Consider the following 72,089-nt stretch of genomic DNA (forward strand, 5'->3'; position numbering starts at 1 on the left):
GTGTTTGAATTTAAGCAGTAATTATGACAAATAGAATCTATCAAGTCAAGTGAAATTAAGTTTATTGTTATGAGTATCTCTACATATTATAATGAAATATTTACTTGCATGTCTCCTCAGAACTGCTGACAAAAAGTCTATACTATACAATAAATAAATAACTAAAAACGATGCATCATATGTATGGCATCCAGCATACTACAACAACAACAACAACAACATTTATTTATATAGCACATTTTCATACAAACAGTAGCTCAAAGTGCTTTACATATTAAAGAATAGAAAAATGAAAGACATAATTATAAAAAATAAATCAACATTAACATCGAATAAGAGTAAGGTTCAATGGCCAGGGGACAGAAAAACAAAAACTCCAGACGGCTGGAGAAAAAATAAAATCTGTAGGGATTCCAGACCATGATACCGCCCAGTCCCCTCTATACTGTATATGCAATATTTGAATTCTTTTGATTGATTGTTCAGCAACCATACAACTTGTGCGTAGAAACTGTCTCATAAATTACTTACATAATGTATAAATAATTATAATATCTGGTCAAATGCCTTACCATCAGCTGTAAAGAACAACTTAAAATGCTACCACTGCTGCACCATAATTAAAGATTCCAACCAGCCCAAGTATAAACTGCTCTCATCTCTGCCATGTACAGAAACACTTTCGACTCCAAAGAAGTCTGTATCTTGAATAAATTAAGCAATTAACTGAGCATTAATATACAACAAAAATGCTAAATTATAACCAATTAATGATGATTTATTTTTTTAGTAGATGTTTCATCCATCTTCCATTCCATGTGTATATCTTTACCAAGCCTAAGATACGTTCTATAGCGACAAAACCTTATATTATTATAGTTTGTCATTGGGGTCATTCAATAATTTATTAACAAACAATATTATAACTATAATCTAGTCTTGCTGTTGGTCTAACATCTTGTTTTATTGCACTGGCTACTTTTATATTTCAATTACTATCATGCACTGTAAAACTATGAACAGGTGTGCATTGTTGCAATGTCACTGCTCTTTAAGAATGTTTAGACTTTGCCTGAATATATCCAAAATATTTCATTTTGCATGTGACCAGATAAGCTCTGAGAATATTAAATTAATTAAACTCTCTAATACTGGAGTTCTTAAAGTAAGGATGCAAATATAGAAAAATAGGATTATTGGCAAGACAGCAAACCATGAATAGACAAATAACAATAACCATATAATAAAAAATATTTTGTTTTGATTCAAATGTATTTTTCATACTATACTACTAAAGGAAAAACGGGGAAACAATCATCTACTACATAATAAAACACTGTTTTTGATTTGTTGTGACTGATCAGTTGGGCTTTGGTGACAAGAAAGAAAGAATGAAAGAAAGAAAGAAAAATGGTGCATTAGGCACATGCTGAAAGAGTCGCCCTCAAAGATAAAAAATATAAATAACAATGAATCAAGAAAGGCTTTTTGAAAATAATGACATAGTCTAAGAAGAAGGCTTTATGGGAACGCGCTCGAGAGACAGGGCGCCAGTCAAGAGAAATTCTGATACACGTGAATACAGAGGAAAGGCATTGAAAGTACACACAGGCAAGAGATAGCAGCTCATTGTTAATAAAAAGTAGTTTTCTTTTAAAATATTTAAAATATTTTCCTGAGGTACATCACTGCCAGTCTGAATGCTTAGTGTAAGCTGTAGTAAACACTAGAGAAATACATTCATCTTTATAATTGATATGCTATGAGAATGTGATGATTTTTAAAAGGAGAGTATGAATGCTCAATTAACTTAATTACTTGACTCAAGATGCTGAGGAGTGATGACGTGTTTTGCGTATCTCCTTGCAAAAATGAGAGTTGTACTGATAAACATAAATAAATATAAATATAAAGTAGTCACAAATTAATCAAGGCAGTTTATTTACCTTGTCTTAAATATTATTATTTTTTTAAAGTAGCATGTTTTAACATTGAATTATCCTAAAATAGAAGGCAACGTATTGGCTGGATTTCATTTGCATTTTTTTCTACATTTGCATTTATTTGCTTAACAGACACTTTTATCTAATGCAACATATAAAAGAGATCAGTATAACTGAATAATATTAGTCTGAGGACTGTTTGGGAAAAAGTGCAAGGGTTCAAAATTGATTACCACAAGTGGGGTTCTCAGAACAAAAATATAAATGAGTTGCAATTCCTAGGTCATTAAAACTAAAAGCTAAGATCAGTTAGACATAATTTTACATCTTCTTAAACACATTGAAGGAGTCACAATTCTGAATGAATGTGGGCAGCTCATTCTACCAGCTAGAAGCTACTAATGAAAAGAGTTTGGGCTGAGATTTATTACCATGCTAAAGTTGCGTCATCAACACCATTTGTCTGCAGACCAGAGTGGTAGAGAAGCATAGGACCCCAAAAGTGTCTTCATGTATAGGTACTGATCAACTGATATTCTGCAGACAAATATCAAAGATTTGAACATGGGATTCAATGTAGTGATCTCAACAGAGGAATGACATGTGTCCACCTAGGCTGATTAAACACCAGACATGCTGATGCATCTTGAATTTTCTGAAGCAGCTTGGTGAGACATGAAGAGAGTTTCAGTAGTTCTGACATAGCAAGACCAAAGACTGAACCAGGTGTTGTGCTCCTTGCTCTTTTAGATATGGTCTGATCTTGTGGATATTGTATACAGGGAATTTGCAGGAGTGAAAGACTGCAGCAGCTTGGTTCCTGAAGGACAGCAGGTCATCGATCATTCACCCAAGGCTATGTAATGAGATTGAATTCCTTCAACCAGGTTGCAATATCAATGAGAAATCCAGAGATTCTAGCTTTGGAGGGAACAACATCATTTGCATAAGTCTAATAATTGAAACTATGGGACTAGAAGTTTTGGCCTAGTGAGGAAGTGTATAAGTAGAAGAAGAGAGGGTCCTGAACCATTTCTTGAGACACCCCTGGGCTGGTCTGGTGCAGTCCCAAGATCACAAAGGGTGGTAAGGAGGATCTGGTGGTTGACCATGTCAATGGCAGAGAAAAGATTAAATAATATGAGGACAGATAACATGTTGGCAGCTCTAGTTTGGTAAGTAGAGCTGTTTTCGGATTAGGACTGATTAAGATTGAACAGTCTGTTCTGTAGAAGAAAGGAAGACACATGGTTATAGGCAGCACATTTCAATGTTTTAGACAGAAATAAAATAAAAGATACTGGTCTGTAATGATTTAGATACTGGTCTGTAATGATTTACTTGAGATGAGTTCAGACTGGGCCTCTTCAGAAGAAGAGTGATTAAGTCATATTTAAACAAAGTGGGAAAATTTCCTGTGCTGAGTGAGGTGTTGATAATATGCATAATTGCAGAAAAGAGTGAGAGAGAGCCTAGGGGAGATGTGAGGGAATGGAGTTAAGTGGATAGGTAGTGGGACAGCTAGAGAGGGGTTAGGAAATGTCAGTGGTGGAGAAAGGAGACTTAGAGGCGAATATTGTGGTGTGTTAAGGAGGGAGCAGACTAGCCAAAAACGTAAAAATCTAATTAAGTGGATACAAATGTTGACATGTAGTTAAATTATTCTGTTAAATTTTATGCACTCTGTTTTTTTTAAGAGTGATACGATAAATCATGAGGAGTAATTTGGTCAATATTCTAATCTGAAATGGTCAACGTTGCTGAATACTCTTGATTGTCCAAGAAACACACCTGTCACACTACCAGTAAAGTGAAATTTATAGAACTGCTTATAATTAGTGTTATAAGAAGGAGCACATCCTTGCTGAAACTTAATCTGAAATTATGGGGCACTGGGAAAAATGCTCATCATAGCCACCCACAAAATGAATTTACTTGAAAATAGTTGATGAACAGTGCTGTAGCAAATATTGTCAATCAGAACTATACCTCATGTTATAAAACAAAGCAAAAACCTCTTAGCCTGACATAAAACCATGGGAAATAGCAACATACTTCAAGACTTCTTAATATATTAATACTATCTATCTATCTATCTATCTATCTATCTATCTATCTATCTATCTATCTATCTAATAGTGAATTATTGTTACTAGTATAATGACTGGAATATTTTTAAACTTTAAAAATATACCTAAATCAAAGTGTTCTCAAAACATTTTTTTGATATTTTGGCCACATTAACTCTTTTTAATGGCTTCAATTTACAGTAAGCAAGAGAAATGCTTGTGTGAAGTTAAATTTTTATACATAAAAACTTTATTATTGAATAGGGTGTTTTTAGATTTCTAAATGGACAGAAACACAATGTAGTTTGGTTTTCAAGTCTAGAGTAAAGTTAAATGGTGCACTTTCCCTCAGTTCCAACACTTTAATTATAAGGAGTTCCTACATGATTGTCCAATTCCTTTAGTTTTAACGGGTTTTTAAAGTAGGCATGATTTTCAACACTTTACAGAACTAAAATGGTTTCACTGTAATCATTGTCTGAATACAGCAAGTCTTAATGACCTGATTAGCAATAGAGAACTGATTACTTAAAGTTTTTTGCTTGCCAAAAAAGATCTTTTCCTAAATTCATGACCAGAAGCCTACACTTAAAAAACTAGAGCTGCTGTGTAATGAAAAAATTGAATCAAAATTAATTGCACAATTAAAATTTTTAATTGAAATTAACTGTACATTAATTAAAATTATATGAATTTCCTGCATGTGCTTATTTTTCTATGAACCAGAAATAACCGAGTGATTACTTTTGAGTATGAAAAAGATTTAATAACTATTTACTTAGGAATGTTAAATTATTCCAGTTAGTTTACTGAAAAGGTTTGAGTAACAGAATCAAATGAATAAAAATGAATCACTAATGAGTCCACATCTCAAAGTACATTTTTCTTTTATTTTGAGACACATCACAGTGTTAATTAGTTTAGCACTCTGATTGGTTCTGTCAATAATGATATAAAGATGAAAAATAAGATATTGACTTTATGATTGTTAGATTCAGCCAGTTACTTAAGTACACCAGTTTATTTACACTGGTTTATTAATACCTTGTCCCCAGGTGTTGCCTCAAGCGAAAGAATATAAGTATCTTGGGGTCTTTCTCATGAGTGAATGAAGGGAGCGGGAGATTGACAGGCAGAATGGAGCGGTGTCCACAGTTATACAGACATTGTACCATTCAGTGGTGATGAAAAGTGAGTTGAATCTATGGAATTTTTTATTAAAATATACTTAATCATCTTTTACAATATATTACAAGTATATGCTTAAATTAAGTTGTAGCAATGAATTATTAAAACATAAGTAAAAGGACTGAAGGTTAACTAAACGTAGCTTGAGGTCTAACTCACCTTACAGAAACCAGCAACTTGATTTTGCAAGGTTAGAATAAAGTAAATGAGCAATAAACACCCCTCTAGAAAGCAAGGATAAACTAATTGGAAAGCCTAAACATCTCTCTTATTTAGTGGTGTTGAGATCAATAGAAAAATCTGTACTGCACTCCTACCAACAAGGCAGTTTTAAGAATAATGGGAGAATCGACAGGAATCAGAAATTACTTGTGGCATTATTTGATTGGATAAATGTGATAAAGTGAGAAGATGTGTTGTAATGATGATATTAAAAGTATAAAAGAGGATGAATTTTTTAATGATTGCTCTCCCCATGGACTGAGAAATTTGTGCACACTCTGTGCAAAAAAGGAAAGTTCTGTATTTTTATGTTGACTCCATAACTGCCTTCTTTGAAGATACAAGAAAGTTGTTTTTTTTTCCACAACAAGCTAAAATGCAAAGCTGTCAGTTTACGGTTCAATCTACATTCCTGTCCTCACCTATGGTCACAAGACTTGGGTAGAAACCGCAAAAGCTAGATTGCAGATACAAGCAGTTGAAATGAGCTTTCTTTAAGAGTATCTTCCTTTGCCAAAAGAGCCAAAGTCTAAGTGAGTGCCACCATGTTTCATAGTGGATTACATCAAACATTATGTGACTTCTACTTCATATAGATAATAGTGGGTGCTTTTGCTGTAAGCAATATGACCAATGGGAAACAAACCACAATATGGCAGCACAGATTAAACAAAATAGTGACACAAAAACATTACAAGACTACCAATTAAATAAAATCAACAAAATGATTTAGAACACTGACTGAGTGACTAGATCTTAACATTGCAGACGTAATAACAGTCTCACAATGACAGTAGGCAAGTTCGAGTCTCACTGAGTTGGGATAATCATACTGCTTATAAGTGTTTTTTATATATTATGAAATGAATTATATACATAACACAATATAACAGAAACACATTTCAACAGTATTAATTATACTTTTGTACAAAGCTTTACTCTCCAAAAGCTTAATCTTTGCAATTGTTAGCTGCTTTCAATCATAAAATTTGCATAAGGTAGAAAAACTATAATGAAAAGTAAAGCAATCAATGTGATTTCAACAGAACTAACCACAGTGAAATATGTTTTGGAGCTATTCAAATTGCTAAAATGTATTTTGTGGAATTGAAACACTGAAAATAAATAATCATTTTGACTACCAGCTCTTCCAAAAACTCCACAACCCACTAACGTCAATTTAATAAATGTTACTTTTTAAATACCTTATAAAAGAAATTGAGTAGCACTCTTTTTGTATGGGTTTTCCTTTTGCATCTGAAAGATTCAGATATGTTAGTAAATCTGTGCATGCATTTTTGTGACCTGTATTGATTTACCATCAAAAAAAAAGTCACAACATCAATACATGCAATGGTAAAACTTGTTTTATTTCTTTCAGACTGAAATGAGCATTTTTTGTTGTTTTTTTTCTCCTCACCGTAAAAATTTTAATCTGGTCAGTTTATTTAAAAAATGTTAGACTTATTTCAATAATTTGCTTAGGAATGTTACACGTCTTGTATTTTTCAACGAAAACACCATTGTTTGCACTGCCATTTTTAAGGTTTGTGGTCATTGCAGAACATCTAATATCCAGTTTTAATAATTCTGCAATATTTGTCATATTCTGTAAATGCTGTAGTTGTGCCTAAAAATGTTAAGGATTAAAGTTTAACAAAGCTAACATTTTTCTACTGGATATCAGGAGGCTACAACAAAAAAAAGTAAATAACAGGAAAAATTCACAACAATGCCACTAGTTATAATAGGCAAATAACCTAGGCTTTATTTAATAATCCACTGTGTTGTGACCATTTTGTATGTTACTAAACTTACATTGACATGTATTTATAATATGCTTCCAAACTGGCATTGGAAGTGATAATTCTGTTGTTTTTGTAGTGTTTTAGTATGGCAAACTATTTGTCATCTTATTAAAATGCTGCTTAAGTGAATGATAACTCTGAATGTTCTCCAGTGTTATTAAATATGTGGTCATGTAACAATGGATTGGAGTAAGTGTTAAATAAAAGAGTCAAATCAATCACTCTTTAGTGTAGGTGTAGTGTAGTTGACCCTGACCTATGAAAAGTGCTCCTGAAAAAAATTTATAAATATTTATAGGACAATAGTTGATATTCAAAATCAATATTTTGTTGCACTACTTTGCATTCTCCAACATTAGTCACCTCAAACTTTTATATCAAAGAAGAAAAGCTTCAAGACTGGTAGTAGTTTTCATTAAAATGTGCAAATTGTAAGCAAACCTCCTCAGGAAAAGTGAATTTTCAGATGGAGAGAGTGTAGGAGTTTGATTACCACCTGACATCAATAAACCAACAGAAAAATGTGCAAAAGTAGCTTCAGAGATCATTATGCATGAGTTACCGTGCTTACAAGAAGAGAACAATGATTCAGAATATTGAGATTTGAAGAAGCATTTGAACACTTAGGATAAAGCAGCACTCACATCAGTTTCAAGACATTCACAGACTGAAAGTGCATACATGATTGAGGTTAGCAGGAGTATCAAGTGTTACAGTGTGACTACGATTCAATTACTACAATTAATATGGCAGAAAACTACTTCATATCTGCTGAAACCAGCAGCTTGACAGCTAACACAAAATGTCATTTGAGTTACTTGGTAATCCAAATTTTGAGTGTTCGTCAATGCATTTATATTCATCATAGTCCTCTATATACAGAAGACATATGATCAGTTCTGTGCATTTTTAATGTACAAATTGTGATTTACTGTAAGCCATATTTACAGTTGCTATATTGTATTACATTGCTGTCAATATGAAGTTTTCAAAATCCAATGAAAAATTCTGGACAAGGTGGTAGTGCAATGCAGAGCAGAACTACTCACATATCCACAATTACTTATACAAAGCCAGTTTAAAGTCACCATTTTACCATATAAATACTTGTTTGGGACGAAGAAGAAAAAGTGAAGCGCCTGATGTAAACCAATGCAGAAATTGGAAGAATATGTAAAATTTATGCAGTCAGCAGACTGGGATCCAAATCTAGGAATCTGGAGCTGTTAAACAAAATTCTGACCAACGTGTCACTATATTACCTGCTTGTGTCATTCACTAGGTACACTATGAGTTATTAATTAATAGTTAATCATCTGAGGGTGTTGAATTTTATACTTATGAAATGTTAGAGAAAGACTAGCCCCAAGGGGTTGTTCACATTGTCAGGGTCTCTGACATCAGGGGCCTTATGTATAAATGGTGTATACACACAAAAGTGTTGCATATGTCTGTTTCTTTCACACACCTTGAGATGTATAAAATGTAAACCTGCTGTACAGCCACATACGTGTACATGGTAGCCCCCTACCTTAATTACGCATGTATCTACTCAGTTTTGCAAATTGGTGGCACCCTGTGTCAAAGCAGTGCTATTATTTCTTTGTCATTTACCTTACTTTTTCGTATTTGCATCAGTGACACAGGATTTATCAAATACACAGAAATTAATTGCATATCGTTTACAAATTTAATTCACTTGATCGTAATCATTCTGTAACAATATGATGGTGCATGGAATGGTCAAACTATTCCAACTATCATAGCTGATTTAGCATTATTAGAAGACATCACAAATGGAAGAATTAGTACAGAGTGTGCATTTATAGATGAGGATGATGATGACTAGCTTCTAAGTCAAGCTTTCCTCTTGGAGCTGTGTGCTGAACTGGTGTTGTCTTTACAAAGGCAGACTTGGAGGAATTGTGCGCTACCTGCTCCTTTGCAAGTTCTGTCCACACTCTGGCTTTTAACCACAGGAAATTGCTGACCGATCGGATATTTCACTAACATCACAGAGGGTCGCGCCATGCTAGCTGTATGGGATTGTATTATCCGCTTGTCATGCAGATATATAAGATTTCCTTACACTGTGGTCGAACTGCGAAACATAAAAGTGCAATTTGCAACAACGTCCATTTTTTCAAATGTAATCAGAGAGGTCAGATGCACGTACATTGCTATTGCAATGTCACTAGACAAGTTACATCAGCCAGAGATGAATCACCAAAAGAACAAGCTGGCATTGCATCATATTCAGCTGGAGAACCTATAAAAACAGCAGCTCTGCACAGTCGCAGGTGCTTTTTCCAACTAGGCAAGCATTCCTTTTAAAGACAGTGAGTCACCTCAAATAGCCATGTAAAGAGAAGAAAATTGATCCGCTGTGTTGCTCGGCACCGATTTTACACTATAAAGGTGCCTTCAGAGAATGAATTTGCTTGTACAAATAGAAAGCATTTCTACTCTATTTGTGTGCTGTTCTATAGTCCACAGAAAGTGTGTTCGATTATGCAGGCATGTAGCATCCTGCTTGCCCATACCTGAAGAGATGTGGTATGATGAATCTGACACTGACTCACCAAATGATCAGCCAAATTGGACAGCGTTACAACTTCATTTGAATGTATTCAGTAGAATGTAAAAACAGGTAATCAGATGAAGTATTTATTTTTTAATTAATTTATATAAATTTTGGTAAATATCATATAGTACTGCCCTTATATACCTTCCTTCATTTACCACATCTCTTACAGTATCCACTATTACATTTTGTGACTTGAGAACAGTGTCCATCAGCACAGCCAGATGGTCTCCCAGCAATTTCATAGGCAGAGGTGTTTGTGCAGCCAGCGTCAGAAGAAGTGCTGGGTACAGCAGCTCCATCACTGCATGGAGTCGCCTCATTGGCACGGGGGTCAGCGTTTGTAATATTGTCTGAAACAGAATAAACAGACAGTGAGCCACGACTCGCCTTTTCGCATTGACTTTTATATCTGACGACTTCTTTTTTATTTTAGAAACTGTGCTACTTTCTAAACTTGCTTGAAAGTTTGTGAACCCTTTAGAATTTTCTATATTTCTACATAAATATGACCTAAAACATCATCAGATTTTCACTCAAGTCCTAAAAGCAGATAAAGAGAAACCAGTTAAACAAATGAGACAAAAATATTATACTTGGTTATTTATTTATTGAGGAAAATGACTGAATTTTACATATTAATGAGTGGCAAAAGTATGTGAACTAGGTGAAATTAGAGTCAGGTGCTTTCAATCAATGGGATGACAATCAGGTGTGAGTGGGCACCCTGTGTTATTTAAAGAACAGGGATCTATCAAAGTCTGCTCTTCACAACACATGTTTGTGGAAGTGTATCATGGCACGAACAAAGGAGATTTCTGAGGACCTCAGAAAAAGAGTTGTTGATGCTCATCAGGCTGGAAAAGGTTACAAAACCATCTCTAAAGAGTTTGGACTCCACCTATCCACAGTCAGACAGATTGTGTACAAATGGAGGAAGTTCAAGATCATTGTTACTCTCCCCAGGAGTGGTCAACCAAGAAAGATCACTCCAAGGGCAAGGTGTAATAGTTTGCGAGCTCACAAAGGACCCCAGAGTAACTTGTAAGCAACTGAAGGCCTCTCTCACATTGGCTAATGTTCATTTTCATAAGTCCACCATCAGGAGAGCATTGAACAACAATGGTGTGCATGGCAGGGTTGCAAGGAGAAAGCCACTGCTCTCCAAAAAAAACATTGCTGCTCATCTGCAGTTTGCTAAAGATCACATGGACAAACCAGAAGGCTATTGGAAGAATGTTGTGTGGACGGATGAGACCAAAATAGAACTTTTTGATTTAAATGAAAAGGGTTATGTTTGGAGAAAGGAAAACACTGCATTCCAGCATAAGGACCTTATCATGGTGGTTGTATCATGGTTTGGGCCTGTTTTGCTGCATCTGGGCCAGGATGGCTTGCCTTCATTGATGGAACAATAAATTCTGATATATATCAGAGAATTCTAAAGGAAAATGTCAGGACATCTGTCCATGAACTGAATCTCAAGAGAAGGTGGGTCATGCAGCAAGACGACCCTAAGCACACAAGTCCTTCTACCAAAGAATGGTTAAAGAAGAATAAAGTTAATGTTTTGGAATGGCCAAGTCAAAGTCCTGACCTTAATCCAATCGAAATGTTGTGGAAAGACCTGAAGCAAGCAGTTAATGTGAGGAAACCCACCAACATCCCAGAGTTGAAGTTGTTCTGTACGGAGGAATGGGCTAAAATTCCTCCAAGCCAGTGTGCAGGAATGATCAAAAGTTACCGGAAATGTTTAGTTGCAGTTATTGCTGCAAAGGGGGTGGTGACACCAGATACTGAAAGCAATGGTTCACATACGTTTGCCACTCACAAATATGTAATATTCGATCATTTTCCTTAATAAATAAATGACCAAGTATAATATTTTTGTCTCATTTGTTTAACTGGTTTCCCTTTATCTACGTTTAGGACTTGAGTGAAAATCTGATCTCTCTTTCTTTCCTAGGTGACGAAGCGGAAGTAGAAGCAGACAATGGCCGACAGTGAGATGAATCGCGTTGCCATTGTTGTCGAGGAACTCCAGGCACTCGACAAACAGATTCAGAAACTCCTGTCTAGACGAAGGTACCTCAGACTTGAAGACTCGGCTGCTGGACAAACCACACCAAACAACTGAAGTCGGCATAACATCAACCCCACCTCGTGCCGCTCAAGTCCAAGGGCAAGTAAGCTTCACCCCCGCGCCTCGTAGGAACAGCGACAACGCTGATGAAGACCTCGACGGGTTTCAGCTTTGCAGGCGGGGGTTCAATGCTAGAACACCTCCAGCGGCACAGGCGAGCATTCAAATCCAGAATCTATTCGACCCTCTCCGCGTCCCCAGTCTGCCTTCAACCCCGGGTGATGTAATCGTGGTAGGTGATTCCATTGTACGAAACCTGAATATCACGTGCCCTAATCAAAAATCCTTTGTTTCTTGTTTTCCCGGTGCTCGAGTTCGAGATGTGATGAGGCGGGCGCCGACCTTCTACCAGAAGCACAAGAGGGCAATTGGATCCATCATTCTACATGCCGGCGTAAACGACATAAGGCACCGAGAGTCAGAGGTTCTCAAGGCTGACTTCGCAGCACTAGTTGAAGACACGAAGGAGAGGACCCCATCCGCAAAAATCTTCATCTCGGGTCCACTACCTCTCGTCAGACGATCGCATGAATACTACAGTCGTCTGCTGGGTTTAAACAACTGGCTGAGAGGCTTCTGCGAAATCAAGACATCGGGTTTATAGACAACTGGGATCTTTTTGGGAAAGGCGCGCTTCTTCAAGCGGGATGGACTGCATCCGAATAGATTTGGTGCCGGGTCCTCTCCGAAAACATCGCTAAGGTAATTCGTCTATCTTGACTGTCTACTTCTACTGCTAACCCCTTACGTAATGCTACTGGTTTGATAGGACATAATGGCTTAACAGAGTCTTCCGTTAAAGTGCACATCATTAATAATCTAATAACAAATCTTAATGCACGTAAAAATCTAGGCAGTGCGGCAAAACACCAATAATTTAATTGAAATTACTACTTCAGATCAACACTGCATTAAGACTATAAAAACGGATTGTAGATTACATAAAAAGTACACACAGAGCGGCGTTAACAAAAATAACTTAATTTTTGTTCCGATTACCGATAACACGCATAAAATTCAGCTCTGCCCTTCAGAAACATTAAATATGGCACTATTAAATGTTAGAGCTTTAACTAACAAGACATTTTTTATAAACGATCTTATTAGTGATAGAAACATTGATTTTATTGCTAAATGAAACATGGCTTAATTCAATGGGGCGGCAGTTTTAATCGAATCTGCGCCCGGATTACAGTTTTACTCGTGCGACCGCCAGGGGAAAAAGGGGCGGTTTGGCAAACATTTACTCGAGCCGATTAAAATGTAAAGATGTTAGTTTTGGTAAATTTAAGTCCTTTGAGTATCTCGCCGTTGTTATTCATGGAGATTCTCACGTTCTCGTATTATCCGTGTATAGACCTCCTAAATATAACGCGTCTTTCCTTGAGGAATTCTCTGACTTAATGTCAATTTTAGTTACAAACTATGACGCACTCTTAATAGTCGGCGACTTTAACTTTCATGTCGACAATCAGTGTGACCAAAAGGTAAAGGAATTCATGAACCTCCTGGACTCTTTTGATTTGAGGCAGCTCGTAAATCAGCCTACACATAAAGCAGGTCATACGTTAGACTTAGTGATTACTAAAGGACTTAAAGTTGATATAAAGCAGGTCACTGATATCGGTCTATCAGACCATTTCCTTCTACTATTTAATATAGAAATAAAGATAGAAAACGCTCATGAGAAGCATTTTGTTAAAAAACGCTTCTTTGACTCATCAGCAGCTTTAAAGCTTACAACTATTCTAAGCAATCAGTCCGTTTATAATGCCAGCTATAATAGCGAGGATAATGTAAATAGTAAAGTGGAAAACTTTAATTCTAAAGTAAGAACTGCTGTTGACATAGTTGCACCTGAAAAGACAGTTAAAAAATCCTCTAGTACTGTTATTCCATGGAAGACCCAAAGAGTGTCTGATTTAAAAAGAACATGTCGTAGAGCTGAGCGTAAATGGAGGAAAACTAAACTAACTATCCACTATGAAATATTAAAAGTTAAAATAACAGAATACAATAACACTGTCCGTCTTGAGAGGCTGCTATTTCTCTAATATTATAAATAACAATGCTAGTAATCCCAGAGTCTTATTTTCAACAATTGACCGTCTGTTAAACCCAGGTAACACAAAGGAATGCCCCAGAATACTTCCAGTGAAACCTGTGAGAACATTGCTGTATTTTTCACTCAAAAAATTAATGATATTAGAGATAACATAGTATATCTCCCCAACACTGCAGAACCTCCAAAGCCCGGTACTCCGTTATAAACAAATTAAATTCTTTCACCAGGATAGATTTACCTGAATTACATAGTATAATCTCTCAACTGAAACCCTCCACCTGCGTCCTTGACCCAATACCAACCAGGTTTTTCAAAGAAATATCAGGCGTGCTAATTGACAATATTCTGGACATAGTAAATTCGTCATTAGATACGGGGGTCTTTCCAGACTGTCTTAAGACTGCTGTAGTTAAACCCCTTCTTAAGAAACATAATCTTGACCCCTCTGCCTTTGAAAATTTTAGACCCATTTCTAACCTGCCCTTCTTAAGTAAAATTCTAGAGAAGGCAGTCATTATGCAGTTAAATGACCACCTAAATAAACATGCTATTCTTGATACTTTTCAGTCAGGCTTCAGAACAAATCACAGTACAGAAACTGCACTTGTTAAAGTAGTAAATGACTTGGGTAAATGCAGACAGAGGCCATTTATCTGTTCTCATCCTCTTAGATCTGAGTGCTGCATTTGACACCATTGATCATAATATTCTTAGAAATCGCCTTAGTCAATGGGTGGGCCTCTCTGGCAGTGTCTTAAATTGGTTTGAATCCTACCTGGCAGGGAGAAAATTCTTTGTGAGTTGTGGTAATCAAATCTCAAAGACACATGATATCCGATATGGTGTTCCACAAGGCTCTATCCTGGGTCCGCTGTTATTCTCAATCTACATGCTTCCGTTAGGTCAGATTATCTCAGGTTACAACGTGAGCTACCACAGCTATGCTGATGACACACAGCTGTACTTATCAATAGCACCTGATGACTCCGACTCTTTGATACACTAACACAATGTCTTACTGGTATTTCTGAATGGATGAATAGTAATTTTCTCAAACTAAATAAAGAGAAAACTGAAATTTTGGTAATTGGCAATAATGGATTCAGCGAGGTTATCAGAAATAAACTTGATGCACTAGGATTAAAAGTTAAGACGGAAGTAAAAAATTTAGGGGTAACCGTTGACTGTAATCTGAATTTTAAATCGCATATTCATCAGACCACTAGGACAGCATTTTTTCACTTAAGAAACATAGCTAAAGTTAGACCTCTTATATCATTGAAAGATGCTGAGAAATTAATTCACGCTTTTGTTTTCAGTAGACTAGATTACTGTAACGCACTCCTGTCAGGACTACCCAAAAAGACATAAATCATTTGCAACGAGTGCAGAATGCAGCTGCTAGAATCCTAACTGGGAAAAGAAAATCCGAACACATTTCTCCAGTTTTGATGTCACTACACTGGTTGCCTGTGTCATTCAGGATTGACTTTAAAATACTGCTTATGGTTTATAAAGCCTTAAATAATCTCGCTCCATCTTATATATCGGAATGCCTGACACGTTATATTCCAAATCGTAACCTTAGATCTTCAAATGAGTGTCTCCTTATAATTCCAAAAGCTAAACTTAAAAGAAGTGGTGAGGCGGCCTTCTGCTGTTATGCACCTAAAATCTGGAATAGCCTGCCAATAGGAATTCGCCAGGCAAATACAGTAGAGCACTTTAAAACACTGCTGAAAACACATTACTTTAACATGGCCTTTTTATAACTTCATTTTAACTTAATACTGATACTCTGTATGTTCAATTCTTCATAATAACTATTCATGGTGGCTCTAAAATCCATACTGACCCCTACTCTCTCTTCTGTTTTTTTTTCCGGTTTCTTTGTGGTGGCGGCCTGCGCCACCACCACCTACTCAAAGCATCATGATGCACCAACATTGATGGACTGAAAGCCAGAAGTCTACGTGACCATCATCATCAGGTCCTTCGATGAAAACGCTAAATACAAAGAGGACTGTTTGATTTATGTTAGGTAGATTGCCCAGAGGGGACTGGGCGGTCTCGTGGTCTGGAACCCCTACAGATTTTATTTTTTCTCCAGCCTTTGGAGTTTTTTTTTGTTTTTCTGTCCACCCTGGCCATCGGACCTTACTCTTATTCTATGTTAATTAATGTTGACTTATGTTTATCTTTTATTGTGTCTTCTATTTCTCTATTCATTTTGTAAAGCACTTTGAGCTACATTTTTTTTGTATGAATATGTGCTATATAAATAAATGTTGATTGATTGATTGATTGATTGATTGGTCTTTTAGGTCATATTTATGCAGAAATCTAGAAAATTCTAAAGGGTTCACAAACTTTCATGCATTACTGTATATCTAAGAAGCCCAAATATTGTCTATCACTAGCTTGTTTTACAGAAGCGTTGCATAAATCTTTCAATTAAAGCTTTTCAGCCTTTTTGCTCATGTTGGTAATGATGTTGTTTAGCTGTAACTTGACAGGTTTGCTTTAAAAGATTCATTTACACAGACTTATATTTCTGAGTTTTTCTACCCTAAATCTATTAGGTTCATTCAACTCTGAATTGCATTATAAATTAACAAACCACATAAAAATACAGATCTTGTTGGAATTAAACAAAAAAGTTTATACTGATTAACATGCCCTTACAATATATGTCCAATAATATTTTTCTTTAACTATGGCTGATAGACAACTGAGTAGAGGAAAACAAAAACTAAAGCAAAAGTAAACCTCTGGGGGGCCCCATGGTCCATTTTATCACAGGGTTATAAATAAAGTCAGACACAGTCAGTTTTGGAGACCTTGACCAACAGCATGTCCACCTCCCATATGGGTATTCTGCAATTATATAAGATTGTGCTGGACTATCTGAACAACCAACTTTATCCTTTTATTCTTATTTATTCTTGGAGTACAAGGCTTGCTAGTATTTCCATGGATAGGTAGACAGCTTGACAGTGTAATTGTGGCACCAATTCCCATGGCAGGAAACCAACAAGAAAAACAGAATAGATAAATGTTAGTAATAGTTCATAATATATCATAATTACACGGTGGCGCAGTGGTAGCACTGCTGCCTTGCAGTTAGGAGACCCGGGTTCACTTCCCGGGTCCTCCCTGCGTGGAGTTTGCATGTTCTCCCCGTGTCTGCGTGGGTTTCCTCCGGGCACTCCAGTTTCCTCCCACAATCCAAAGACATGCAGGTTAGGTGGATTGGAGATTCTGCATTGGCCATAGTGTGTGGGTGTGCTTGTGTGTGTCCTGCGGTGGGTTGGCACCCTGCCCAGGATTAGTTCCTGCCTTGTGCCCTGTGTTGGCTGGGATTGGCTCCAGCAGACCCCCGTGACCCTGTATTCGGATTCAGCGGGTTAGGAAATGGATGGATGGATGGAATACATACATAATGAGCCGCTGTAATCAGGGTGTTCTAGACTAAAGTAGTCAGACTGAATTCTAGATTTAACACGAGACTTAAAAAGTATCTTTTTATTGCTGTTTTATTAATCATTTTAGGACAATTTTAAACAACCTGAGAATAGTGCACTGTAGTAGTCAATTATTCTGCAAATAAATGTGTGAATTAATTTCTCCGTATTTTTCATAGAGATCAACTTTAATTAAAAACTTTAATAACCTTAATTTTCTAGTATTTTAAGATAGGAAAAACAGGTTTTAGATATTTTTTTGTGTGTCTTTTAGATAGAAAGACTGGTTTCAAAGATTAAACCTAAGAATTGTGCCAATTAAGTAAAGCTAATGTTTGGACCTACTAAGTTAAAAAGTGATGAGCCATTACTGTGAAACTAGTTAATAACTGGCTGACATCAAAATGCAGTGGTTAGAGTCACTGCTTCATTGATTTTACATCCTGAGTTTGAATTCTGTGGCTGGTCCATGTGGAGTTTTCACATTTTCCTTATGTCTGTGGTTCTTGCTGCAAGAACTCTGGTTTCCTTCCACATCCCCAAAGATATGCAGGTTAGGTTATATCACAACTCTAAACTGGCCTCAGTGTGAATGTACGTTTGAGTCGGCTCTGTGGTGGGCTGACCTCCTGTTCTAGGGTGTTTCCTGTGTTATGACGACTTTGGCCATCCTGTCCCTGAATTGGATTACTTGGGCTTAAGAATGGTATATTAGTTAATCACCTTAGTAAATGGAGGCCATCAAAACAGAATCATTAGTTCTAAGGAGACACTACATGGACAGTTTTTTTTCTGAATTAGCCAAGAAATAATTTTGAAAATAAATTTTATCTTTCTTGAAAAAATAATCTTTATTCTAATATGTTATTAACAAAACAAGTTTCAATATAGGAAATCTCTTGCTTTGTGTGCCACCTAGGATCAGCATTACCTAAGCCTATTCAAATACATGGTAACAGTGGAAAAGTCATCAGTATTCTCACCCTAGGCATAATCAAATCATGAAAGCAACTTGAATATTAGTGAACACTTTGTACTACTTCAGCCCACATGCAAACATTATGGACTTCTCAAACTAGGCTGACTTAAAGGTAGGTCACACTGGTTAAACAATAAAAAACGCTCCAAAAGAACAGCAGGGAATCAAATCCTTCCTTATAAAATTTTACACTAAACAAAACAAATCATACAGGACTAAAATGTAAACTTAAAGTGGTTATCAAACTGTAGATGAGCTGCTAGTTTAAACCGTTTTTTGGCATTAATTATTGTGCCTAAATTACATATAAAAAAGTGAACGGCTTTTATTCTGCTTATGTATTGAAGGAAGTGCACATAACTGAAGAACAGTGAGTATAACACTCTGGATTTTTAAAAGACAGTATGTATATAAAAACTCACCTATATAAAATATACAAAAAATTGTTGATTTAGGGATTTCTCTGTAAAAAAAAATGATTTTACAGTACTTAACCAAGATAGACTATTTTATGGAATCAAGTTTTGTTTGTACCCCCAATCTGTTAAGCTTAGATATAATATCCCATAGCATACCATAGTTACACTGTTTGGCATAAGGTCCCCCTTTCTGGAAACATTTGGTCTTTTGCACTTAAACAATTTCTCCCAACAAGTATTGCAGTAGAAGTTATATATTGTTTTTTTTTTTTTAAATGTATATATTACACACAAAGACACACACATTTTATATCACTCTGAAGCAACAAGTAAACAATTTGTAGATACAGTATCTAGGTATGATTATGTATTCATCCAAACTTTTACTCTCAAAGTTATTTTTCATATCTGTCCTTGAAACAATTTTTGCTTAGAATTGAAAATGAACCTATACTGCATACATGCATTTTAATATACTGTACATCTAGCAATTAATTACAAGCTTACACCGCACAATTGTGTTACTTTATTACTAAAGGAGTTAATTTACCTTTTAAAAAGGGCTTGGAGAAAGTATATATGGATGGTGATTTTACGTATACTTTACTTATACTTCAATGTCTATCCAACACATTTTAGAAAATAGTATTGACTTTAAATTTTACCAGTCACAACAGCTGACCTTTTAACAGGAGACTATTGAATTTATTAGTTATGTATGTATGTCCTGTTGGAGAGAAATGTGAACAGAGCAAGATAAGTGAACAATGGCTTGACAAAACATTCTATTATGTTTTATAATCAAAAGGAAATTAACAGAACTGCAATACATTCAACGGACTGATTTCGGTACCGAAAATTTTGTGTCACAATGACAAGTGAAATCTCTGCAGCAAGCTGTGCTAACAATGGGTTTGCAATAACTACTACTGACTTAGCTGGAAAATCTGCAACCACACCGCTGCCAAATGTGGATTGATTGGCCAGGGTCACAGATTTGACTGATATTCACTAACTTGCAACTCAGTAATGTTCTCAGCTTCTGCTATAGCCGGTAAGGTGCATTGCTTTGTGGCTCATTAGTACAACATATAGAACTCGTGACTGGAACATGGGGTAAGTTTGTTCTTTTTTGCAAAAATACGCAGGTATTTTGGAAATAATCTTGTTAATAACCAATTCATTCATAGATTTGGAGAATGGATATGCAAACATCAGGCACGTTCAAAACATGAGTCACACAAAACTCATAGGATAGTGCTTTGTAAAAATTACATGGAATGCTATAACCATTGCCAAAAATGGTCTGTTTGCTGTTACTTAAAGTTACTGTTCAAAATTATAAGAGATATCATTTGCGGCATTTGTGCCTTGCATTTGGCGTGTAATTTGTATGTATATATCATCAAAAAGTAGGCAGTCAGTTTATCTTCACCATTAGTCAGTGGATTTAAATTAATGTTGACTAAAATGCATTCAAATTAAATTAGTAAAATAAACAAAAAAAATGTTTACTTTGGTATGACTGTACTTTTAAAATATGTTTTAACAATAATAAAAGTAACATTAGGCCCACATGTGCCAAATTCAGACTCACCATTTTATCAATTTTTGGCACTGCTACCGAATTAAATTCTAACTATTGTATTTACTGCATTTTAAAATAGCCATAAACTTAAAACTCAGGATTTTCATAACAATACTGTACAGTATATATGGATATAATTCTGCACGTCTTTTTTATACTTTGTGTAATGAGCATTCCTCCACAATAGGCTTAACTTTTTCCTTTAGCCACTGTTGCTCTTCTGTTTTCATAATTGATATCTGAATGGCTGATTAGTGCCACCAACAACTAATGCTTGGGTATGTTGATTGTATTTAAAAAGTTTTTTAAGCAATTGTAAAAAACAAACAAAAAAAAACATATCTTTTGTATTGTAAGAGTTTCTCTCTTCTCTACAAAACCATCACCATTGGAGCAGTACAATCTAATCACATCTTTTGCATTCTCATATTGGGACTTGAGGAATGCATTGTGCAGATCGATTGTCTCTGGTCTCTGGTAATTCTTCTAAATTTAGCATAAAAGTGCCCAAAAGGGTACTGTGACAGCCATAAAGAATTGTAATTTTGTAGCTTAGGACAGAGAAGCACTGCGAAAATATACAAACTGGCTGTATACACTGGATTTTCTCAGAATATTTTGCCCCTTCGCTCCTGCTGGTTGGGAGAGGGTGAGAGAGCGAGGATGAGGTTCTTTTCCTTTCTAATGCCTGATTGTTCATTGTTCATCTCCTGTAATTTTGTCTTTATCTAATAAAAGGTTGATCACAAACACGCCGTATGGGCAATGTAATTCCAGTCCTAGAAAGCCGCTGCCCAGCACAGCTTCATATTTCTTTGTCCTAACCTAATCAAAGCCACATCGTGCAACCTTATCTTAATTAAATTTTAGGATGAAATGACCAGATCTGACCAGGAAACTCTCTAAACTGTACTGGGCTGTTGTAATACAGCACTGGAAATGGGGAACATGATGTGTATACAGTATAAAAACAGAATATATATATTAGTCATGTGATAACTGTTATCAGGCATATAAAATAATTAACTTAAATTAGTAAAGTATAATGTTTCTGACAGTGAATTAAAGAACTCATTAATACTGTTTGTCTGTTTGTGTAATTCAAAATACTTTACATTAGATTAAAAAGAATATACCATACGGTATATATAGGTATTCAAATTTCAGTTTCCCAATCTAATGAATGATCACAGCTTCTGAAAAACTGGAGGTTAAATTGAAAGCCATTTCTTCACACTGAATCTAGTTAAAAATATAAAAGGCACTATATTTCAATATAGGTTAGAGAAAAGATTTTCACTGCCAACAGTGCTCACTGACATAACATTAACAGGAGAATTTTCAGGAGTAGTTTGCGGCGTAATGAAGGGAAATCATTTCCACATTAGTTGTGCCAATGAAACTGAATTGATTAAATGACTATACATTCTGCACTGTGTCATAAATAAAACAATGAAAGGAAACAAGATCTAGGCTCCTACATTAATTTCAAATTTTTGAAAATTTCAAAGGCACACGCACAGCCTATTGCTGCCGCAGAGACACATCTAGGGACAATGTACATCAGGAGACAGAGGACAAAACACTCAAATTTTAGCATGACATTTACTGCTGATTTTAGTTCTTGCTATAAACAACAATGAAGGCAGAACATCAACGTGATTCTATAAGTGTTGTTGCTGTACCAGGATCAGGGTGCAGCTTCTTGTCTGAAGCTGAGGTTTTGTTTGTTTAACTACGTCCATATGTTTTGGTTTCAGTCCAAAGCCTGGATGACTTGAAGCATTTAGATATTAAACTGATGTGACAAACAGACAGCAGCAGAGTATGGTAACTGCCCCCATTTCAATCTCCTTGTTCAAATATTATTTACAATATTTACCTAATAAATAATGTACTTCAACTTATAGGCCTTCATTTAACCAAAATATTAAGTTGTATTTATTTGGCTATACAAATGTGTTTGTACCTTGTCCTCAGGTCTAAATTTAATTTCTAGGATGTTTATATTTAAAGAACATTGTTTCGTAGCTGATATAGTATGTAATATTGCTAGCACAAGCAAAAATAATTTATATGTGTTTTTTCTTTGCATTCATTATCAATTGGTTAAACAACTATTTTCTAGGTTTTCTGGATGCCTCCCAAATCTTTTTCCTCCACTTTCTGCTGCTCTGGGCCACCTTTGGGGTGTTACCCATTGTTCTTATGCTCTCTGATATCATCTCTAGCCGCATCTTCTTTGGCATCTCTCTGGGCCTCATTCCCTCTATCCCGAACCTTTAGCCAATCAACCTCTGCCTTTCATTCCATGAGTAATTTTACTTTGTTTTTCATATATCTCATCAAAGGAGGTATTGAAGCAGGAATTTTTGCAACAGGATGCCCCTTTCTGACATCAACCTACTTGAGTTGTCTTTTATGACATACAAAAGGAATGGTAACTTTATTCTAAGCCCACGGGCCTCATACATAACGCCGTGTGTAGAATTCACACTAAAACATGGCGTACAGACAAAAGTTAAAATGTGCGTACACACAAAAATATTCATATGCAGAAAACTGTGCTTAAGCCAACTTCCACGTACTTCCGCTACATAAATCCTTGTCTGCATGAAATGTAAAGCTTGTGCATGTGCCTGACGCCCCTCCCAGACTCCTCCCAGAATTACACCTCTTTGAATATGCAAATCAATATAAATATTATCGTAAGTTCAGCATTCTGTGAAAAGACAATGGCAAAAGCATGGGCAAAAAATAATATCAGTGAATGCCAAGTGAAGGAAAAACATAGTATTTGTTGGTTTAAGTAGTTGTATAAACAACAAAAGTAATTTGATCAAAAGTTCAAGTTTAGAAAGGCGCACAGTGCCCAAAATACAAAAGTTGTCAGATATCAAAGTCGCCATGAAACGGTGAGTTGTAGCGAGAGAGAAAGGAAAGAAAGCAGAGAAAAGAAAGGGACATAGTGGGATAAAAAAGCTTGAAATATCAACTTTAAACTCAAAATTTGTACTTTAATCACCTAATTTATTTTATCATTGAAGTAGAACATCATAAACTTAATCTTAAAATCTTTCAATTTACTAGTTTCTCAAATCCCATTGTAACTAAAGTAGCACATTAAATTTTTCTTATTCTGTGTGTTCTTCTGTGTACTATATGTGTCTGAATCACTAGTTGCTTCTTAAACGGGCATTCTCTTACGCCGACAGGACACAGAATACATTACGTTCATGATGTTACAGCTCTCTGAGCAATTTAAATACTAAGATATATGTTTATATAATTTTCATGATGAAATGAATTAAAGCATGTATTAAACATGGGGCCACAGTGGCGCAATGGTAGTGAGGAGCTGGAGCCCATGCCTCCTGCAAGATGCTTGCTGTACAGTGTGCGACCCTCAATGAAATAATTTATTGCAGCAGTACTGTCTCTTTCAAACTTACTAACTCCCAATTCCTGTCCTTCCTTTTCTTTCTCCAAGTAACCAATTGCCACACAATGAGCTCTTTAATAAATGCCAAGCCATCTGTAAGCTTAGAAAGCAGATTCTTCAAAACCTTTGAGGAACATTGAAATATATTCATAGTACATGTTTTATTATTATCCACGGTCGCGCCAGTCCCAGGAAGCTCAAGGCAGGAATAATCCCTGAATGGTGCACTAGTTCATTGCTAGCGCTGCCCACTGTGTCCGCACGTTTAATAAAAGTATACATTATTTAAATTAAGTTAAAAATACACCTGTATAATATATATATATATACTTTACTGCATTTCATTTGAAAAATTATATCAAGAGCTCCAAGAACATAGCACCTGGAAATCTAAATAGGCTTAGAAGCCAGTCGTCATCATCTGTAAATATGCGCTGTCTTCTATTGAATTGAATTCCTTTATTGTTATTGTATGGTACAATCAGATTCCATATGCCAATCCTCCATAAACTTATTTTCCTATAAAATAGTAAAATAACAACAACAAAAACAATAATAATAATACGATAAGAAAAGTAATGAAAAATATACAATATTTACGAGGATCATGCAACAAAAGCTCTGAAGCGTTTGCTGAATGGGAAAAGTTCAAATAGACTTTGCACATGGCTGAGACAGCATGTGCTTTGCTCTTCACAATCTGCAGTAGAGATTTTCCGATCAGCTGCAGTACAATGGATTAAAATACTCAGTGGTACACTGAGAGTAACAACGCTATAGCAGCTATAGTACTTGGAATAGTTTGACCATTCCATGCAACATTATATGGTTACAGGTTTATTACAATCAGATGCCTTAAACTAAAAAAACAATTTGCAGTTAATGTCATTGTATTTGATAAAGCCATGTCAGGGGTGTGAATCTAAAAAAAAGGGAAACTACCCAGGAACAGTAGCACTGCTTTGACGCTGGGTGCCCCCAGTTTGCAAAACCAAGCTGAAAACTTGCATACACTATGGTGAGACTGTGCTTGGCTTTACGCCAAGTTTAGTTTTTATACATCACAAAGTGAGCTTGGAAATGGGCGTACCCAAAATTTCTGTGCATACGCAACATTTATACATTTTTACATTCATGTAAATCCATCCATTTGTGGAAGCCTATCTCAGCAAGCATAGGACAAAAGGCAGGAGCGAACCCTGGACAGGGTGCCAGAGCATTGCAGGGTGAACACACACAGACTCTTTGCATGGACTCCTAAATGGCTAGCTTCTCAGTATGGCTCCATCCCTTCTAACAGTCAAAAGGCACCTTTTTGTTGTCTTGCTTGCAGGTCCACGTGGCTTGTGCAGAATTGGTATGCCAAAAATTCCACTAAATAGAAGCCCCTTCTATTGTTCTGACTTAACCTGATCTCAAAGAAAAACCTCCAAAATGCAAAGTAAAATTTAATATTTACATCAATGTCGTAAGCACCATTCAGTAACACGAAAATATGTACGTACAGTATACTGTACAGCACAGGCTCTTTATGTAAACAAAGACGTAAAATTCTGTGATTTTAATCATGCATTTCACAACAATAGTTTTATGATAATATTGTTGTCAATGTGAGAAAAGAGACATACAGCAGACAATCACACAAAAGCTCAGCTGGATTTCACAAATTGTTGCCTGATTCAAATCTGCTTCCATGTTATTGAACAGGTGCATTTACAGCGAACAACAAAAAGCAGAGAAATTGATTGTTCGCACGGCACATCTTGTAAAAATGGAGCTTTAAACAGCTTTAGAGAACAGTACAAACAGTAGGTCTTCATAACCTACCTGCTTTTAATTAGGCTATTATTTTTCATTATACATTGATAATTTTCATTATGCATTTATGTGTTGACAGTGTCATGATTAAGGAATTTGAACAAATAAATGCGCCTGGACAATTGTGGTAACAGATGAAGAACAGCATTTGGCCGCCACTATTTACAAGACAGTTAAAAAATTAACCATAATATAAAATTGATGATTATTGAACTTTAATGCAACTTTATAGATACTGTTCCCCTTACCTTGTGGCTGCCCAATATGAATGATATTAAGACCGGGAAAATTCCAATGAGATTTTTGTAATGGTTAACCTGGTTTTGTCCTGGTTATCTTATATGTGTAAAACTGGATATTTACAGTATAATGCAGTTGTACAAACTAGTACTATGTTACAATGTTTTATACATAGAATGCACTGTACGAGATAAATGTTTTCACAGTTGGGGACAGAAAAAAATAGTGAAGTTTCATGGATTGTCTTCAGAACACACTATTGTACTCTTTTTTATTTTATTGGGTTTTGCTTTGGTTTTATATTTCATTCCTTAGATAAATAAAAACATTTAAAAATAACTTATTCAATGCTGCTCTTGATGACACAGGGACTGGCAGAGCCCACAATCCATTTCTGTGGTGATCCAGACCACATTTTGAAGAATGTTGCCCATAATTTTTCAAATGTTTTGGGCTCTTTACACATAAATGAAAACACTGCACCTCTGTAAGAGTAAAAAAAGAAGTAAAATTCACTTTAAAAAGAGCAAATAAAAAGGTCTATTGATGGTTAAATCCTTGCTTAATGCTTACCCTCTATGTGGGATACCACAACCTCAGGGTTTATGAACAGCATTGTAAAAGATCAAAAATGTGCATTAAATTTAAGATTAGACCAAAATCTCAGTCATATTTTATAATTACTGGCCAAATTTTTCTTTTAAAATACAGCACTGTATTTCTAGTTGGTGTCTTTTCCCTAAGATTACAGAGTTACTTTAGCAGAGTAATAATTTTCCATCTTCTATTTTAGTGCTCATTCCGCAATATTTGGATCAGTAGCCCACAATTCCAGACTTTCAACACTACCTTGAATGTTTTTATTCTAAAAATGGCTCTAAAATACCATTATTGACATTCCTCCAGTTAGGTTTCAGTTATTCTTTATGTGTCATTTGCCAGTGGAAGATGTGATAATTAAACAAATGCTATTTAACAAAATATAAATGTGATTGTAGTGCAGTATCACAGTGCATGGATTATAACAGGTAAGTGAGCTACCGGCAAAATAGAAACAAAACAGGTAAATTATAATGTACATTTTTATGAAAGAAAATCCTTTATTTAAAGTCAGAACAAAAGATGAAGCAAGGGTGCAGGATATGAATGATGTTTTCAAAAGAATAATCAGGCACTTTAGTTGGTTATGCTTATTAAAAGGCATCTTTGTATTGTTGCTTTGTTGTTCTTAACTTCTCTTTTGTTTTTTCCTCAGTTTTCGAGCCTCACATGTACATGTAAAAAATTTAAGTATGTTCTACATTTTAGAAATGGACATGGATTTCATCTCCCAAAAGATATTTAGCTATTAGTAACATTATTTGTTTAATAAAAAAACTAACTTTCACAATGTAACAATGTCTCCATGGGAATACCATATCAATACTTGCATTTCTATGAAACTGAGTACTGACAGGAGACAAAGCTAAATGGCTAAACTAGTAAACTACTGAGAATGAAAGAGCAAGGTGGGATATGAATGAGCAGAGGAGCCCTAGTTGTCTGAGTGAGCAGCCAACAAAGTGCAAGAGAACAAGGAAATCAGGAGTGAATTAAACTGACACCCAGCAGAGCTTTCCAAAGCCTAGAGCTATATCTGCCATAAGTCTCTACTTAGCAACCTCTGTCTACAGACCACAGCATCACACCATTCTCTCAGTGTAAGCCGCAGCTTTTCACAGCTGGAACTTTCGGCTAACAGTTCTCCTCTGCAGAGATAGTGAATGGACCACAGCCACAGTGACCTGTAAATAAAAAAAAATCATTTTTTTAGAGCAACTTAGCGGATAATGAATTCAGTCTTAAAGTAATTTCCATTATTTAATTGGCCTTTCGTTACAGTGTGTCTGTAGAATGTACACCTTTCCTTTTGCCGATACCTGATCTTACAACCAACTTTGGAGTTATGAAGTGGAAAATTACAAAAACTGAGCTTTTCTGACAATACTGATATTTCAGACACATCTCATATTGTCTCCTGATCTCACTTAGGCTCTAATATAAGTTTAACCCTCAGATCTCCCAAAAAACACACTTAACCACTCATCAGCATATCTGTTTATACTAAAATAAATCTGATCATTATTGATTTCTGAGATCATTATGTTAAACATGAATTTGACAAAAACAAGCAAATCTCCTTAACTGAAGAGTGTCTAACGTTAAGGCTGAACTGGATTCCCTAGCTGTTGATGGAATTCCAAGGCCCTTACTAATTTTTGGCACCTGTAGTAATTTGCTCTTTTTTAGTAATTGGCCATTTAAAAGAGCATCTCCATGGTAATTAGCACTGTCACACACGTGTGCTTAAGAGGCAACAACAACAACAACATTTATTTATATAGCACATTTTCATACAAACAGTAGCTCAAAGTGCTTTACATATTAGAGAATAGAAAAATGAAAGACACAATTATAAACTCCTCCTTGAACCGTCACCTTATCGTGGTGGAGGGGTTTGCGTGTCCCAATGATCCTAGGAGCTATGTTGTCCGGGGCTTTATGCCTGGTAGAACCACCAAGGCAAACTGGTCCTAGGTGAGGGATGAGACAAAGAGCGGTTCAATAAACCTCCAATGAAAAATAAAACTGGACAACGCGTTTTCCCTTGCCGGGCCGGGTCACGGGCCCCCTCTGGAGCCAGGCCTGGAGGTGGGGCTCGATGGCGGCGCCTGGTGGCGGGCCTGCACCCATGGGGCTCGGCGGGCACAGCCGAAGAGGTAACGTGGGTCCTCCTCCCCATGGGCTCACCACCTATGGGAGGGGCCAAGGAGGTTGGGTGCAATGTGAGTTGGGTGGTGGCGAAGGCGGGGACCTTGGCGGTCTGATCCTCGGCTACAGAAACTGGCTCTTGGGGCGTGGAATGTCACCTCTCTGAAGGGAAGGAGCCTGAGCTAGTGCGAGGTCGAGAGGTTCGGCTAGATATAGTGGACTCACCTCGGCACAGCTTGGCCTCTGGAACCAATCTCCTTGAGAGGGGCTGGACTCTCTACCACACTGGAGTTGCCACCGGTGAGAGGCGCCGAGCAGGTGTGGGCATCCTTATTGCCCCGACTGGAGCCTGTGCATTGGGGTTTACCCGGTGGGCGAGAGGGTGGCCTCCCTCCGCCGGGTGGGGAAGGGTCCTGACTGTTGTTTGTGCGTATCGCCCGAACAGCAGTTTGGAGTATCCACCCTTTTGGAGTCTCTGGAGGGTTGCTAGAGGGCATACCTTCTGGGGATTCCCTCGTTTTGCTGGGAGACTTCAATGCTCACGTGGGCAATGACAGTGAGACCTGGAAGGGCGTGATTGGGAGGAATGGCCCCGATCTGAACCCGGCGGTGTTTTGTTATTGGACTTCTGTGCTCGTCACGGATTGTCCATAACGAACACCATGTTCAAGCATAAGGGTGTTCATATGTGCACTTGGCACCAGGACACCCTAGGCCTCAGGTCGATGATCGACTTTGTGGTGTGTCGTGGACTTGCGGCCATATGTCTTGGACACTTTCGGGTGAAGAGAGGCGGAGCTGTCAACTGATCACCACCTGGTGGTGAGTTGGCCGATGGTGGGGAAGATGCGGTCAGACCTGGTAGGCCCAAGCGTGTTGTGAGGGTCTGCTGGGAGCGGCTGGCAGAGTCCCCTGTCAGAAGTAGCTTCAACTCCCACCTCCGGCAGAACTTCAACCCGTCCCGAGGGAGGTGGGGACATTGAGTCGAATGGGCCATGTTCCGTGCCTCTATTGTTGAGGCGGCTGACGGAGCTGTGGCGCAAGGTGGTGGTGCCTGTCGTGGCGGCAATCCCGAACCCGTTGGTGGACACGGCGGTGAGGATGCCGTCAAGCTGAAGAAGGAGTCCTATAGGACTTTTTGTCCTGTGGGTCTCTGGAGGCAGCTGATAGGTACCGGCAGGCCAAGCGGAGCGGCCGGTTGTTGCTGAGGCAAAACTTCGGGCATGGGAGGAGTTTGGAGGCCATGGAGAGCGACTTTGGACGGCCGAGGAGATTCTGGTCCACCGTCCGGCGTCTCAGGAGGGAAGCAGTGCAGTGTCAACACCGTATATGGTGGGGATGGTGCGCTGCTGACCTCGACTTCGGGCGTTGTGGGTGGTGGGAGGAGTACTTCAAGACCTCCTCAATCCCACTAACATGCCTTCCAATGAGGAAGCAGAGCCTGGGGACTCTGAGGTGGGCTCTCCCATCTCTGGGACTGAAGTCACCGAGGTGGTCAAAAACTCCTTGGTGGCAGGGCCCGGGGTGGATGAGATCGCCCGGAGTTCCTTAAGGCTCTGGATGTTGTAGGACTGTCTTGGTTGACCGTCTCTGCAACATCGCATGGACATCGGGACAGTGCCTCTGGATTGGCAGACCGGGGTGGTGGTCCCCTCTTTAAAAGGGGACGGAGGGTGTGTTCCAACTATAGAGGGATCACACTCCTCAGCCTCCCTGGAAAAGTCTATTGGGGTTCTGGAGAGGAGGGTCCGTCGATAGTGAACCTCGGATTCAGGAGGAACAGTGTGGTTTTAGTCCTGGTGCGGAACAGTGGACCAGCTCTTCACCCTTAGCAGAGTCCTGGAGGGTGCATGGGAGTTTGCCCGACCGGTCTACATGTGTTTTGTGGACTTGGAAAGGCATTGACCGTGTCCCTCGGGAATCCTGTGGGGGTGCTCGGGAGTATGGGGTACGGACCCCTGATAAGAGCTGTTGGTCTCTGTACAACGGTGTCAGAGCTTGGTCCGCATTGCGGCAGTAAGTCGAGCCCGTTTCCAGTGAGAGTTGGACTCCGCCAGGGCTGCCCTTTGTCACCGATTCTGTTCATAACTTTTATGGACAGAATTTCTAAGCGCAACCAGGGTGTTGAAGGGGTCGGTTTGGTGGACTCAGGATTGGGTCACTGCTTTTGCAGATGATGTTGTCCTGTTTGCTTCATCAGGCCGTGATCTTCAGCTCTCTCTGGATCGGTTCGCAGCTGAGTGTGAAGCGGCTGGGATGAGAATCAGCACCTCCAAATCCGAGAGCATGGTCCTCAGCCGGAAAAGGGTGGAGTGCCCTCTCAGGGTTGGGGAAGAGATCCTGCCCCAAGTGGAGGAGTTCAAGTATCTCGGGGTCTTGTTCACGAGTGAGGGAAGAATGGAGCGTGAGATCGACAGGCGGATCGGTGCGGCATCCGCAGTGATGCGGGCTCTGCATCGGTCTGTCGTGGTGAAAAGGAGCTGAGCCGTAAGGCAAAGCTCTCAATTTACCAGTCGATCTACCTTCCTACCCTCACCTATGGTCATGAGCTATGGGTAGTGACCGAAAGAACGAGATCGCGAATACAAGCGGCTGAAATGAGTTTCCTCCGCAGGGTGTCTGGGCTTTCCCTTAAAGATAGGGTGAGAAGCTCAGTCATCCGGGAGGGGCTCAGAGTAGAGCCGCTGCTCCTCCGCATCGAGAGGAGTCAGATGAGGTGGCTCGGGCATCTGATCAGGATGCCTCCTGGGCGCCTCCCTGGTGAGGTGTTCGGGCACGTCCAACGGGAGGAGGCCCGGGGAAGACCCAGGACACGCTGGAGGGACTATGTCTCCCGGCTGGCCTGGGAGCATGGGATTCTCCGGAAGAGCTGGAAGAAGTGGCGGGAGAGGGAAGTCTGGGCCTCTCTGCTTAAGCTGCTGCCCCCGCGACCCGACCTCGGATAAGCGGAAGAGAATGGATGAGAATGGACAATTATAAAACAAAATAAATCAACATTAACATCGAATAAGAGTAAGGTTCAATGGCTGGGGGGACAGAAAAAACAAAAAAAACTCCAGTCCCCTCTGGGCATTCTACCTAACATAAATGAAACAGTCCTCTTTGGATTTAGGGTTCTCACGGAAGGGCTTGATGATGATGATGGTCACGTAGACTTCTTCCTTTTAATCCGTCCATCATTGTTGGAGCATCATGAAGCTTTGAGTAGGTGGTGGTGGCGCAGGCCACCACCACAAAGAAACGAAAAAGAAACAGAAAAGAGAGTAGGGGTCAGTACCGATTTTAGAGCCACCATGAATAGTTATTATGATGAATTGAACATATAGAGTATCAGGATTAAGTTAAATTACGATTAAAATGAAGTTATAAAAAGGCCATGTTAAAGTAATGTGTTTTCAGCAGTGTTTTAAATTGCTCTACTGTATCAGCCTGGCGAATTCCTATTGGCAGGCTATTCCAGATTTTAGGTGCATAGCAGCAGAAGGCCGCCTCACCACTTCTTTTAAGTTTTGTTCTTGGAATTCTAAGGAGACACTCATTTGAGGATCTGAGGTTACGATTTGGAATATAAGGTGTCAGACATTCCGATATATAAGATGGGGCGAGATTATTTAAGGCTTTATAAACCATAAGCAGAATTTTAAAGTCAATTCTGAATGACACAGGTAACCAGTGTAGTGACATAAAACTGGTGTGATGTGTTCTGATTTTCTTTTCCTAGTTAGGATTCTAGCAGCTGCATTCTGCACTAGTTGCAAACGATTTATATCTTTTTGGGTAGTCCTGAGAGGAGTGCATTACAGTAATCTAGTCGACTGAAAACAAACGCGTGAACTAATTTCTCAGCATCTTTCAGTGATATAAGAGGTCTAACTTTACTTATGTTTCTTAAGTGAAAAATGCTGTCCTAATGATCTGATTAATATGTGATTTAAAATTCAGATTACAGTCAACAATCACCCCTAAGCTTTTTACCTCCGTCTTGACTTTTAATCCTAATGTATCCAGTTTATTTCTAATAGCCTCATTGTATCCATTATTGCTGATCACTAAAATTTCAGTTTTCTCTTTATTTAACTTGAGAAAATTACTATTCATCCATTCTGAGATACTAGTCAGACATTGTGTTAGTGAATCAATAGAATCAGGGTCATCAGGTGCTATTGATAAGTACAGCTGTGTGTCATCAGCATAGCTGTGGTAGCTCACGTTGTGCCCTGAGATAATCTGACCTAACGGAAGCATGTAGATTGAGAATAACAGCGGACCCAGGATAGAGCCTTGTGGAACACCATATTGGATATCATGTGTCTTGAGTTGTAATTCCCACAACTAACAAAATATTTTCTCCCTGTCAGGTAGGATTCAAACCAATTTAAGACACTGCCAGAGAGGCCCACCCATTGACTAAGGCGATTTCTAAGAATGTTGTGATCAATGGTGTCAAATGCAGCACTCAGATCTAAGAGGATGAGAACAGATAAATGGCCTCTGTCTGCATTTACGCGAGTCATTTACTACTTTAACGAGTGCAGTTTCTGTGCTGTGATTTGTTCTAAAACCTGACTGAAATTTATCAAGAATAGCATGTTTATTTAGGTGGTCATTTAACTGCATAATGACTGCCTTCTCAGAACTTTACTTAAGAAGGCAGGTTAGAGATGGGTCTAAAATTTTCAAGAGCTGAGGGGTCAAGATTATGTTTCTTAAGTAGGGGTTTAACTACAGCAGTCTTAAGACAGTCTGGGAAGACCCCAGTATCTAGTGACGAATTTACTATGTCAGAACATTATCAATTAGCACGCCTGATACTTCTTTGAAAAACCTTGTTGGTATCGGGTCAAGGACGAGGTGGAGGGTTTTAATTGAGAGATTATTTTTTTAAATCAGGTAAATCTATCCTAGTGAAAGAGTTTAATTTGTTTATAACAGGATGCTGGGGTTTAGGGGATCCTTAGTGTTGGGGAGATATACTATGTTATTTCTAATATCATTAATTTTTGATTGAAAATACAGCGACAGCCTCACAGGTTTCACTGGAAGCACTTAGGAGGCATTCCTTTGAGCTACCTGGGTTTAGTAGGCGATCAATTGTTGAAAATAAGACTCTGGGATTACTAGCATTGTTATTTATAATCTTGAGAAATAGCAGCTCTCTCAAGACGGACAGTGTTATTGTATTCTGTTATTTTGACTTTTAATATTTCGTGGTGGATAGTAAGTTTAGTCTTCCTCCATTGACGGTCAGCTCTACGGCATGTTCTCTTTAAATCAGACACTCTTTGGGTCTTCCATGGTATACAATGCTAGAAGATTTTTTCACTGTCTTTTCAGGTGCAACTATGTCAACAGCAGCTCTCACTTTAGAATTAAATCTTTCCACCTTACTATTTACATTGTCCTCGCTATTATAGCTGGCACTATAAACGGACTGATTGCTTAAAATGTTTGTAAGTTTTAAAGCTGCTGCGAATCAAAGAAGCGTTTTTAACAATATGCTTCTCATGAGTGTTTTTATCATTATTTCTATATTAAAAGTAGAAGAAAATGGTCTGATAGACCAATATCAATGATCTGTTTTATATCAACTTTCAGTCCTTTAGTAATCACTAAGTCTAATGTATGACCTGCTTTATGTGTAGGCTGATTTATGAGTTGTCTCAAATCAAAAGAATCCAGGAGGTTCATAAATTCTTTTACTTTTAGATCACACTGATTATCTATATGAAAATTAAAGTCGCCAACTATTAGGAGTGTGTCATAGTTAGTAATTAAAATTGACATTAAGTCAGAGAATTCCTCAAAAACGACGCGTTATATTTAGGCGGTCTATACACGGATAGTACTAGAACTTGAGAATCTCCATGAATAACAACGGCGAGATACTCAAAGGACTTGAACTTACCAAAACTGACATCTTTACATTTTAATCGCTCGAGTAAATGTTAGCCAATCCGCCCCTTTTCCCTGGCGGTTTGCATGAGTAAAACTGTAATCCGGGCGCAGATTCGATTAAAACTGCGCGCATCTGAATTCAAGCCATGTTTCATTTAGTGCAATAAGATCTATTTTTATCACTAATAAGATCGTTGATAAAAACGTTTTGTTAGTTAAAGCTCTAACATTTAATAGTGCCATATTTAATGTTTCGAGGTGCAGAGATGAGTACTATGTGCGTTATTGTTATTTGGAATAGGAACTAAATTATTATTATTAGCGCGCTCTGTGTGTATTTTTGTTTAATCTGTGATCTGTTTTATAGTTTTAATACATTGTTCCTCTAAAATAGTGATTTTAATTAGATTATTGGAGTTTATGCCGTATTTCCTAGGTTTTCTACGTGCATTGAGATTGCTTATTACAGTATTAATGGTGTACACTTAACGGAAGACTCTATTAAACATTCATCATGTCCTGGCACAGCAGTATTATTTCGAAGGGGTTAAGAGCAGAGATAGATAGTCAAGAAAACGAATTACCTTCGATATGTTTTCGGAGAGGACCCGGCGCGAAACTGTTCGGATGCAGGCCATCACGCTTGAAGAGACGCGCCTTTCCAAAAGAGATTCCAATTGTTGATGAAACCGACATCCTTCTTCTTGCAGAAACCCTGTAGCCAGTTGTTCAACCCTAGCAGACGACTGTAGTACTCGTTGGATCGTCTGACGAGAGGTAGTGGACCCGAAACGAAGATCTTTGCCGATGGGGTCCTCTCCTTCGTGTCTTTAATCAAAGATGCAAAGTCAGCCTTCAGGATTTCGGATTGTCGGTGCCTTATATCGTTTTACGCCGCATGCAAGACGATTGATCCAACTGCCCTCTCCTTGTGTTTCGTAGACTGCTGGCGCACGTTTCATTACATCTCGGACACGAGCACCGGGAAAACAAGAAACAAACGATTTTGCATTAGGGCATGCGACATTAAGGTTTCTAACGATAAATTCACCTACCACTAATACATCACCAGGTGCTGAAGGCGAAATGGGGACGCGGAGAGGGTCAAACCGGTTCTGAGATAAAATGCTCGCCTGTGCCGATGGAGGTGCTCTGGCCTTGAACCCCCGCCTGCATAGCTGAAATCCACCGAGGTCAGCAGCGGCGTCGCTCCTACGAGACGCGGGGGTGAGGTCGGCACAACGCGGGGTTGATGTTACTCTGATTACAGATGGCGAGGACGGTTTTTCCAACAGCCGGGCCTTCAGATTTCTCAGGTATTTCCGTCGGGACAGGAGTTTCTGAATCTGTTCCTCAAGTGCTTGGAGTTCCTCAAGTACGATTTCAACGCAAGTTACCCCACTGTCGGCCATTTTCTGCTTCGTGCCCTAGGAGAAATGAGAGAGAGAGAGAGAGAGAGGTTAGCCTGCCCTGAGGTGAGTGAAACATCGCAAGATGAAGGGTTGATTTATGGTACGACTCTCTCTCTTTTTCATCAGACCAAAAGAAGAAAAATAATCCCATGTACTCACCACATAAACATCTGGATTCCCAAGATGGCCACCCAATGTCACTTCCACATCTGACTTCAGATGATGACGTCACTTTCCGGTCTCCTGCTGATGATGTCACTTCCGGCTCCTGAGGATGATGCCACTTCCGTGTCTGATGTCTTTCCGAAGATTATGTCACTTCTGTCACATCAACTATGGCATCACTTCCGGTCTCCCAATGATGACGTCACTTCCGTCCACCCGTTACAACGTCATCTCCTGGCACATCATTTCTGTCCGCCATATTTTTTCTCTATAAAAATGCCATGTCACTATCTCCATTGGTCAATTGCTTTTTTGAATTTGTGATTGTTTTTTTTTTCAAATTTTTCTTTGCTTTGTCCGCTGGACATTATATTTGGACATTCCCCAACTCTTTGTATGTTGTAGAAAATCCTTTATTTCACAAAAGCACAAAAACAGAAATAAAGAACATTTAATTAGTTTTAGCTCTCTGCAAACAGATAACTCCTTTTGTGAAAATTCCCGTAAAGTTAGAGGAGAGTCTCTAGATTGGATTGAGAGGTGCCAGCAGGCCAGAAAATCAGCAGCATTAGTATAGGGTGTGTCCAGATCTAATTATGCAACTTTTAATGCAATGCATGCAAGACAAAAGAATTATTCAAAATATCTTGTAATAAATGAAAATGGACTTGCATTGAATGAATTCACTGATTTTCCATGTAATGTCCCACTTGTCCTCCCTTCAGTTGTGAACTCTCTATGCAATAAATGTAATAAGTTATAGCGTAATGAAAATTGCATAATTAGATCTGGACCACCTTGTACTTGATGAAGTAAAAGCCCCTGTGTGGCTGAAATATGATGAGGCCATTGACAGTGACTGCTGAAGAGCCAAGGAGTTCTTCCAAACTATTTAATCACTCTGAAAGGTTAAGAAGGAGTTTTTAGCAAGCATAAGAATATATTGATGTTAAGTGGAGATGTTACTGAGAGGTGGAAGGAAAAGGGAAAATTTTAAAATCTTGTTAAATATTCCCTGTTTTGTGAGCTGGTGGCAGAATCGTTAATTTCTTGGGTCCATCATTGTGGTTAAGGTTAGTGCAGTGATTAAAAAGCTTCAATGTTGCAAGGCCACAGGGATGAGGAGATCCAACTGGAGAGCTATACACTGTTGGAGTATTTTGGCCAATTCACCTCTTTAATGTTGCTTGGAAGATGGGGTATTGCTTTAGAAGTGGAAGACTGGAGTGGTAGTACCAGTTGGGCACTGCTTTCCTCAAGATCAAGAAGAACCAATTGAGGCGATTTGTACATGTACTTTGAATTTCCCCTTTGCATCCTACAGAACAGACCAAGAAGAAGCTGTATCTGTATATTATATCTGACTTGGTCATGTGTGGAAATTCCCTAGGAGGTCTTGGAAAAAGTTGCTAAAGATATGCTGGCCTGGGTAGCACACCTCAATTCTTTGCAACTATGATGCTTATCAAAAAAAAAATACAAAGTGAAAATGATGATGATAATGAATATTGAAATGATTTGCTGAACAGAAATCGCTCTTTCTGCTATTTTGTATGTTTCTATCATTCAAATGTTTTTCTCCCTCTTCTGTTCTTTTTCATATTAGTCTAATTCTTATGGACTTCCAAGATGATAGGCTGGAATCTCTGGCTGAACTTTTGACCCTAACACTCATGCAAAACAAAGTATTCTTTTGACTTCAGTAGTAGGTTTGACGTTTTCCCATTTTTTTCTATGAAAATCCTTAAGGCCCAAACCAACCATAACCCCACAGTCTTAGGGGCCAATGGGATTTGCCGCCCACTCCATGTGGTTGCTATGCCACTGGCCATTCTTCTGCATAACTGAGATATTATTTTTATTGATCTCTAATTATGTCAGTATTGCTTATATCCAAAAAAGGTGGGCATTTCTCCTCAAAATCTGTATATGTTTTTTGTTACCTGTGAAGATTCTTTTTAATGTGGACCCATAGTGTAATTTCTAATTCTCTTTTACTATGACCTTTATTCTATATTGTGCTACCGTACAGACTGTGGCAGTAGGGGGCGCTAGCACTCCCTTGAACCCTCAGAGATGACTCCAGACACCGGGTAAAAGTCCAAGGCTTTTTATTATTTTGCACAGTGCACCAAGCACCTTCCACACTACTCATAAACTATTAAATTACTAACTCCAACACAATAAACACTCCTCCTCGCCCACACACTTGCTCCTCTACCTCCCAGCTCAGCTAAGTGTCTGGACTGAGGCATCGTCCTTTTATAGCCCCTGACCCGGAGGTGTTCCTGTCCCAGCAGTCCACAGTTCCCTATTTCTTCCGGGTCAGGGCAGTCAGTTCTTTGCTTTAACCTGGGAGCACGACATTTCTTCCCGTCACGTGACTGTGACGTACTCCCGGGTCATATGGCATCACAGAGCCCATAAGCCCCCCCCACAGCGACTCCTGGTGGTCCCCAAGGTATCCAGCAGGGCTGTGTATAAACACTACAAAGTCCATAAGGCCCTGCTGGACCTCGGGGCACGATCCTGCTGTCGGGAGAGCGCCTCCTGGCGGCCTGGGGGTGAGGACCGGCATGGGAAGCCGGCAGTCCTCCACAAGACATTTATTGGATTGTCAACTTCCTTCCCTACCCCTAATGCACTAGGCAGTAGAATAGTGCAAGCCAGATAAGAAGTATAATATTATTCAGTTTAATAACATAATGATCAAAACAATAATGTTAATCATATATACGAAAGAAAAGCACATAAAGATGTGACAGTCTACACCTTACAACCCTAGTACCGGATGTTTAATCTCAAAGGTGGCTCTGTTCTAATGCTGGTATTCAGTGCCTCAATCTTTTCTGCACTGTAGGTGTACCTCAATCATGAAGGTGGTGGAAGTCCCTCAACCAGCTTTTTTATTGACCTTAAAAACCTAATGGGGAGCATCTACGTCCTTATTCCTGACATCCAGGTCTCATTCAGCTAACTCCCTGAGGACAAAGGCAGTTCTTATTTATTTGAAGCTTATAAAAACTAGGCTTTTCTTTTTCTTTAAAAGGCAGGTAGCGTCATTCTTGAAGCTTACAAAACTAAATTAAGCTTCTAACATCAACAGTGGTGAGCTTTTATAAATTTGAACTCAGGATTGGGGGTGGGATTGTTGTGAAACATAAATTGCACACATACTTTGTGACAGCAGTCTTTATCAGTGAAAACATGCACAAGCAAGTAACACAGCAGCATTCATAAAAACTCGAGTCTTAAAAGTCTGGCACGTTTCACTTAAATTAATGATCAAAATATTTAGGCAATTTTTATCTAAATACAAAAACAATTACAAACTACATTTTGCTAATAACACGGAAGGCTGATTTATCATTGAAAAGCACAAATATCTTTGTAAAATCTGTAACTACTATTATTTAACTCACTTCAAGAAAAGTTTGCCTCTTTCTCAAAAATATTCTGCTCCTTCCGCCTACAGAAAGTCATCTTTACTTTTTGATTGAAACAATGGAGGGTTTTTCTGATATAGCACTGCTCCTTTGACCATGGAGGACATGGTAGTAGCCAGAAATAGTAACATAAAAAGACAGAAGGAGAGTAAAGGATGATACACTGGGGAAAGAAGAAAGCAGCACCACATCAAAGCACTTCTTGGAGCCATAGGAAAAATCACAGCCAAAGGATGACATGCAGCGGCTGGTAAGTCAATAGTGAAAACCACAACCATTTGTGTGACTGATGTTTGATATTAGGCTGCTCTTTAGCATATATAATACATTAATAACAAGCACAGGGTTTCTGAGGTAATTTCCTTTTGGGCTGCCATGTTCACCCCAATATCCACATTGACCATTACAAAGCAAAGTTCCTTAAACATTAATTGATCTAAGTTGCTATGTACAGTAATATACAGTTCATACTTCCTTGTCAAGTACTGTATGTGAAAATAAAGTCTCACATTCTTTGAGATTTTATTTTTGATGGTCAACAGTGATTTTAATCTCAATTTACATTGAGTTTTATAGCAGGCCAGATTATTTACATTTCTTTAGATTTTTTTTTTTTACAAACTAAAGTTTTTCTATACTTTCTACACTTAAAAAGGCAGTTATGGCTGTAACTGTAGATGTCAGATATGGGCAGCAAATTTTTCAAATCTCAATCAGATTTTTAAAACATTTTGATTATTACAACTTAACAGATGCCTATTTTGTTTTCAGCTCTGCTGTTTCTTGCTGGTCGACGTAGCAGATCTTTAGTCCTTGGAACTCATAAAGTTATTTGCTCAGCTAAATTGCTGGCGATGGAAGCTGGATTGTCTTACATATTTCCATCGTGATCATTTTCTGTTGGTCTGTGAATCAGTATATGATCTCATCTTTGGCCCAGCACTTAACAAAATAATGGAATGTAGCTTTGCCATGTCATTTTACATTCCCGAAAAAACAGCACTATCAGATTATGGCCTTTGTTTGTTTTGCAACTGCCTGAATATTGTGTTTTACCATTTCTGCCTGGATAATTGATGAATATAGGTACAAAACAAGGAATGAATATTTTCTCTGACTTCTCTGCTACTCTGAGCACTTTTTCACTAAATGTATACCAGCCAGCCATGTTTTATTGTTTTTTCCCTGAAATATTGCACCCCCCCACCTTCAAATGCTTTACAGACTCCTTCATGAGCCAAGTTTGATGTCAGCACTCACTACATGCCATCTAATAATGGTTTAGGAGCTCTTATTTTCTGGGGTTGATTGTTTTATACTGTACTGTTTTGACAGCTGCTATGTTAAAATTAAAGTGCATCTTTTTGATATTTTTGGTCAGATTGATCCCCCTAGTCCAAAATAAACCAAAAGGTACTGAAAAAGTGATGTCACTTTATGTCTTACTGAAATAATTTCTCCCTGTTTAGCACCCTAATACAGTTAAAAGCAAAAGGTTTTTCTGTTCATACAGTGTAACACTTATCTATTTAATAGTATATCACATTAGACACCATTTTTCAAATGGTCAGTGACATTCAGCAGTTGGCACGAAGGGTATCACAAATCATGATTATTCACTAAGTGGTAGTCCTTGTAGATACCATATGGGAAAGCTCATTTGTGTGGGTGGAATCGATTGTGCTAGTGTTGCTTTGTATTTCAGAAATTGAGTTTATTTTTGTATAGCACTCTTCACTGCGTGTAGGCGCAGAGCACTGTGACAAGTACTCAGGTAAAATGCAAATGCCAACTTTACACATTACTAATTACATAATGAGCATACAGAAAGACTCAGATTTGTTTAAACAGACAGGAAAACAAAGTAGTCTGAAACTGATTAACATAAATGGAGCCCAGCAATATCTGTCCATTAATGAATTGTTGAACTATGGTCGCCATCATACACTTGAAAGTTATAATTGGTATCATTACAACATAACAAATATTTTTTATTTAGCTTATAATACATTAACTAAAAGTTGAGTTTGTAACAGTTTTCATTATCTTTTTTATGTGTTCTTAATTCTCATAAATGTTCAACATAAAATAACAAAAGTTGGTGCGGACTTTATTGCATTTTCAATCCAGCTATACCCCTAATAAGAATACAAATTCAATAGAAAAAATCCATCATCTTTTTATTCCTTTTTTGTGTTGAAAATGCGTACTAAAGAACAATTCCTCAGATTAAAAAGATAATGAATACTGCTCTTACACTCATTTATCAAACTAAATCTCTGCTGTATGCCAATGACAAATGGAGCCAAATGATTGCACCATGGTTACATAACATGAACACCTATGTTATAAAGTGAGGCAGTATAAAGGGTACTTTTTCCTTTTACTTTATAATATGAAATTTTAAATTAAACTCTATTAACAATGATAGATAATGTATTTTTTTTTATTTTGTGCACCATGTGTGGTGCAAACAAAAGAACCACTTTATATTTTGTTGTTTAAAAGACAGAAATAATGGTCTTGTCCTCTCCCTTTGATTTCTTTGATCTGCTGTACAACTGTTTCCATGGTAACATGGAGAACACCTGGCATTTAAAGCTAAAAAATGTGATCTGCTAAAACCTGATCTGACATATTTTCAATGGTCACTGGAAGCTGGTGGCTTTTTATTTGCCTAAGAGGTAAATATGCATTTAATTTCATTTTGCAACAGACATGCTTAACACAAACAGATGTCATTTTTGGATGGATGTTCCATGAATGTTTAATTATTAAACAGTAGAATATGAGTAAAAACCTGGAAATAAAAAGGAAAGGAAGCAAGATTTTGTTGATGACTTTTGAAATATTATATACACTGTTGTCTTAAATACTGTCATTTAATCTTTTTCTACACAAACAATAACCAATAAATATATAAAGAAACCTGGTCATTTAAAAAAATAATAAAATAATATGTGGTTATAAATACAAGATTTAAACGCAAAGAAAACTTTGTTTTGTTCAGTAAGTGCATCATTTCATTTTTTTAAAGTTACCTCATGATGTTTAGTAACCCTGAGGGCTAAGATCCACCTTTTACTTTCTTCTGGCACAAAGTCTGTGTTGCCTTTCACTACCCATACTCTTTCAGACAAACAGCATCCAGATTCAAATCACAAATTAAAGAAACCAAAGATAATATTAAGGAAATGGGAAATGAAAATGATGTTTTTTTTTTTTTAAGAACGACCACTTCTCAGCAAAATTGTTGCTATGAATTGCATAACAAATATTTCAGGTGTTGTTCTGTTCCAAAGCTGCTAATCTTTTTTAATTAGGATTTGTTTTAAATAGGTTAATCAAATACAAACTTTTAAAAAAGATTTTCAATATATTTTAAGTAAAAAAATCATAACCATCCATGTTCACTATTAAATTAAATATTATGTAGATAGATAGATAGATAGATAGATAGATAGATAGATAGATAGATAGATAGATAGATAGATAGATAGATAGATAGATAGATAGATAGATAAATTTTGGGTTATTTCAGAAGCTCTTTAAATAAATAAACATATAAATAGGTAGATAATTAAATAACTAAACATACACACACACATTGGTCTGAACAAAGAAAAAAAAAGAAGAAGAAAGAAAACTTTTGATTTGCCAGTCGTAGTCTTAACTTCAGTCATTGGCTGAAAGTGCTCTGTGTTAGAGAGATGATGTGCAGCATTGTTCTTAATGGTACTTAGTTTTGTTTTAATAAAAAAGTTTTAATAAATTTTGTCAGGTCTGACTCCATTATCAATTATAACCCTGATAATAAATCAAATTTTACCTGAGGAAAATAAAATAGTTATTGGATTAAATTAATTGCATTATAAGAAACTGACAAAATAAATGGGCCATGCTGGTCCCTTACAGCCACTCTGTACCTTGGGACATTATTGCAGTATTTATCTAATGAATGAGTTTGTCTGGATCTTCATAAAATAACTGATAGTGATAAATGGTTGTAGAGGTTAGATACAGTATATGGAAGTAGCAGTGTTTCTTCAAAGAGTTTTACAACTTTGTATTTTCATATGTGGTAACAATTTCAATACTTAAATCATAGGCAATGGCATATCCAATTATACTGTATTATTTCACAGGGTTGAAAATGTATAATCTTTTACAGAATTTCTGCCGGCATACTGTATATATTTACCTGCTTGAATATGAAAACAGTTATTGTCATAAAGCTGCCATAAATTCTGGCCTAGGTGCCAACGGGGAGCTACATTCTGTTTTATATGGCCCTGCTATGTGTTATAAAGAACTGGCCTCTATAGGGTGGCCTGGCTTTTTAAATATAAATTGGAGTTCAGGATGGCAAATACCACTTAGAGCAGTTTTAGAAGTTTTAAAGAAAACTCCTGACCCCAGAAGTTATCCATTAGCATTCAGAGTAGTAGTTGCTGTAGCTCTACAATGTCGCTAGGCATGGATGTGTGCCACTTTGCATGGATTGTCACAGTCTTAGATATTGTTAACCCATGGTTTTGAATGCTTTTTAAGCAAAGGAAACATGGTTAGACAAGACATTTTTTTAAATAAAACTTAAGCCAAAAAAGTAAATGTAAATGTAATACTTTTGGTTTTTAAATTTACCTTATTCTTCTAACTTTGAGTTGGTGGTTCTTTTAACTCAGACACCATTATTTGCTTCTTCTTGTGTACCAAACTGCTCTCCACTGACTACTCTTCTCAATTTCTCCCTCAAGGATGCTTATCCCTTATACTTTTAACAATTTTGTTTACTTTTCTGGAAAGATGTTAAAAGATGTGAAATTATTGTTTACACTTTAAGGGTGTGTAAAACTTATGAGAAACTGATTTCAGTATATATTTAAAATGTAAATGTTGCACCTGGTGAGTGGGTATTAGCCACTCGCAGGTCTGTACTGGCCACCAGGGGCCTCATGCATAACGCTACGCATAGAATTCACACTAAAACATGGCGTAAGGACAAAAGCGGAAATGTTCGTACATACAAAAAAAATCCAGATGCATACATCTGTGGGTTCGCCAACTTCCATGTTGTTGTGCTCCGTAAATCCCAGTCAGCGTGAAAAGTAATGCACGTGCAGGCGCCTGCTGCCACTCCACACACTCCTCCCAGAATTATGCCTCTTTGAATATGGAAATCAATATAAATAGCCCTTAACTTCAGCGTTCTGTGAATAGGCAATTGTAAAAGCAAGGTGGGGAAATTGAAGAATTTCAGTGAATACCAAGTGTAGGCAAGGAAAAACGTACTATTTGTTGGTTTAAGCAGTGGTATAAACAACAAAAGGAAGTTGATCAGGTGACATAGAGTGTCAGAGAAACTCGAAAGCTCAAGTTCACAAAGTTGCAGAGTGCCCGAAATAAAAAAGAAGTTGTCAGATATCAAAGTCGCTGTGAAAAGGTGAGTTGTAGCCCACCGCCTGAGTGTCATATGAAAGCTTATTAGAGTACAGAGAAAAAAAAATGGGCACATAGTGGGAAAAAAGCACGGTGTCAACTTTAATCTCGAAATTTCCACTTTAATCACGTAATTTATTTTGTCGTTAAAGTAGAACACCATAAACTTCATCTTAAAATCGTTTAATTATTAGTTTCTCAAATCCCATCATAACTAAAGTAGCACGTTAAATGCTTTGTTTTGTATTTGATCTTCAATGTGCTCTATGTGTGTGAATCACTACGTGCTTCTTAATCAGGCTTTCTTTCCCTCCGACAGGACACAGAATCCATTACATTCATGATATTACAGCTCTCTGAATAATTAAATACTGAGATGTATACTTGATATCATTTTCATGATGATAGGAGTTAAAGCATGTTATTAAACATGGGAACATAGTGGCGCAGTGATTGTTCATGGTTCACGCAAGATGCTTGCTGCGCCGTGCACAACCTCTCGATGAAATAATTTATTGCAGCAGTACTGTCTCTTTCAAACTTACTAACCCCCAATGCCTGTCCTTACTTTTCTTTCTCCAAATACCCAATTGCCACACAATCAGTTCTGTAATAGACATTAAGTCATCTGTAAGTTTAGAGCGCTGATTCTTCAAAACTTTTAAGAAACATTGAAATATCTTTGTAGTACATGTTTAATTATTCTATCCTTCCAGTTTCACGCCAGTCCCAGCAAGAATACAGCGCGTGGAATAAACAATCCGCTCCTCGCTAGCGCTGCAGCACCATGTCCTCACATGTTTAATTATTAACAATATAGATTATTTAAATGAAATTAAAGTTTTATCTGTATAATATAATAAACATTTTGCTGCATTTCATCTTAAAAATGATATCATCTACGTGTGCAAATATGCACTTTATAAAGTGGCCCTGGTTGTGCAATATTATAACTGTATCACAAGTTTACAGTGAGGTAATTGCACTTATAAGTACAAAGCTTTCTAAAAGGAGCACTTAATGGACTGATTGAGTGCGTTTATAGTTCTTGGGATGAAACTGTTTCTGAACTGCGAGGAAAGGTTCTGAAGCATTTGCCGTATGAGAGCAGTTCGATAGATGGCATGATGAGGCAGTGTGTGCTTGTTGCTGTATACTGATAATTCTCTTTCCAATCAGCTGCTGTAGAGCTCTGATTCCCCATTAAGATGCAGTGATAAAAATTCTACAGGTGGTGTAGTGAGAGTAATATGGAAGAAGATGATCCGCTGTGGCAACCCCTAACAGGAGCAGCTGAAAGAAGAAGAAGAAGGTACAGTGAGAGTAACAACGCTAAAGTAGCTATGGTATTTAGAATAGTTTGACCATTCTGTGGACCATTATATTGTTACAGGTTAATAACAATCAGATGCATTAAACTAATAAACAATATGCGGTTAAGTTCAGTGTATTTATAAAGCCGCGTCAGGAATGTGGATCTAAAAAAGAAAAGGAAACCACACTGGAACAGTAGCACTGCTTTGACACTGAGTGCCTCCAGTTTGCAAAACCAAGTGGAGAACTTGTGTATGCTAGGGTTTTAGCTAGCGTGAAAATGTACGTGGCTTTACGCCAAGTTTAGGTTTTATACATTGTGATTTGATCGTGGAAACGGGAGTACGCAACATTTTTGTGCGTACACACCTTTTATAAATGAGGCCCAAGATGATCTTAGAAAACACTTAGAGTAACAGTTGCCACTTTTTGTTAAATCTGCTACTTTGTGTGCCAACTTGCAATTGCATTTTCAAGTTCAAGTTCAAGTTCAAAGTGTATTGTCATATGCAATGTAAAGAAACACGTTTCCCTGTACAATTAAATTCTTTCTTTGCTGTCCACACCAAATAACAAAACCAACATATAAAGATAAACATAAATAATAAGTAGCAGTTAGATAATAAGTAACAGAGGCAGCATAAAGTATAAAAACAGAATAGAAGTATAAAGTGTAATTGTGCAAATACAGTTGTGTGTGGTAGATGGAATGAGGTGAACCATGGTTATAAACTCCAGTCAGTTATTTAGGAGTCTAATGGACTTGGGAAAGAAAGAGTTCTTTAGCCTGGAAGTCCTGCATTTCATTCTTCTATACCTCCTGCCTGAGGGTAGAAGTGTGATAAGTTCGTGTTGGGGGAGGGTGGAGTCCCTGAGGATCGAGGCAGTTCTCCTGCGGACTGTGCAGTTGTAGATGCTCTGCAGAGAGGGCAGTGGGGTCCTGGTGATCTTCTCAGCCGTCTTTACCACTCTCTGCAGGCATTTGTGGTCCATAGCAGTAGTGTTGCCATACCACAAGGTGATGCAGCTGGTCAAGATGCTCTTAACAATGCAGCTTTAAAAGTTGTCAAGGATCTTAGTCGACATACCAAACTTCCTCAGACTCCTCAGAAAGTACAGCCGCTGTTGAGCCCTCTTGACCAGCTGTGTGGTGTTAAGTGTCCAAGTGAGGTCCTCACTGATGTAGACGCCCAGGTATTTAATGCTGCTCACCCTCTCCACTTCAAGCCCTCATATGAACAGTGGCTGGTGAGGTCTCCTCTCCTTCCTCATGTCCACTATCACCTCCTGTTAAGGGTAAGGTTGTTGTCCTCACACCATGACACTAGACTGTCCACCTCCCTCCTGTAGGATGCCTCATCCCCACCAGTGATGTGTGCAATCACTGCAGTGTCATCTGGGAACTAGGATAATGTTATCTTTGTGGGAGGCGACACAGTCATGGGTGAACAGGGTGTAGAGGATTGGGCTGAGGATGCATCCCTGTGGGGAGCCTATGTTTGTGATAATGGTGGCTGAAATCCTATTACCAATCCTGACAGACCTGGGCCTGCCAGTCAGAAAGTCTAGCAGCCAGTCACAGAGAGTGGGGTGCAGGCCAAGTGCAGACAGTTTATGGGTGAGTTTATGGGGGATAACCGGGTTAAAGGCGGAGCTGTAGCCAACAAATGATCTGTGTATTCTTGTTCCGATGTAAAAGGGAGCTGAGTTTACCTCTGTTACAGCGCGTCTATGTGAAAACAGCAGTATCAGATGCAGGGGTGGGGTGTATTTGGGCTCATGAACGCGGCAGAGATGATAAAACTGACTAAAAAAAAAAAAAACAAAGCTAACCTTTACAAGTATCATAAATTACACTGGCTGTTACAGACTGAAATCAAATGTATGTTTTTATTATAAAATAGTAAGACTAAGAGCAGTTTACTTCTCAAAACGGAGAGGTGCAGGATCGAACTCGTAACCTTTTGATACCCAGTCGACAGCTGAGTCTGTTGCGCCACAGAGGCAGTCATAATAAACAAGTGTCAATGTCGCGTGTTAAGGCGGCTTTTTGTTTCTGCAGTTATAATTTTGAATAAAAGCGCAATTGTTGTGTTAGATTTGTACCTTCTATTTCTTTTGATATTTGGACTTCAGGCTTCATACATTATATAGTTTATGCCTACATTTTGTCATCTACTACTGGTATATAAAAAACGTTTCTGTTTTAAAAACGTGTTTACACCAATTACTGTAGAGGTGAGAACGGTTTTAAGAAGCGATTTAAGGTGGGACGGATTTACGAGTTTTTTCGTAGGCTCTGGTAATTCTAGTGTTAATCTGTCTTCATCAACAGATGTCGCACAGCTGCTAGACCCCACGACCCTTCCCAACACCCAGTCAACGCAATCATTGACGAGAGTAAGAGCAATAACCCACCCCTGATGAACCCCAGTATCAACTGGGAAAAATGCAGATTCTGCCTCCACTCTGCACAGCACTCACAGTACCAGTGTACAGACAAGCCATGATATCTAGCAACTTTGAAGGGATCCCACAAAGTCTCAGGATGTCACACAAAAGCAACTCGATCAACTGAATTCAACGCTTAAAAAAAATCGATAAAGGCTGCAGAGAAACTCCATGAGAGCCCTCAGTGCCAGGATGCGGCTGATGGTAGACTTCTTAGGAATAAAACCAGAACTTCTCCGGTAGCTCGTAGGTGAGCAAGTAATCACGGATCCTATTGAGGATGACCCTAGCAAGGTCCTTACCCAGCACCGACAGCAGTATTATCCCCCTGTAGTTACCGCAATCCAGGCAGTCACCCTTCCCTTTCCAAATAGGGACAACAAGTCCTATTTTCCAGTCAGTTGGGATGATGCCCATCTCCCAAATGGAAGCAAAGATAGCAATGCCAGGAGGACAGCCTTACCACCACCCTTGAGATGTTTGTCCCAGATACCACAGATCCCTGCAGCCTTCCCTCCCCTCAGCTGGTTCACCACTGGTGTAATCTCAGTGATGTTGGGTGGTTCACAGATAAATGGAGGATCAGGTTCAAGAACTGACAACCAGGAGATGTCCATCTTAGCCGGAGGATCAGCTTTAAAAAGCTGCTTAAAGTGGCCAGCCCAGTGGCTCACAATTGCAATTTACTTAGAATGTTCAAAATATATTGGAAACTTTTTCATACTGAAGCACGACATATATTAAATATTGACATGAATAGTGGAATGTGAGCAATGAGTGGATATCCCAACAATTACAAATGGAAACCATAAGGTGAGATTAATGAGGAGCTGAGTGTGATGTGTTGAATACACCATGTAATCAGCTAATGTTAGCTTCTGCATTATGTTCATCAAAGGGACTAGTAGTGGCTTCTACTAGGCTGTAACCGATAAATGACATTAAAAAATACAGGACTGGTTTAGTAAAGATAATATTGGAAAACAATGGTGTAGTCTTTGAGGATTTAGAGAAGGGATGTCAAACTCAGCTCTTGGAGGGCTGGTTTCACCATTAGTAACCACTAATGCTAATGGAACCTACTGTGTTGACTTGATATTAATTGATGTGCATTTTAATTGTTTCATTATTTCTTTAACAAGCAGCCAAACAATAATGAGATGCAAAATGAGCCAGTTTATTTCCTATGTGGTGTCACTGCTATTATGCTACTGGAAGATACTTAATTCTGATAAAATAATTAACTGTGTGAATGAAATCAATATTACCATGATTTAAATAAAACTAACTTATATATAAGTTATATTATATATTAGCTATATTTTCAACAACTTAAAATCACTTCTTTTTATGGGATGCAAATAAGAGGATTTAAAAAAACTGTTAATTTTAAGAAAGGCACCATTTTCTAGGTAATGTATGTAAGTATGGAAATGATTCTGGGCCCTCCATCCTGTGAAACGTACTTATTCAATTGTTTTTTTTTTTAATGAAATTAGTACATATACGGCCATAAAAATATATTATGGAGGCCTCATTGCATGTTATTACTTTGTTAGTTATATTCATCACTCCTTTGTAATAAATTCAGTATAACAATATCTCAGATTTTCATGGGTTTCATCAAATTATTCACTGCTAAACTACGGTGAATAACCCAGAATCTCAATCTTGCAGCAAAATTCTCTCCTATAGATGGGTTCACAGACAGTTTGTGACTACTTTGACATGCAGGTTATACATTTTTTATGCCATCTAGTCAAATTAGAAGAATCCAGATAAAGAGATCTTTAAAGCTGTACAGTATTTGTCCGTCATTAAATTCAAGCTTCTTCAAACTGCACTGGGTCCAAAAGAAAAAGTTCTCCAATGTAAACTGTCAGAATTAGCCATATCAGTAGAATTTTGAATGAACAACAAATTTCATAAAAAATCAATGAAAATGCTTGATATAATGCATGAAACAATGTTTAGAACAGAGTATAACTTAAATGTGTCATGGAGAAATAACAGTGGTGAAATGGTTGGCCTCACATCTGCAGAGTCCTGTTTTTAAATGCTGCCCTTGTTACTACCTGTGTGGAGTCTGACCATTCTCCCTGTTTCAGTGCTGGCTTTACTCCATTTAATGCAGTTTCCCTGCCATATTCCAAAGAGGTTCATGTAGGTTAATTGGCAGCTCTAAATTGGTTCCATTTGAATCCATTTGAGCGTACACATATTGGCTGTATGATCTACTTGTGTTCCATCCAGGGTTGGTGGTTAGTTCCTGTTGTACACACAATGTTGCTTCAAGAAGTCCATCCTATGACAAAGAAATAGCAAGAAATGGTTTTTATAATGGATGGATGGATATACAGTTATGTAAAAAAGTATGAATTACTCAACATACTTAAACAGGCAAGCAACAGATCTTCATTCAGGTAAAGGTGATATACTTTAATAAACAAATTCCTTTTTAATCATTTATTCAACAAAACAATCAACAGATGTAATCATCTACTGGGCAAAAAGTAACTACACCCTTGGCCTCAGAAGCTACCATTGCCCCCTTTAGCAGAAATGACTTCACGTAAATGCCAGTGAAATTTTTGACCACTCCTCCATGCATTATTCTTTCAGTTAAAAGGTTTTTGAGGATTTTTTTTTGTGTGTACTTCCCATTCCAAATCCTCTCCACAACATCCTTGGTAGATTTGTTAGTTTACTTTCGGATCATTATCATGTCGAAAGGTCCATTTCTGGATCAACTTCATCTTTAGGCAGAGGTGGGTAGTAACGAGTTACATTTACTCCTTTACATTTACTTGAGTAACCTTTTTAAAAAAATTGTACTTCTACATTGGGCAACACTCATTACTTTTTTTCATTTACACATTTATATACGCTATATTTTAGTTGGAGAGCAGTCGCCAGTGGATCTACTGAATGACTGTTTCACCAATCAGACGTAACAACAATAATCACATGACTCCGTTTCACCAAACAGACGTAGTAACAATAATCACATGACTCCGTTTCACTAATCAGATGTATCCATGCAGTCACATGACCACACACAGACTTCCTGTGTCTGCAGCCTGTGAGAGACTTTTTAGTCATACAGGGCTCCTGATCACTGTTGATATGATGACTACAATTTGTCAAGGCCCTGAGCCAGCAAAGCCACCCCAATCCATAACATTTCCACCACCATGCTTCACAGTTGGTATGAAGTTATTTTCCTGAAACACTGTCATTGGTTTGCACCAAATTTGTCTGATGTAATTGTGGCCAAATAAGTCTTATCTTTGATTCATCTATCCAGAGATCATTGTTTCCGGAAGGCCTGGTCTTTGCCTGTATGTTCAATGGTAAACTGTAGACTTGCTCTAATGTTCTTTTTGAACAGTGTAGCTGCTGGTGCGTAAGGCAGCATCAAGCACGGGCTATTCGTGTGCCAAAAGAAATCTCTCAGTTCAAAAGTTTGTTTTAAAAGATTTAGTGAAAACTCAAAACAAACAGTTCACATAAGAATAAAGAAAAAAGGTTGTTACACACATAGAATAAAAGGCAAAAAAGGGAAAAATGTCTCATCTCTAAACTTAGCTTTTCTTGTCAAACTTTAGTTGCTTCTATACTTAAAGATGCTTTACTTTGTTTTCAATACACTTTAAACGTTCGGCACTGCACGTTCATACTATTGGGCACATAAGGCGCGGTATAAAACCTCAATGCTTTACATTAAGTGTCCACAATTACACTGTAACTACTGTTATTACCTGTATAAGTACATTGTAACTACGAGTTATTACTTTGTACTTACTGTGTAATACAAAGTAACGCTACAGTTAATTACTCAGTTGCCAATGTTATTCCACAGTTTATATAATTTCAATGTAACAATTTATCACTGATCCAAGAAAAAGTGTACTTACATAGTTACATTGTATCTGTACTTTCAAAATGTAAGAAAAACATCAAGGTATGTAACTACAACTATGTAACAGATGTTCCATGGTCTGGGCAATTTTAATGGAGAATTGCAGTGATAACTGCATAGGTTTTTTGATATTTCTTTTTTAAATGGTGAAAACACCTTTGCAAAACGCTTTTGCCTTACGGATCCGTTATCCTGAGATGGAATTCTGTCTGGAGATATGTGTGTAAAATTTGTACGTTCTACCCATGTCTCCCTACGTCTTCTTCATGGGTTTTACTGCCACATCCCAGGGACATGTAGATTGGGTTACATGGCCATATGTGTGAGAGCGTGAGTGCTGGTATGCTTGTCAGTGGGCCTTACAATGGGATGGCTCCCCATCCTGGGCTGTTTCCTGCCTTGTGCCCGGTGATGCTTGGAATGGCCCTGTAACCCTGTGTACTTTGATTGAATGATGCAAGTTTGGCAGTATTATGTTAGGGATGGGTATAATAATAGGACAAAAAAAATTCAACAATAAATAGTGTAACACAATGACAAGAATGTGACAAATGCTTGTTTGAGCAAAACATGTCAAGGAGGTGCCCCTCTAGATTTTGCATTTTTCAGCAATAAAGTCATCTTTTGAAAGCGATTATACCAGTGAAAGATTATCAGTCATTTAAATTCTATGCCACTTGTAGATGATCTTCCTTAAAGTGATTGATTTAAAATAATGTGGTGATTTTTGTTAAATTATTTGCCAGACTCACAGGCATTCATAGCCTTATTTCTGAGCACCTTAGAGGGTTCTGTCAAACTTGGTCTGGTGACGCTACACACATCAGTGGCAAAGAGAACTCTAGACCCTAGATATCTATGGTTTAAACAAGATCACTGACACCTAATCTGGAACACATGATTCTAATTTTATTGATTTGAAATGGTGATAAATGTTGGGATGTACTTATTTTTTGGTAATTTAAAGTAGATTGTAAAAATGAACACACCATGTCAATTTTATGTCATTTATTCAAGCATAATACCTTTATCTGTGCACACTGTTTATATTAAGATATGCTGTTTGCCTATTCAAATATGTTAAAAAAGTCAACAGTTTCCATGGGGTGTACTTGCTTTTTTACATGACTGTATTACAACATTTAACAAAACATTTCAGGCTCAGTATATTTTATCAGTCTGAATGAATCAGTTCTTGTAAACTGTCAACAGCCTTGAAATAAAATTGCTATATTGCAAGTCTACATCTATAGAATTCACTGTCTAGCTTTTTTGCCATTTTTTCTTAGTCACAACAAATGTCTTTTCATGAAAAAGACTGAATCTATGATAACAATTGAATGATTCATTGATCACTTTTCAGTTCTCTGTAAACATCACTGACTTTCCTTGTTGATGACTGCTATCATTGAAATTCTTTGGCTCATCATAGCAGACATTGAGTGCAATGCTTATTAATAAAACTACTTCTATAAAAAGCACAAAAGAATCAAAAAAATATTTCATTTGGTTTTGCTTGAGGTGTAAAGTAACATTTACAAATTTCTTTGAATGAAGAATAATCTGATTGACGAGCCAGATGAACAATTTTACACTTCCAACTAAAAGCATAACATTTTGTAATTTTCTTTTTTGTTTTTAGTCAATAGTCCTGAAATAAGCAGAAAAAAGACCTTTTAGGATGGTTCAATTGGCGAACAGTCCACTATCAAGATATAATGCTTATATTTAAATAATCAAATCCAACTGAAACACATTCATTTTGGTATAAATTTCAAGCAGTCCCTCCTCCACCCACTTCTCTTTAGCTGTATTATTTCTTGTTAATTACTGCTTTTTAAAGCAGTAAATTTAATCCTTAATAAAAATATAAATTCCATTACAGTATATAAATATAGAGAAAGTATTAAAGAGAGAGACTGGGAGCATGCACTGATAGTGCATTGCTGAACCCACCACACGACGGACCACCTGGTTTGGGACCTGAGTGCAGCTATATTATAATGGTGTAAAATTTTTACTTCAAGTTTCATTGGTTTTATATGCAATCCCTAAATATGATTTGGTCACTTTTGGAGTGATGTGTATGTTTGTGGGTCAGAATTTAAGAGTGTACAGTAGATATGATAACCCAAAAATATTATAATATATATATATATACTGTAGATGGTAACAAATTGACTCCAGACAGTCACAAAGGTTTGGGGCAGCCACCCGTATAATATGATCCTGGCTGCAAGCAATTTGTAAAACCGAGTTCTTTCCAAAACAGAACTGATTAAGTGGAGGTAAGATGGCAGTTTTAATGGCTAGGTAAAGGATGTGACGTCAATAATGGCACCGGAACCGGATGTGACATCATCAGTGTCACCCGAACCTGGTGGAATTTCCCAGGAATAGTCTGCAAGAGACTGAGAGAGACAGTCAGCACACTCCTTCACCCCCAGTCTGACTTAGTATTACAGTTACTTAAGCAATTTAGCTGCCTCCTAATCGCACGTGTGTGACAAGGACACCCCCCCAGCCTAGACCCATTGGGTCGGGCGTCCTGCACCAAGAGGTCATGAGAACAAGAAAGAGCATCGACATTGGAATGGAGGGAGCCCTTACAATGAATAAGCGAATACTTATACGGTTGAAGATCAAGAAACCACTTGGTGACCCAAGGATTCGACTTCTTGTGTAGGGCCATCCACTGTAAGGGCACATGATCCATTACAAGAGTGAATTCCTAACCCAAGAGGTAGTACCTGAACTACGTAATCGCCCATTTAATTGCAAGTGCCTCTCATTCCATCGCCGCATATCTGGTCTCCCAATCCAGCAGTTTCCGGCTCAGGTACATAACGGGGTGTTCAACACCATCAACGTTTTGGCTCAGCACAGCACCCAGGCCTGTGTCGGAAGTGTAGGTCTGGAGAATGAAAGGAAGAGAAAAAGTAGGAGCTTTCAAAACTGGTGCTGACATAAGGGTCTGTTTTAAGTCACTAAATGCAGCCTCCGTCATATCATCCCATACCACATTATTAGGGGCCCTCTTCCTTGGTAAATTAGTCAAGGGCACCGCTCTCTATGAAAACTGGGGTACAAACCGGCGGTAATACCTGGCCAATCCGAGAAAGGCTTGGACTTGCCACTTGGTTCAAAGATGGGGCCAAAGTACTATAGCTTCTATCTTTGAACACTGTGGTTTTACAGTACCCCGACCCACCAGGTAGCCCAAATATTTAGCTTCTTTTACTCCAAAGAAACATTTCTTTGGATTAATCCGAAGCCCAGCTTTTCTTAGCGTCTGAAGCACTGCAGTGATCTGCTGTATGTGTTCCTTCCATGTGCTGAAGTAGATGACAACGTTATCCAGTTAGGCATTAATGTAGGCGGAGCACTCTATCCACCTGACACTGGAAAGTTGCAGGTGCCCTGTGTAACTTGAATGGAAGGATGCGATACTGCCAGTGACCGCTAGGGGTACTAAACGCGGTTTTAACCTTTACGGAGTCCGTTAAAGGAATCTGCCAATACCCCTTTGTCATGTAAGGCATGGTCAATAATTTTGCCTGTCCGAGCCTTTTTTTATTGCAAAACCTCCAACTTCCATCAGGCATAGTAACCAATACAATAGGACTAGACCAGGGATTATAACTTTCCTCTATTACACCTAGGTCCAGCATACGTTTGATTTCAAGTTCCACTTCAACTTTCTTTGCTTCGGGAAGTCAATAGGGGCATTCTCGAATGACAACCCCAGGTTCGGTCACAATATCATGCATAATCAGAGAGGTCCTTCCGGGTTTCTCACTCACAACCTCTGGGACGGAAAGGAGAGGGATGCCACCATGCGTGATGACTCCCACCAATTCCCTTGCGATTGTCTTAGATGTGGCTGAGCGCAAAGGAACAGCCTCTGGATACCGAGTAGCATAATCCACCAGGACTAATATGTACCTATGTCCTCGGGCTGAGGGCTCCTACGATATCAACCCCAATACCTTCAAAAGGGACATCAACCAAGGGAAGGGAAACGAGAGGAGTGCAGTCTCTACTAGGAATTTGCCGTTATTGACACTCTAGACAAGAGACACAAAAATGACGAACCTCTTTGTTAATTCCTGGCCAGTAAAATCGGAGCTTAATTCGCTCTAGCTTTTTTTCGGTGACCAAATGGCCTCCCAGGAGATGAATGTGCGCTAACTCACAGACCTGCTGTCGGTAGGTTCGTGGGATTAGCAACAGTTTTCTCATCCCCCTTCATGTGCCGCTACTCGATATAATAGATCGTTTTCAATCACAAAGTGAGGACCCCTTGGCATGGGTTGATGAGTGCAATGGTCATTGACAAGCACGACTGCATTTTTCCCAAACTTTGAATCATCATTCCACTGCTCCGGTTTGAAAGAAGCCAGAGTTACTCTAATTTGAAACTGTATTTCGGAGTGAGGGTCCGGTCTGACCTCAAGGGGTAGAGAATCATCCAGGCTCGTCGAGGCGTGGGTTGATGATGTATTCGCCTGCAACGGCCCAGGAATCTTCCCGCCCCTTCTTGGGTTTCCATATCTCTCTTTCCACTTGCTTCATTACACGACGTGGAGACACCTTGAGTCGGGTCATCGCTGTCTATAACTAGGCCAAAGCTTAGTTCGGGAGTAGTCAAAAGTATACTGTCTTTATTTTCAGACCAGTCCCGCCCCAGAATCAACAGAAAATGTGGCGAAGGGAGGACCACCACGGGGATTTTTGTTAGCTATCCTCCCTGACTGATGAAACATAGGGCGGTTTTGTTTTTTCAGACTTCACCGTGTATATATTTAATACTGGTCTTTACCTTTATCCACTGTCGTGGTAATACATATCGGCAATCAACAATGGAGATGTTGCTGCCTGAATCAAAGAGTGCCTTGACTTTAAATCCATTAATGATTACAATTCCTATAGGAGATAGCGTCAGGGGGTTGGTAAGTGCACATTAACTGCATGCATTCCTCCTCATCCCCAGGCAAGTTGCAGGTCCGGCGGCCCAGTAACTTCAAAACAGGCTTTTTAATTATTACACTAGCAGGGGTGTCTTTTGGGTGTTAATTTCCCCAATTTATTAGGTTTCTCACCTGCTGGTCTGGGGAAAGCCCAAATTTCTCTGGAGTCTTAACCTCAATGGGTGGCTCAGCTCTCTCCTCCGAGAGAACATAATGAGCACCCTTCATTTCCTCACCAGGAACCAGCCAACATCTGTAAGTCTCTTCCATACTCCCCCTGTGGTTATATATTAGTCCGGGTTTATATATAGGGAGCGAAGCCTGTTCTGAGTTACACCTGACCTCCAAACTAACTCCCCACCCAGAAACTCGGCCCCAGTACTTTCCCACCTGGGTAGTTTTCAGGTCCTGTCCCGTTTTCTTTAGGGTATACACCATCCTGCCGACTACACCACTGTAACAAATTTACTCCAGACAGTCACAAAAGTTTGGGGCAGCCACCCATATAATATGATCCTGGCTGCAAAAAGTTTGTAATAGTTAGTTCTTTACAAGACAGAGTCCAAAACAGAACTCATTAAGTGGAGATAAGATGGTGATTTTAAAGGCTAGGTAAAGGAAATGATGTCATCCATGCTGGAACCGAAAGTGACGTCTTCAGGACTGGAGGTGAAATCATCAGTGGTGCCAGAACCGGAAGTGGTGTCATCAGTGGTGCCAGAACCAGAGGTGACATCATCAGTGGTGCTGGAACCTGGTTGTTTCTCCCAGGAATGGTCTGCAAGAGACTGAGAGAGGCAGTCAGCACACTCCGCCACTCCCTGGTCTGCAATGGTCCTTATAGACATTAGTCCAAAACAGAACTGGCGTGAGAGACAAACATGAAAAGATGCTGGAAGTGATGTTATTGGGCCCAGATGGAATTTCACCATGTTCATTCTGCACAGGAAAACAAGAAAGGATCAGTGCAATCTGCCCCCCTCTTGGTCCAGCATGGAATTATCCTCTTTTGAGCCCTTTAGCTGCCTCCCATGCGCACGGGTGTGACAATATTTATTTATTTATTTATTTATATATATATATATATATATATATATATATATATATATATATATATATATATATATATATATATATAAATAAATATATATTTATAGATATAGTCACATGTGGGTCACAGAATTGCACAGCAACACACAAGAAATTATAGAGCCAGGAACTTTATTCAAACACTTCAAATAAACATATGTCTCTTTCAGAAGTAAAACGATGTGTAGACAGAGGGGACCATTCCATCTCTCAATTAAGAGAACAGAAAATAATCTTCCTCTTCATAGGGGTGCGCCTTGGGAGCGGGACCCCCAACAGGAGCAGAGGATGGCTGGGGGGGAAGAGAGACAAGGCAATGAGACAAAAGGACAGGTGTTGTACTAGCTTTTAAATGTACAACGCGCTGCACAAGAAGCAGATCATGCGACACAGCAGTAGCAAGCCAGCAGCTAATGGAACAAAGAGGAGGTAAAAAAAAAACTGTATTTGTCCCCATTGTATCAGCTTTTAATCGGGGGTTTCGGAGGAGTGACTGTGTGACTGTGTCTTCTAGGGGTGCGTTTAGCCCCCATCTTCAATATATATATATAATTCTTGCAAATTTGCATAATTCTTGCTTTGATGTTGGTTGCTGCTTCTTCTTTTTCCTTTCCTAATGATCCCACCTTAGGCTGTGAGGTGTCCAGTTATGTTAATGTTTCATTTGCAGATTTCCATGGCAAGTAGGTCTTAATTGTGTGTGGGTTGACAACTACAGTATAACACTATATTACTCTTAAGGAACTGTCTAAAGTGGTCTAACTTTATCTACAAATATGTATAGTACACTTTATCCTAGCCCTGACTTTGTAAAATAAACTAAAAACTACAATCATATATATTTCCTTTGATCCCAGAGGATGCATTTAGCTAACTGTTAAAAAAATGTGATTATATTTGAAAAGCGCAAATGTCAAAATTATTTGGAATGCTGTATTTACACTAGGTAACTACAAAAAGTCTAAAGAGCCCAATCTTATCTTACAAAAGCAACAATGCAGTTATAAAGGATTATTAATTCTTTAGGTATCTCAAATGAAAATGGATAAAAATAGCACTCTGTGCATAACGATAAGACAACTACAGACATAATTTAACAATGTGTAGCAATATGGCCACTTTTGTTTAATGACTGCATTATGCTCTCTTAAACTAATCTCTTAAACTCTTTGAACTACTGAATGTACATAATGGACGTAGATAAGCATGCATGTCATTCATTTGCCAAACAATTTTCTCTTTGTTACAACATATTTTGTTAGAAATAGACATGTAATGGTCTTATTTCACTAAACCTGTTGTACATTTTTTTAATATTAAAAAGCACATTATGGAGTTGCAATCAACCTTTACTGGGAACATTCAAGTTCTAACCATTGCAGTTTAGTTTGTATGCTTAAATGCTGTTAATGATAAAACAATTACTATTAAATCACATTTTAAATTAATAACTATAATTTAATGTAATAATAAAAAAGGTTTATTTGTATTGTATATAATCTTACCTTAAACACAGTTTTTTGCCTGTTAATTATATTGATCTTAGTTTGGTGCGGTTGAGAATGTTCACAAGATGCATGTCTGATTGAGAGGTGTAGTATAGGCTTTCACCAGTGGATTAGATTAAAATTACTATGGTTTTCAGTATTTTAACTAAATAAATGTTTGTTTTAGTTTTGGGAAGTAAACATAAGTGCAATTTTTGTACATATTAAACAGCAACATTTTTCTGTTAGAAAGGAATTCAATTGACTGGTTAATTTTTTTTGTTTTTGGATAATACATGGGCACACAGCGTAAATGCTGATTGATGTGCTTTATTTTAGTATTAGCAAGTTACCCAAAAGAATTACTCTGATTTAAATGTGCACATATCAAAGAAAAAGAGAAGAGAAGATCTGCCTGTTTTTATTAGTTATCTCTGTAGCAGTTTGGCTATTGCTGTCTGAAGCAGAATGTACTTGCTTGGTGCCTTTAGATAATGTGGGTAGTCATTGCTAATTTTACCAAATTGTATTAAACAAACAGCACAAAATATGCATTAAATCAAATATGCCAACAATCACAATATAGATTTTATAGTTACCAGGCCACTCAGCTGTCTTTAAATAACACATACATATTTTGAAAAAAGTTGTAAGTTTAGAAAAAAGTTGATTGTTTGCACATTTTGATATACTTTGTGTGGGTCTAGAGTGTAGCAGCAGTTTGAAAGTAGAATTACAATTAGGAGACTTTTGCTGTTATAAAACTAGCCATGCTCAAAACCAGGAAAGCAAGAATGAAGTAAACATAGCCCAGAATATGAAAAAATAACCATAGACCAGATTAGAAACAAGAGTATCAACACCAGAAATTAACACTCAAACTGAGATAAAACATAAACCAAAACCATGGCCAAAGGCACAGGAAAATAACATTAGTCTTCTTAGATTGTGTCCACAAACTTGGACAACTAGAAAATGAACAATGCCAACATTTATACATTTGATCTGGTGATGACATGTTCAGCACACTTATGGTTGACCTCTCCTAGTAATGCCATAAAAATGATATATACAAAGAATCTTAAATAACAGTGCCCATATAAGTATATCATTCATTTTAAGCATACTGAAATAAAAAATAAATGTGACCAATGGATTCTTTGGTCTCTAAAACAGTGTATACTTTTTTTTTTCTAAAACCCAGGAACAATATAAAAAAGCTAAAAACTAGAATCATATAATGACAATGAGTTAAAGTGTTATATTGAATTTGGATAACTAAATATATTGTGACTGGGGTATTTCAAATAACTGACAGTAGCACAATATCAAAATAAAAAGCAGTATCTACTCATTAATTCCCTGCAACATAATTTTTTTATTATTCTGTACTCAAACTACTCCTATTTTTTAGGAGACAGACGCAGTTAACAACATGTGATCATTTGGCTGCTTTTATGGGAAACAGTTTATTGGGTACACAGAGGTCAGGAAATAGCCAACCCAGGAAGAAGCTTCACCTCCATTGTTCATGAGACTATATAACACCCCTGAAGTGTCAGTCAGCAGGACTACAACCAAAGACATCATGTTAATAGAGACTCAATGGCAGCGGCACCAGTGCTGACCTGAAGCTCATTTTTTTTGCTAGGCAGCAATACATTATTAAACAGGGATTTTGCACTTGGAATCCCAATCCTCTGCGATATCTCTGTCTTTTACTTTTACCACACTTTATTTAATGTGCCACTATTTTACACACTTTCTGAAAGTAAAGAGCAATAGCTCAATGAACACAAGCAGGTGAACTGGCTTGCTTAAAGATACACAATGAGACACAAGCATGGACTGATCCAGAACCATGTACTGTAGGTTAAACTTCAAGAGTCTCCCCAATAGACTATATTACATGCAGTTGTGATACAAAAGCAAGCTGAAAAAGTGTTGTCAACTTTTGTACATGAGGTGCTGCTCACTATTAATTTCATTTTACATAAGTGCATTCATTAGCTCTCCATTCACCTACAGTAATCCCTCGCTATATTGCGCTTCGACTTTCGCGGCTTCACTCTATCGTGGATTTTAAATGTAAGCACATCTAAATATATATCACAGATTTTTCGCTGGTTCACCGCTTTCTGCGGACAATGGGTCTTTTAATTTAGGTTACATGCTTCCTCAGTTTGATTGCCCAGTTGATTTCATACAAGGGGCGCTATTGGCGGATGGCTTAGAAGCTACCCAATCAGAGCATGTATTACATATTAACTAAAACTCCTCAATGCTATAAGATATGCTTCCCGCGTGGCGCTTGTTTTGTTTGTTTCTCTCTGTCTCTCTCACTCTCTCTGCCTGACGGAGGGGGTGTGAGCAGAGGGCGCTGTTTACACAGTGTCTGTTTGCCTAGAAGATAGGACACTCCTCTACAAAATGCCGCTTTATCGCGGTGCTTCTGTATACTTAAAAGCACGTATTGATTTTTTGATTGTTTGCTTTTCTTAGCGACATCTGACATCTGACATTATCTGCTCTTCACGGTGCTCCTTTGAAGATAAGATATGTTTGCATTCTTTTAATTGTGAGAAAGAACTGCCATCTCTGTCTGTCTTGTAATGAAGCACAGTTTAAACGTTTGACTAATGGGTGTTATTTCATGTCTAGAGGGCTCTAATAATGTTAACAGTGTGGGAGAGTTTATAAGGGCATAAAATATATAAAAATAACCATACAAACATATGGTTTCTACTTCGCGGATTTTCACCTATCGCGGGGGGGTCTGGAACGCAACCCCCGCGATCGAGGAGGAATTACTGTATTTAGAAGGTCGTAAACAGGTTTTCTATGCTCTAACTGTGAAAATATTCGATTTATAAATAAAGAAACCTACTTCGCGGAAATTCATTTATCGCGGCAGAGTCTGGAACGGATTAACCGCGATAAACGAGGGTTGAATGTACTTAGATACACATATACCCAATCAACACTTGCAATAGTGTATTGCCTTTAAAACATCTGAAGCTAAACACTAATTATTCTGCTCTTTGGCCTCTAAAATCAAGTTAATTAACACTAGAATGCCACTCCTTATTCAGGAAAAGATCCCAGTCATCCCATGGTAGAAAGACTTTCCTAGACTAAGGTCATAAAGCTTATGGAGCCATTTATGGACAAAAGTCAGAACCATAACAACAGTTGTGTAAAGTGCGACAGGAGCTTCCACCTGCAGCTAAAGTCACTTGCGTGCTGAAGTAGCATTGCACATGTACTTTGTCATCATGCCTGTGTCAATCAAACACAGGAAGCTCTGCAGTCAACTTGTGACTTTACGCTGTAGGAAGATAAATAAATAAATCAAGGTAAATAGGTAAATAACATTCGATCTGGCTTTTATATAAGTAAAATATAAATATTTTTTATATAAAGACCATCACAAAACATAATCGCAAACAGAACTTTGCATGATACCTTGGTGAGTTCTATAGGCCCTGTTGTTTCGTTGAAGGAGATGTGTGTGACAGATTCATTGAAAGGATGACGCCCGACCTCTTGCTGCCTCCAAACGGTGCCATCTATCACCTTTATGCCTGGGACAGTTGTGTTGTTCTTATGTGTGACTGGACGTTTCTTGTGTGGAGGGCTTCTGTTCTCTCTCTCCGACATAGAACCGTCATCCACATCTGAGTTCACCTTTGTTATAGCATGTCTTTATTTGAAAACTAACAGTGTCAGATCAGGGGGAGCGTGAACGTGACTGTGAGAATAAAAGTGAATAATTTAACAAAACGCAAACTTTTACAAGTGCCATAAATTTACACCAGCTGTTACAGACGCAAATAAATCAAATGTATGTTTTTTTTTCTCTATATAGTAATAATAATAGCACCTCACTACTCAAAAGAGTTAATGCGTGAACGACCCGGGATCAAACCCGTACCCTCGCTACTTGGAGACGGCAGTTCTTACTTTTACACCAAATATGTGTGAGTGTGTGTGTGTGTGTCGTACCCTATCCCAATTTCTTTTCCTTTGGTTAAATTCTAGAAAAAAGCGCATTTGTTTTGTTTTAGCTGTGTCTTTTGTGAAAGTGTTTCATTTGATATTTGCAAATCTTCACACATTATATACTTCATGTCAGCATTTTGCCAATTATTTGTAAACCATGAAAAACGTTTCAGCTTTAGTTATGTGTTCAACATTTCTTGCCTCGCATTTCCTGTCATCCTACATTTACATAGATCATTGTAGACATGAAACACACATGAAATGTATGTGTTCCAAATAACGATATATAATTTACGCTATACAATTCAAGGCGTCTCACACCCAGATTAACAGACTTGAGCTGGGAGAACTTGGTGCACGACTAAAGCTGCGTCGGTGGGTGGTTGGGGGAATGTGATAGCAAACTTCCTGCTACCTGAGCTGATTGACACATTTGCAAATCAAAAGATGCTGATGAGGAGGTGCGAGGGATTTTAACATGGACTGGAATTACATGTTTTTTCGTAGGCTTCAGGGCAGGGCTGTTTTTACAACATTATAGGCCCCTACCTACACAATTACTCAGCAAGTCACAACATACATAGATTAGCATGTGGCCCCTATGCTTGTGGGGCTCCCGGGCAACTGCCCAGCGTGCACATGCATTAAAATGGCCCTGCTTTGGGAATTCTAGTGTAAATATACTGTATTTATTGTGCATTTGTGTGCAGTCATGTTCGATGTGCCAATAATATCTCAAAAGGTATTATCTACACAACTGAAACAATTATTACTAGAGCTTATGGAAGATACAATTAAGGGGGATGATGCCCTGTAAGTTTTGCATTGTTTTACTTTTTTTTAATTTTAACTAGATGTAAACTATAATTCTGTCAAAAAAAAAATATGTTTAAGGTTTTAAAGTACATCAAACTACCTTGCATTCCTGTCATGTTATCAGCTTTTCTTTATCTTTTCATGTTTTTTTTTTGTTTGTTTTTTTTACTGAAGGTCAACTCATATGCTTCCATGAACATTTTGCATTTCCATTGCTTTTTTCAATAATATGCTGTATTTATTTGATACATTTCCCTAATAACTAGTATAATTCTTTATTGTACTCTGACATTCTGCTTACTAAAGAAAATGCTATGTAATGTTCCATGGATATCTCTCTAAATTGCCAGCTCTAAATTTTTGAGCCCTGAAGATCAATTCCATTTCTGAATTTAGCTCTCCTTCTGTATACTGTCTGACTGTGCTCAGCCTACCCCTCACCATTTTTTTGATTCCTTTAGTCGTCGCACAAGTTATTTTACAGTGTAGTGAAATACAATTGGGGAGAAGTATGAGTTAGGGGAGTTGAAAACATCTAGGCTAAAGACACTTTCTTCCTCCAGGTGAAAGAAAGGAAAACATTTTCACTGAAATTTTTAATTAAAAAACTGTTGTTCATAATTTTTAAAATGTAAACTTCTATTTCTGAATGGATTGCATTTGCTTACATGCCAGCAGGACATCCCCTTTATGTTTTGTCACTAGAATGACAAAAACACATTATAAAGGTTTGGGGCAACCACTTGTACAATATATCCTGGCTACAAAAAGGTATTTTTCAAGAGATATTTACAAGACAGAGTCCAAAACAGAACTGATTATATGAAGTCAAGATGGTGGCTTTAAAGGTCAGGGTAGGAAATTATGTTATCGGGGCTGGAAGGGAAAGTGACGTCGTCAGAGGCAGGACCAGAAGTGACATCATCGGAGGTGCCGGAACAGGAAATTACATCATCAGATGCACTGGAACAGGAAGTGACATCACCGGAGGTGTCTGAACCCTGTGGGATCTCCCAAGAATGGTCTGCAAGGGATTGAGAGGGACAGTTAGTATACCCTGCCGCCCCCTGGTCGGACTTGGAATTGCCATTATTCAGGCCCTTTAGTTGACTCCTACTCGCACGTGTGTGACAGTTTATATTGTTATTACAAAAAGCAGCCATATATTACAGAACAGTCGTGATTCCTTCCTTTTATGAAAAATTTAAACATGAACATCTATAGTATTTTAAATATAAATGCTTGCATGTTCTACAGGTTGTACAATCATAAGTCCCTCAGACACTTTAAGTCAAATCATCTTTTAAAATATGCTAGTAAATTTAATTTTCAAACAGGAAGATGGGCTTTCCTTCCGGCTTCTTCATTCATGCAAAATTTACTCTTGGACTGTTGGCTTTGTTTCATCTGTTTGTGGCGCTTGCCAACAATAAACATTCAGCAGTCATTTAGCATTGTGCCTTGTTGCCTTTATGAAATCCTATGTTTTTTAGTTTGTATTTTGGATTATGCCTTCGTTGTGCAGTTTTTGGACACCTTTAAGTATGCTTGCTTACCCATGTTTTGACCTTTCACACATTTACTGTTGACGCTTATTGAATAATGGACAATAATGTACTATTGTTTGTTTTATTTGCTTCTTAGCTTTTTTAAGACCCTTCTTTTCAGCTTGCAACAAACAGTCAAGTGTCATCAAGCCCATTGCTTTTTAAAAGTTGTTTGTCTCAGTGTTTAGCAGGTCAGTATTTCACTAACCAGAATCCTGTTTTGTCACAATTTTATGACTGTGATTGCATGAGTGTGAATACCGTTGTATAATTATTATGAAAATCCCCTTATGTTTAAACCCTGTCTTACATATAACATACTTTGTTTTGGAAATGGATTTCTGTTCAGTAGATTTTGTGGAAATATTTTTTTTTCATGCAATTAATTTGTATATAATACATTCATTATCATAAATTAATTCTTCACTTGATGCTAAAGTAAGCATAAGTTTATAGCTTTAAAGTAAATGCGGAGCATAAAGCTCACTTGTTGATGTAACTGCTGCAATCTATGAAACATTTAAGAATATTTCTGCTTTTAGAGTGATATCTAAATTACTAATCTTTATTAAATATTTTCAGAAAGAACACAAAACTACTGTCATTGTCTAAATACTCATTATTTGTAATGCCAGTAATAGGAAAATTTCCAGCATTTAATTTGAAATGCACCCAGATAACAGCACGTAGCCAGGCTTTTGTTATTTCTCTTTGAATTCCCTCAGGTGAGCTCCTGCAATAATCTCTACCCATTTGTACTTTAGTTCACAGAACAACTGGCAGTGTAAACCAATAAAGCTTTACAAACACACTAGAATGTTCACATACATTTGTGACTTGCACGACATCACAACATGCAAAGATGACAATTTACAACAGATAATGTGTTTTATTAATGGTCTTTGGAATTGTCTAGCGTGAAATGGTAAATTTGGTATTATATTTTTCCTTAATTATCAGTGGCCAATTATTAGAGTGACATATGTTAGAATCAATGGAAAATATGTAAGTATAAAACATGTAAACAATTAACAGTGACCTTTTCATACAAGCACCATATTAACAGCCACGGCCTTCATAATACTTTTAGTTTTAAATAAATTAACCTTAAATAACTGCATCTTAAGCAATATGCATCTTAAATGTATAGCTCCCAATGAAATAAGAGTGAGCACCCCAGATCAAATCTAAAGATTTTGGACAATGGCATTGCACTTCAAGGAATGGCAAAGAAATGTATTTAGAATATGGATGATTAACGGAAAAAACAGTTGATGATAAGTACATTTTAATTAACATTCTATAAATTGTATACTTGTTAAAAACCAAAATTAAATAATTGAGTGTATTTGGTTTCCACATCTTTGAAGGACTTAACGCTAGAATTACCAGAGCCTACGAAAAAACTCGTAATTCCATCCCACCTTAAATCGCTTCTTAAATCCCTTCACACCTCTCCGCCAGCGCCCTTTGTCTTCTAAATGTGCTGATAAAGAGAAGCTTGGAGCAGCCGGCTATTCCATCCCCCCACCAATTTAGAACGTGCACGAACTTCAGCTTGATTGAGTATCTGGGAGTGAAGTGGAGTTTTAGAGTGGAAATAATAGATCGTTGTTTGGAACACACGCATTTCATGTCTGTTCCGTTTCTACAGTAATCTGTGTCAACACATTGTTAAAACAGAAACGTTTTTATATTCTAGTAGTAGATGACAAAATGTAGGCATAAACTATATAATGTATGAAGCCTGAAGTCCAAATAGCAAAGAAACATTTTCACAAGAATAACACAATTACGCTTTTATTCAAAAATATAACTGCAGAAACAAAAAGCCGCCTTAACATGCGACATTGACAGCAGTTTATTGTAACTTCCTCCGTGGTTCAATAGACTCAGCCCCCGCTTGGGAATCAAGAGGTCATGAGTTTGATCCTGTGCCCCTCCGTTTTGAGAAGTAAACTGCTCTTAGTCTTACTGTTTTAGAATAAAACATACATTTGATTTCAGTCTGTAACAGCCGGTGCAATTTATGATCCTTGTAAAGGTTAGCTTTTTTTTTTTATTCACTTTTCATTCTCTCAGTCACGTTTAGAATCAATCCATACAACCCCATCTGACACGGCTGTTTTCACTAAAGATGCGCTATAGCTCTGCAGTGTACCACGATGCATACTAACGCCCCCCCACCCAGTTCTGACACACAAACGCTGGCAAAGCAGCCTTCTTCGTATCTCACTGTCACTTGCTTTTCTTTTTATTCAGTTTTATTGAGTGTTCCTGCCAGTCCCGCATGTTGCTGTATGCTGTTTCTTTTGTACTCCAGGACATGCAGAGGAAAGAATGGTAAAGACCAGTAACTTCAGCGCTATATGCAATCATCAGACACTCCCCATCTGCCCGTGTCGTTCAAACACAGGAACATATATTGGTGTAAAAGTATAACAAAAGTGCACTTTTATTCAAGTGCACTTTTTCCATCACCTTTTCCTGTAAGAAGCAATGTACACACTTCTCTCTATGCTGTGGTTTCTATTACACACCTGAAAGAAAGAGACAATACATGTGAAAATATCCAGCATACAGCAACATGCGGGACTGGCAGGAACACTCAATAAAACTGAATAAAAAGAAAATCAAGTGACGGTGAGATACGAAGAAGGCAGCTTTGCCAGCGTCTGTGTGTCAGAACCGGTGGTGCGTTAGTATGCATCGTGGTACAACGCAGAGCTATAGCGTCTGTATTCTGTTTCTTTTGTACTCCAGGGCATGCAGAGGAGAGAATAGTAAAGAGCAGTAAGTTCGGCGCTATATGCAATCATCAGACACTCCCCATCTGCCCGTTGTTTTGTTATACTTTTCAATACTTTTTATACTGCTCAAACGGGCATGCTCAAAAAATACACGTGTAATGCCATGAAAAGTGCACACAGACACTTCATTTCGCAAACAAAACAAGTGCACTTTTATTCAAAACTACCTGTATAACCGAAGAAAAAAGAAAGCAAGTTACAGTAGGCGATTGATACGACAGCTTGCATGGTGCAATGCTAAGAAGTGCTGATTTTCATTCCGTGCTATATAAAATCATCACATTCAAATATTAACAGTTCCCACACACCCAAGGACCGTCCTTCCTACATTTACAACACGTGTACTTGTTGCCGTGTACACACCTCTCTGTGCTATGGTTTCTATTACACTGAATGAGCACCTGACACTGTACTTTCTTCCCTGGGGGAAGGTCCCGCATCAGAGAATTTCCAGTTCCTGCATAAATTCACACCCGATCTGACGCTGTTCGTTTTCAAATAATATTGCATTAGTGCGATTATATTTTCACATATATTGTCTCTTTCAGGTGTGTAATAGAAACCACAGCATAGAGAGAAGTGTGTACATTGCTTCTTACAGGAAAAGGCGATGGAAAAAGTGCACTTGAATAAAAGTGCACTTTTGTTATACTTTTACACCAATATATGTTCCTGTGTTTGAGCGACACGGGCAGATGGGGAGTGTCTGATGATTGCATATAGCGCCAAGTTACTGGTCTTTACCATTCTTTCCTCTGCATGTCCTGGAGTACAAAAGAAACAGCATACAGCAACATGTGGGGACTGGCAGGAACACTCAATAAAACTGAATAAAAAGAAAAGCAAGTGACGGTGAGATACGAAGAAGGCAGCTTCGCCAGCGTTTGTGTGTCAGAACCGGGTGTGTGTTAGTATGCATCGTGGTACACTGCAGAGCTATAGCGCGTCTTTAGTGAAAACAGCCGTGTCAGATGGGGTTGTATGGATTGATTCTGAACGCGACTGAGAGAATGAAAAGTGAATAAAAAAAAAGCTAACCTTTACAAGGATCATAAATTGCACCGGCTGTTACAGACTGAAATCAAATGTATGCTTTTATTCTAAAACAGTAAGACTAAGAGCAGTTTACTTCTCAAAACGGAGGGGTGCAGGATCGAACTCGTGACCTCTTGATTCCCAAGCGGGGGCTGATTCTATTGAACCACAGAGGCAGTTACAATAAACTGCTGTCAATGTCGCATGTTAAGGCGGCTTTTTGTTTCTGCAGTTATATTTTTGAATAAAAGCGCAATTGTGTTATTCTTGTGAAAATGTTTCTTTGCTATTTGGACTTCAGGCTTCATACATTATATAGTTTATGCCTACATTTTGTCATCTACTACTAGAATATAAAAAACGTTTCTGTTTTAACAATGTGTTGACACAGATTACTGTAGAAACGGAACAGACATGAAATGCGTGTGTTCCAAACAACGATCTATTATTTCCACTCTAAAACTCCACTTCACTCCCAGATACTCAATCAAGGCATGAGCTGAGAGAAGTTCGTGCACGTTCTAAATTGGTGGGGGGATGGAATAGCCGGCTGCTCCAAGCTTCTCTTTATCAGCACATTTAGAAGACAAAGGGCGCTGGCGGAGAGGTGTGAAGGGATTTAAGAAGCGATTTAAGGTGGGACGGAATTACGAGTTTTTTCGTAGGCTCTGGTAATTCTAGTGTTAAGGCGGCTTTTTGTTTCTGCAGATATATTTTTGAATAAAAGCGCAATTGTGTTATTCTTGTGAAAATGTTTCTTTGCTATTTGGACTTCAGGCTTCATACACTATATAGTTTATGCCTACATTTTGTCATCTACTACTAGAATATAAAAAACGTTTCTGTTTTAACAATGTGTTGACACAGATTACTGTAGAAACGGAACAGACATGAAATGCGTGTGTTCCAAACAACTATCTATTATTTCCACTCTAAAACTCCACTTCACTCCCAGATACTCAATCAAGCTGAAGTTCGTGCACGTTCTAAATTGGTGGGGGGATGGAATATCCGGCTGCTCCAAGCTTCTCTTTATCAGCACATTTAGAAGACAAAGGACGCTGGCGGAGAGGTGTGAAGGGATTTAAGAAGCAGTTTAAGGTGGGACGGAATTTTTTCATAGGCTCTGGTAATTCTAGTGTTAAGCAATTGTTTCCCAAATAGATTTATCCATTTTATGTACAGGAGCTTGTTTTGAGGCTAATGTTTCAGGGAAATCTTATTATAAACAGCCAACTTTAATTTTGTTGTGAGTTTATGGCAGTGTTTAAGCATCCAATATTTTTAAAATAACCTCATTACTGTACATACTGTTTGCTTGTTCATTATTTTATATTTAGTGCTTACATTATGTCATATTTTAGATTTTCACCTTTTCATAAACACTTTTAGAGTAGTTCTTTTACTCACAATGCTCTTAATGACTATTTTCAATGGGCAGTGGTCAGATAGAGACATGTACTGAACATCCATTTAGCTGCACATAGGATGCTGTCTCCGAGAGCTCTGCATAGTCTTTTTGTGGACATACATTGAAGGAGCCAGTGCTCTTTGCTGTGAGATGTA

Source organism: Polypterus senegalus, chromosome 8 (assembly GCF_016835505.1).
Source record: "Polypterus senegalus isolate Bchr_013 chromosome 8, ASM1683550v1, whole genome shotgun sequence".
Taxonomy (NCBI): Eukaryota; Metazoa; Chordata; class Cladistia; order Polypteriformes; family Polypteridae; genus Polypterus; species Polypterus senegalus.